The 72089-nt window shown below is 36.5% G+C and overlaps 5 protein-coding genes across 15 annotated transcripts in view; 2 read left to right on the top strand and 3 right to left on the bottom strand.

Annotated features, from left to right (window-relative positions):
• LOC112464594 (monocarboxylate transporter 4-like) overlaps window positions 1-13553 on the bottom strand; it is a 69657-nt gene extending 56104 nt beyond the window's left edge. Inside the window, exons 1-2 of one of the 2 annotated variants that reach the window (XM_025031680.1) lie at window positions 13326-13553; window positions 7921-8062 (exon numbers count right to left, since the gene is read on the bottom strand). The gene's annotated coding sequence lies outside the window, so the exon portion shown is untranslated. The remainder of the gene's footprint in view (window positions 1-7920; window positions 8063-13325) is intronic. The other variant, XM_025031679.1, reaches the window with a different exon arrangement.
• An 11545-nt stretch (window positions 13554-25098) lies between these two features.
• LOC112464596 (cytochrome b5 reductase 4) lies at window positions 25099-35660 on the bottom strand. 6 transcript variants are annotated; one of them, XM_025031688.1, is made up of 12 exons: window positions 35339-35660; window positions 32362-32708; window positions 29384-29554; window positions 28970-29070; window positions 28708-28873; window positions 28059-28315; window positions 27750-27972; window positions 27272-27566; window positions 26987-27073; window positions 26537-26695; window positions 26058-26127; window positions 25099-25959 (listed from the first exon to the last, which is right to left on the bottom strand). In XM_025031688.1, the coding sequence occupies exons 2-11, from the start codon at window positions 32609-32611 to the stop codon at window positions 26073-26075; spliced, it is 1764 nt and encodes a 587-aa protein (XP_024887456.1). In that variant the 5' UTR covers window positions 32612-32708; window positions 35339-35660; the 3' UTR covers window positions 25099-25959; window positions 26058-26072. The 6 variants fall into 6 exon arrangements, with proteins under 6 accessions (XP_024887456.1, XP_024887455.1, XP_024887457.1 ...); XM_025031687.1 differs by having other exon boundaries at window positions 25099-26127; window positions 35339-35659; XM_025031689.1 differs by lacking the exons at window positions 32362-32708; window positions 35339-35660 and adding exons at window positions 30118-31406; window positions 31498-31706 and having other exon boundaries at window positions 25099-26127.
• LOC112464598 (fatty-acid amide hydrolase 2-B) lies at window positions 34069-45154 on the top strand. Of its 3 annotated transcripts, none has more exons than XM_025031695.1 (9): window positions 34069-34325; window positions 41775-41982; window positions 42365-42568; window positions 42707-42912; window positions 43491-43633; window positions 43708-43886; window positions 44034-44423; window positions 44566-44748; window positions 44832-45154. In XM_025031695.1, exons 2-9 carry the CDS (start codon window positions 41779-41781, stop codon window positions 44928-44930), a joined length of 1608 nt encoding a protein of 535 aa, XP_024887463.1. In that variant the 5' UTR covers window positions 34069-34325; window positions 41775-41778; the 3' UTR covers window positions 44931-45154. The 3 variants fall into 3 exon arrangements, with proteins under 3 accessions (XP_024887463.1, XP_024887461.1, XP_024887462.1); XM_025031693.1 differs by lacking the exon at window positions 34069-34325 and adding an exon at window positions 36580-36907; XM_025031694.1 differs by lacking the exon at window positions 34069-34325 and adding an exon at window positions 37063-37451.
• Window positions 45155-47054: 1900 nt separating this feature from the next.
• On the bottom strand, window positions 47055-60042 carry LOC112464603 (clavesin-2-like). Of its 3 annotated transcripts, none has more exons than XM_025031708.1 (6): window positions 59650-60042; window positions 51412-51602; window positions 50414-50618; window positions 49889-50012; window positions 49189-49401; window positions 47055-48774 (listed from the first exon to the last, which is right to left on the bottom strand). In XM_025031708.1, the coding sequence occupies exons 2-6, from the start codon at window positions 51566-51568 to the stop codon at window positions 48094-48096; spliced, it is 1380 nt and encodes a 459-aa protein (XP_024887476.1). In that variant the 5' UTR covers window positions 51569-51602; window positions 59650-60042; the 3' UTR covers window positions 47055-48093. The 3 variants fall into 3 exon arrangements, with proteins under 3 accessions (XP_024887476.1, XP_024887477.1, XP_024887478.1); XM_025031709.1 differs by having other exon boundaries at window positions 59766-60042; XM_025031710.1 differs by lacking the exon at window positions 59650-60042 and adding an exon at window positions 54455-55291.
• Window positions 60043-65406: 5364 nt separating this feature from the next.
• The window catches only part of LOC112464620 (androgen-induced gene 1 protein-like), a 22506-nt gene continuing 15823 nt past the window's right edge, over window positions 65407-72089 (top strand). The window contains exons 1-3 of the mRNA XM_025031740.1: window positions 65407-65564; window positions 65665-65767; window positions 68974-69144. Of these exons, the coding sequence (XP_024887508.1) occupies window positions 68980-69144 (165 nt within the window). The 5' untranslated portion in view covers window positions 65407-65564; window positions 65665-65767; window positions 68974-68979. The remainder of the gene's footprint in view (window positions 65565-65664; window positions 65768-68973; window positions 69145-72089) is intronic.

Genomic DNA, 72089 nt, shown 5'->3' with positions numbered 1-72089 from the left:
GTATTTAAAAATTGGATGTACAAAGATAGTGTAATTTTCAAAAGAGAATACCAGAAAATACCGTTTTAAGTAGCGGTGATTGATATAACTGAAACAATATGACACAATTAAAAAACCTAGTTTTAAATAACAGCTGATTGACAAACGAACCAGCTTATTTAAAACCAGATCTGTTATATAATCATATTAAAAGTTGTCCCAGCAAGACATGTGGGATGAGTCATTGCTTTTATCTCTGTAAAGAAACGGGTTAGAGAGATTAAAAGTTGCTAATTCGAAAGAGTAAACCTTCTACCTAGTAGCCATTTTCATTGTTTGTGCCCAGCCAAAATGGATTTCAAGAAAAAATAGATTGATTCAATTAGTGACATCCACCATAGCGTAATTTCATCAAGTTTTGTATTTCATTTGACTACAATGTGTGGGTGTTACTGAACAGTATCTCAAGAAAGCTTTAAGAGACAGAACATATTTGAAAAGAACAGTAGAACCTTGGCAAAAGAAGTTCAGGAAAGACGAAAGATGAATAGAAAAACGTCATAGCAGCGCTTCCAAAGAAGATGATCGAAAAGAAGAAAAGATTTGGAATATTAAAAAGAAACTAGAAAGAAAGAAGAACGTTAGTGTCCGCGTACTTTTCGAGCAACTGGATATTCCGAAGAGTACGTCGGACAGTTCATCGTGTTCTAACAGAAGGTCTAAAGTTGAGCAGGTGCCTCGGTTGTTATATGAGATGATATGAGAAGGTATGTAAAGTGGTTTATACCAAAGTGTTCAAAGACTCCCCGTTGGCAACAAGTCTTTACACGGTGGGAGGGGGGGGATGGTGACTATACATATACCTAATCATGTTACATTTTCATTTCTTTATTCTTATTAATAAATTTTCTGCAAAAGAAAACTCATTCACATGTCTTACTACAACCTAATATCCTCCGTTTATTGAAACATGTATTGTTAATAAACGGTCAAATCTAAGTATCGTTATAAAATTCATTATGCGTGCGTATGAATATTAATTGCAATAGGATAATTTATAATTTCTATCCTCTATCGTTACATGAAATAAATAAATCGCGAAATACTCGCTTCGATGAACAACCAGCACATTTACAGTCATTAACCGTGGGAAAACGGTGAATTAATTAAACGCGCGGGCTAATAGTTCACGGAAAATAATCGCGTTTCTCGTCTGCCAATATTTGACACGATGGGTAATGCAATAACGCCAATAACAGACTCACAGTCACTATCTGCCGACTCTAGTCTCGCTCGAGCGAATAGCAATGGTAACAAGGAGCACCGGTGGCCTTTGCATACGCGTCGCTACTAAATAAACACCAAAGCAAAGCGTACGCCAGCGCGTAAACCCTCGCGCTTCTACGATGTTGTTCACTAGATGTTGAAAAAGGACAGAATAACATTTGTGTCGACTTGAGTCGCTAAATAAAAAAAGCACCTGATATATTTCGTATCACGAGATAACTACATGAAAAAGATTTAGCTAAATTTAGTCATAAAATGTGGATAACTAATATTTTTTGCAGCAAGAGCTATAGTTTAGCAATAGTAGCAAAACCTTTTGTTCTCGCTGTAAAAAATGTTAGTTATCCATATATTACGATTATTTTAGCTATAGTAGCTAATCTTTTTTTTCCGTGATGTGCACAATAAAACGGCTATTCGAATATTCTTTTTCTTGTGTTTTGTTTCGCGGAATTATTAGCGTCGCCTGATAAGACACCGGTGAATTTTATTCGATCGAAAGAGCGTTTCGGAACGGAAATATCATTATTTGAATGCTAATTCTGTCGAGAAAATTCAACGCACCGTGAGATTCGCGCCAATAATCGTTCCTCGCGATCAATTGAGTATATTCTCAGTGGATTTCGAATAAAAAATCGACTATTAGACCGTCTATATCTCAATATATCAAATATTTTATTTTACTCCGAATACTCAACTTATATTTTTGATACGAATTTCATGTAACAGCTATAAACACGTTAATAATACCAGGCTATATATGCATGCATAAGTGTGTTTTTATAAAAAACAAAATTTACCTTCGGAGATACAGAATTACGTAGCGTAATATCTTTCCTTAAAACAAAGAGCAAGCAATGTTTTTCTGCACACAATATAAAACAATTTTCTCCCTACAGATGTGTATCACAAATAACCAGCGCCGTCGGGTTCAGGCGCAAAACAACATTTTATATTTATTCATATACCTACTGTGACATTTGCCGCATCAGGGACTCGAAAAAGTTAAAATATGAATCTCTCAGAAGGAAAAATTACTTTAATCTTGCTATAAGTAAACATACATTGCGCGCTTTATGCGTAGAGATTAATTGCCGGAAATTATACTCATTTTTAAATCTATTTTTACGTACAAATAGTCCAGAGATGCCTATTACAATGTACATAATTCATAGTCAGGCACTAGAATTTTTATATAAAATGGAAACAGATTCGGATGCTCGGAGACAAATAAATCAGCGCGGAAGCGTTTATGACATTTGGCAATCGACGAGCTTTACTTTGAAAATAATTCCGCTCGTTCAAACGAGGCGCACATTAAACAACAGATTTGTTCAACAACGCGCGAAATTGCGTGTGCCGCTGCAACGGACGCTTGTTTTTTTTTGTTTTTGTAGTATGACGTTTCCCGCGTCGGTGCAGGCAAAATGCCTGCTGCGTGATTTACGGAACAAATACACCAGAATATTTATCAAGGTACAGGACAATTTGAATTTGCGGAGCTTCAGCGAAAAAGCATTTGAAGTGCCGTAACTTAATAAGCGGTTACCTCGCGAACACGCGCGATCGTTGTTCGGATGATGCAGTTATATGTCACGTGCACTCCGCACGAGACGATTTAATAAAATCTACGCAAATCTAACGCGCACCCTCCATTTACGGATTTCGCAAATGAATGAACGAGGTGCGCGAGGTTACTAATTACAACGATCCAATAAAGCTCAGACGTTAATCCTGAGGTATTAGCCCCCTGCCTGCGGAGCCGGTTAAGTAACATTATCAAATAACGTAAGTTCCGTGCGTAATTTTAAACAAAGAGATATTAAATAGTCTTATAAAGATTTTCGTCTCGGCTTCCCAAATAATTTCAGATATACTCGGATCAAAAAGACTTCGAGATCACAAGCTCCAAGCGTTGAATATTTCGCGTATAACTCCATCAATGTTGCCATGCAGTAGCGCGGATGTCTTCAGCAGTTTGTGCTATAACTAAGACAAAGACCGCGGCTTGATAATTCTTTTATCAGCCGTTTACTTTAATGAAATTTCGATTCAACTGTACGGATTTCGACCAGCGATTACAATTCGTGGGCAAAGCGCAAGGTAAGTTTCGGTTGAAACGGAACTTACTCCGCGGAATTCCTTCAGCGACAAGCCTCGCGCCTGCATTTCTCGGGACATACGCGTACAACGGCGAATGTGTGCGACGTCGCTCCGACTGCCAATATTCCGAAAATTCGATAATTCGCTTCCATTTTCGGCGATTCCTGTGCCAATGGTTTACGTGTGCGCGGCGCTCACGCGGCCGCGCGCGCGCGCACGCACGCACATATGTTCACTTTCCTACGGAGCTGACATTCGCGTGTGGACCGATACCACCGAGGCTTAACCACAGGTTACAAACCTTAATCGTTCCCCCCGCACGGCACCCGTCCCGTCTCATTAATGAAATGCACGGCCCAAATTCGGCGACCGCAAACGCGGGTAACCCTATGGCATATAGCGATTTGCGCTCAGCTTGTGTAATTGAACGTTCCTTCGCCTTATTATATCTGAACGTTGAATTTTCCTTAATTCATCTTGAGCGGATCGATGGGCTAATAACGGAGAATATATGCGCGACATGTGACACCTAATTGCTGTCGGACCAGAGAACGCGGGATTCTGCGATGAGTTAGAGTTAGAAGTTAACTCAACCGCAGCGACAACTACTCTTGTGTTACATTGACAGGTGCTTATCAATTTAAACCTTAGAGTAACAAAATAATAAACAGAATATCAATGTCAGATAAATTTTAATAAAATCAATCTGGAAATGAACATCAGAGATGTAAATATTGAATACTTGAAGAGATCGAAATGGTGCCTAATTTATTCATCCTTCGAACAAAAATCCAAATGTTTATTTATATTTGAAAATTACAGTTAACGATATTTCAAGTGCAAGGTAATATTATGTAACAAAAATGTAACGGAATGTAAAAGAATGAAAACAGAAATTAATACGTTAAAAGACATATGTTTTGATAGCGAAAGTGTACTACTGCAATCGTATCGTTATTTTTACCTTAGCGAGTGACAGGTTTTCGCATGTCTTTCGAGAGAGATTGCATGGATATTCGTGGAAGATTCATGCGTGTATATAACAATTCGCGAACAAGCTTAGATTTATATGGACCCCGAGAACAATGGCGCATTTCCAACCTCAATATTGTCACCGGAAAAACGGTATCCCGGTAATATACCTGCGCGCCGGTGGACTCTGCGTATCTCCGTTTCCTCCGACCGCCCCATTAACGAGTGCTTCCGGTGATAACATCCCGAAATACCAACACGCCGATATATCGAATCAACCGCGCGCTACCAGGATCAGTTCGTGGACCAATAATTTACGGTAGCGGTTAATGATTTGCGAACATTCATGCAAATCAACAACATTTCAAACAAAATCATGCTACACATAAATTCATATCAAATATATATACCTTTTTTTCCAACGAGATTAATATTCATTTGCGTCATACAAAATTTACCATACAATACAAATACCATATACGATACAAATGAATATTAATTTAAAATATCGTTCAGCGTAAATCACATTTTATTGAAAGTGTAAATGTTTGCAAAAACAATGACCAGGGATATTACAGTAAAAACTGCGATTAAAATTATTGATTAAGTCGATGACTTGTATAAGCTAACTATTAATTTCGTTATAACTATCACGCGTGTCGTCAGGAAGTTATTTTAGACGGCTTGAAATATTGTTTCCACCATAATTCTCTTCCGCACCTTTGTGCTCTACCCTATATATGGCCTCGCTCGCTATCCTTCTTCCTAGCTACCCGCGACGCATATTATAAGACGATCCGCGCGCGCGGATGTGACACGCGCTGCACCTAACTAAAATCGATTGCGACGGCACCGTGCTCGCGCAGTGCATCGTTTCATTAACCCGATATCAGAGCGGCGAATAAAAAGGATCGGCTGTTAGAAACCCCGGCGCCGCTCCGCGCGTAATGGTAATTTATGGCAGTAACTAATTGCCTCTACCCTTCCCCTCGCGCGAACATCCCCCGAGACGACATTTTAATGACGTACTAAATTCCCAGTCGGGTCGCGAGTTTAGGCGTCGCCGCGCGCGTTTTTCGTGTTCGTGCGTGGCAAAAGACGTGGCCTTCCGCCGGCTTTTCCTCGGAGAAGCCGAGTTCCTCTCCTGCCAGTTAGAAATGAATCACCGGCGACGGCGACGGAAATCTATTCGGTGGCACCACGATGGCCGTCCGGACGACGAAATACATATAGGCGACACGGATCCTGCGGTGATTCCGCCGCCATCCCATGATGGCAGAGTCGCGTTAACACGTTCACGACGAGATGTGGGTTGGTAAGTGTAAAGCGATGTTCAAAAATGTGAGTGACAAACTGCGGTGCGCCATAATACATTGGGTCTCAGGACGTTGCCGTGTAATTTGGCGAATTTATTTGCATGGAGTGCGTTAAAGTCCGTGTATCTCTGTGGAGTCAATTTATTTTTAGAATTTTTATATAATTCTCGACTCTATATGTACCTATGTTTTATGTAGTTATAAAATCCTTTGATCAATTTACGATCAATTTCTGACTAAATATCAAATTTGAGTCACTATGTAGCAATTTGAAGTTAAAATGTTTTTGTGACTTCCGTGTTTCATGGCTGTACTTGTAAAATTAAGAAAATTTTGGTCTCTAATTGATTCTAGTAGATTATGTTTAAGAAAAACTCAAATTTAATCGTGAAATGGAGATAACGATCGATAAAACTTACAATAAGGGAAGGATCATCATTTTGTACCTCTGGACGTGAAGCATGGATATAAATCTTTGGTTACCCTGATATACGACAGTGGTGTACGGTGAGAAGCGAAACCGCAAACCGGCTCGTATATATCATTCAAATATGACGTTGGTCGTAAACGTGTTGATCTTGCCTCTGACCACGCTTATAAAGTTTAATGATTACGTTTCTCTATTCGATTGGGTCTCTTATCGCTAAGGTGATGCCGTGAGAATAATTCACCTGATAAGTAAGCTGTAATGATAGATGTAGCGCGAATTATGTCACTCACTTGTAAGCTTGAAAGGGTTAAGCCCGTTAAGATTGCCCCTCATGATATGCATATTACAACGGAACCATTTATGATCATAATCTGGCAGAGACAAGCCGGTTCGTATAAGGCAGCTCAGCCTCGTTATCTGTATTTATAAACGAAGTGCCGGCGAAACGTTCGTGGCAAATATCATTTGTACGAATTTCTTAAATAGCGGCACTCAAATATAATTCTTTTTTGTAAAAAAAAAATAGCAATCTTTTTTTAGTCGTCGCTAACAAAAGAGTTTAACAACAAATCGATAGACGTGCTGTAAGAGGCGGTCATTGAGTACACCGAATGCACCGGAATAGTTTCATCGAATCTTACGCTTCGAGATTCGCGCGAATCGCACGGAAAAAGGGGAAACACCGGCCGATAATTCACCGTATTCATTGTACCCTATTGACTGGCATGGTTCCCGTAAATGAATAGAGGCGAAAATACGCCGCCTGTGAAACACGCGAAAGAATAAAAATTCAATCCCGTTTTTCCATACTGGATGAATTCCGCGTTTGACTGCGACGCTTGCTTTGTACACAGGACTGAAGGTTCACTCGATAGTGAAGTACATTTCTGCTTTTTCGTGTAATAGTAGCAATTTCCCGGATCGTACTTATCCATTAGTTTAACTTTTATGTACGTACAAGTGATAAACATAACTTGCGTTTTAATTAAATAAAAAGAGAGAAAAACGCTAGCGGATAATTAGTAATCTTGAATAATCTAGAATAACCCTTTCTCTACAAAAATTTAATTTGTGCCTAAAATTTTGCTATCAAAATGTTTAATATTAACAATCAAAAAACGGTAAAAATAATGATGTAAATTTTTTAAATTTATTCATTGTGGAGAGTAAAAGAGTAATAGAGTCTATAATCTTCTTTTAAGACGGTGTGAAATATTGTGTTAATATAACTTCGAACTACGGTTTACATTTAAAACTTCGGCAAGGGATTAGAATATAGGCCAATGTGAAATAATTCATCGCGTCTTTTAAAATAGCGAATTTTCCACTGCCGGATATCGAGCCTCGTGCGCGGATACCGATGCGATTAATAAGAGAGAAACCTTCAACTAAAAGCTTTCAACAGAGTTGAGGAATTACGGAACCCAATAAGGCGGAAAGTCGTGAAAAATTCAGACGTGCCATTCTCGAACAAAAGCCCGCGTTGAACGCGAAGGTGCTGTCCTTTTTTGTCTTTTAGGTGATACAGAAAATGCATCTTTCCATATAAGTCTCTATAAAGCCTCGCACGGTTATTGTGCTACATAACGTATAATAACACATGCATTAGCGTGTGCAATCGCATGCAGTTTTGATATGTCGGCTCTTTCCCCGCTAAAATGTTCAATAATGCAAACGTGGATTTACAAACTTGGAAAGATTCTCTAAAGACAAATGGTAATTTATGCGTTGAGTTTTAACGAGACGGACGAAAACCTGAAAATATTCGACTTAAATTTACGGACCTTTCTCGTTCGTATTGATTCGCATCCTCACCGTAAATTTAGTACATACCTAACTGGACGTTATTCCGCTACATTACAGAAGTGAGAAGATGTTACGTTATAGGAGATAGCACGTTGTGTACATACGAGTACATGAGGTCTTCAGCTCATATTCCCATCTCGGATTTAACGCCAGACACGGTTGCGCGGCTCTGTTGGATGTAAACGAACGTTTAGAATCGGGCAGCCATATTTGACGTTAAATGCACAACGAGAACATGGAGATTATGTATATTTTCTCGGTCTAAATATGCTGTTCCGCGTGATAACACCACGACGGGTTTTGGGCGAAAATTTCGGCCTTGTTTATTTATAGCACGATCCCCAAAGCGCGGAGGTGGTGCATTGTTCAAGCACAGTCGATTAAGCACAGTCCGTCGTCGGGGATCACTCCCCGATAATGAATCGATTCAGGGGAGGATCATCGCATGCAAGATTGTTCGTAGGTTTACAATATGTATCGGGGACGGAACCAATAACCGCGCCAACTGATTGAAATCATACAAGATTGTGTTTATTAAGAGAACGAGGTTTCCTCGTGTTAATTATCCCCGAAAATTAACGGTCCTGCCGGCTTATTTGTGAAACCCGTAATTAGCGCAACGTATCCCAAGTGCACGATGAAGCGAATCCCGTTCATATAAACGAGGATGTAATTACTTCCATTGAGCGGTAAAAGCAATCGTCACGTTCATCCAAATTAAAAAAAAAAAGCGTAAAGAAGGAAAGAGGGGAAAATCGAGAACATTTTCCTGCAACAATAACAACAACGGACAACAGATTTCCAGTCTAGTTGATTCGGTCTTGTATTTTTGTTATTTTGATTACGTTCATGAAGCCTGCTGTTCGTAGAACATGAAAGTCGGTCAACCATTTAACGGTGCAACAGGAGAAAAAAAAATTTACGGATGATAAAAATATACGAGCCGTAAAGCGTCGTCCTGAAATTTTTGTGGACGATGTTACACGCGCGTGATTACTGATGCAAAACGTGCAACACCCAATGAAACTAGTAATTAATATCGGCAGTCTGTAATGCGCATTTTCGAAAAAAGCGTCGCTTCCATTTATTTTTGTGGAAAGTGAGAGAGAGAGGGAGAGAGAGAGAGAGAATGAAGTGTCTCGGGTAATCACGCGCGACAGGATACACTTCCGTTGCGAACGCATTTCATTCGATTGACGTGTTAATGTTAATTGCATTGTATCGTACCGTTATGCAAGTAAGTAAACCATAATTTCAGAGAGCCCTTTCTTTTTCCATCTTTTCTTCTCTCTTATCCTTTTTAAGAAATTAATAACAAGGTATTATCGTTGTTATTACAGCCTCGTAACAGACATCGCTCTTATAATTTTAATGTTAATTTTAAAATTGGATACTACATGAGATACCATTAAGAGCGTTTTTTGCCACCGCAAAGAACCTGTATATACATAGCTAAATAATATCCAATATAAATTTATCACAGTTCTGTGTGATATTTCCTTCTGATATTTCGATTATAGATATAATAGTATCCTCAAGCACGTGCCTGTATTTAAATTAAGCTACGGCCTTGGGCAGAAATACGTATTGTGTCTTTATTTAATAAATTATAAAATAAGATGAGAGAGAGAGAGAGAGAGAGAGAGAGAGAGAGAGAGCGAATTCATAAGCCTTTGCAAATTAAAAAATACAATAACCTTTTATTTCATTAACGGATAATGATGTATAATGAGAAATATAGCACGCTTGAATTTTTTTGTTATATTGTGAAATACACTTTTTCTCTGCGCCTTTCAATTTACGAACGCTATTTGAGTTACCTCGACATGATTCGTAAAAATTCACTCTACGTCTTTAATATTAAAAACAAATAAAAACAATTAATTTTATTCAAATTATATTAGAAATGCATCTTTAAATACTTTTATTTGTATACTGCGTGCCATATAAAAATTAACCGCTTACATCTCAAAGGGAAAAAAAATATAGTCGAGAATCTCTCGCGTATGTGGATGTAAGATGAATGAACTCGGTTAATCGCGGCTTCATACACACGACGATGAATTTATTTCATCGTCCAAAAGACGTACTTTATCGTTATTTGTAATCGAATACACACGTTCGTAGAAAAACCGTCACAAATCACATTCGTGAGACGTCCATGAGAAAACGATCTTCTACCGTCCGACAAATAATAGCCATCAGATACGCTTTCAGGAAAACTCTACAGTATCTCGGTATTTTTTTTTACATCAGTATCAAAATTTGCTTCCGTGAGGAGAGACAAAAAAAAAGATTCACTTTGTAAATAAACTCGTTTCACCTAAGATTATCCAGCATAGTACTTGGTACAACTCTTCCAAAATAAGCTGAAAAAGCTCCTATATTCCAAACTAATAAAGTAAAATTTTAAGGAAAAAATTGCAGTTTGTAACTACATCACATGATTGCATACACAACAAATTTTCAACAGTGCAATGAAGTGAATAAGTTTATGCAAATAAGTAGCAGAATCAGCTATTCTTCATGGTTATCCATGAAAAGCTGAGCCTCGAAATCGCTAAATGATGTTCATATCATGTTTCAATTCTTTACCTCTTAATCTCTTATGCGTAAATAATGATAAATTTTGATAAGTTTATATATTAATATCAATATCCTCAAATTAATAGTATATAAAAGATAATATAAAAAAAATATTTATTATGCTAATATTATATATTATATATTTATTGCCGACACGTATATATAACTACAGGGAAGAAACGTATATATAAATTCCTCCCTTAATCTCGTCTTACAATGTCAAACGCTCAATATCAGATCCGATTAGAGTTAAACACCAGACTAACGTGTCTTTAAACGTCATGCCGGAACGTTTCAATATTATGCTGTCATTCCGCGAACGGGCGGTGTGGCGGGTCGGCTGAAAGGGTTAAGGTTACGCTTAACCGTGAACTGTGAATTATGGCTGTCAGCCGGGGCGAGGAAGGAATTCGCTATCTGCAGCCCAGTGTGAGATACGCGTACGGGGGATGGAGACCGTGTTCACTAATTCATGGAGCGGCAGTAACCGTCGCTCCATATTTTGCATTCCATGAAAATGTATTCGTCTGTTTGAGCAGACTCTCCCGAAACGTGGCGTGGGCGCCCATCGAAGTTATTTGCCGTACGCATGTGCACGCACATGCATGCATGCACCCACACACGCATACACGCACGCACGCGACGGTATATGCACGCGATAGACCGGGCACAATATAAACATACGACGCGATCGTACCGTACACCGTACGCGCACACGGTTAGCCGAGATTTCGCGTGTATGTGGCATCCGTTGGCTTTCCAGCCAATCCTACGCGATCAAACGCCGTCGCGCTTTATCGAACTTCCGCCAATCCGCGGGATGCGCGAGCAAATTGATTATGCACACATTGCACACAAATCGCCGTGATACGTATGCGAAGGTGTGTGAATCTGTGAATCTCTCTCTCTGTCTCTCTCTCTCTCTCTTGTTCGCTCTCGCTCTCGCGACAATGAGAAGAAAATGCCCGTATTTTCGTCTGATACGCGTTACGGATGCTCGCACCTTCGCTTTCTCTGTTTTTCTGCGAGATAAGAGCCCATTGATCAATGCTTGGGAGCAAAAAAGGGTCCAGCACGAGAAAGTAATTACTACGAAACTACGTACATCGGAACGATCGCAATGTCCGCTGGAAATTTAACGAATGTTTCTTTTTTTGGAAAAACTAAAAAAAAAAAGTCTGCTCGGAAATTTGTCCGCGATTACCGTAAATTTGCTGGAACGGTATTTCAGCGATTCCGAATCAAAACGCATCATATTATCACGGAATGTTAAATAAAAGTATCGTTTTGTGAGACATATGTGGTTACAAATTTTTTAATACTTGATTAAACTTCTCAATTTTTAAATAATTCTTTCACCAGAAAACAGACGTGATGAGTTATTATTGTAAGGCATATCGAGTTATCTCCGCGTGTCTTTCATATAATTCTTATTTAATAAAAGAAATATAATGAAAATCAAGAGTAATAATTTTTAAAATACAAATATGGTTACCTAATAAATCAAACTAATGAGGTAAGCTTTTTCAAAAAAAGCTTTTTTTGCAAATTATTCATTTTTTTTTTACTTTAAAGCTTTATTTTCACGATTAAAAGAAAATGGAATTATAAAATTATTAAAATAAATTCTTCATATATTAATATATATAGTATCAATATTAATTATTTCAATGAATTCAGTTTTAATAAACGCGGAGCGCACTTTTTTGCTTTAAAAATTATACCTACAATGAGAAATATCTATGATCAATTGATTACAATATATATACAAAATTGAAACATTTTACACGATATATATCACCTGGTATTTCGCAAGAGTATATACGTACACTTGTCGTAATTTTACATAATGTATTAAAATTTCTCAGTGAGACATTAATTTGAAAAAGCAGTTAAACTTTCACATTTCGCTAATCACGAGGATCGGCTTAATAAATCATGAACAGTATATCTCATTCTTGTCATTTCCGATAAATAATCGACATTTTCAAAAAAACATACAATATTTCGTCCCGGTAAATCAATTACAAACGCGCGGTAACTTGAAATTAGAACATGAATAATCGATTAATAATTATTTTGCATACTAAATGAGAAAGCAATTAACCTAAACCGGTACAGTAATTAAACAAAATCGCTCTGACAAAATTATTCGAGAGACGCGAAATTTGCGGAGGCACGGTCAAAGCGACGCTGCTGGTGCAACAACGTGAGAAAAAAAACGGGAATCTCTATGCCGTACACATATAAGCCATCGCGTTCTTCGATGCCGTTGTATTTTCAGGCGATTCAAATTTCCGTGTATATCGCAAGCCTGAAAAAAACGTTCCGGCTGACAAGCTGAAAGCGTCGTGCAAAACATGAAAAAACGCGCCAAGTTAAAATTATAACTCGATCAATCGATTGATAATAACCTTGCTCGAGTTAAAACGCAATAAACGCAAATGCACTAGACAAGTAATAATTAACTAGAGGTCCTGTCCTTTTTTTTACGTACATCTCAGCAATTAACGCCTCGCGAAGGCGGCCACTTAGGCTGCCGTTAATGTGGACTCGCATTAGTCGCGGTTAGCGCGCTTTTTTCAACGGTTTTCTTCGAACTCGTAATTCCGACCGAAACTCAGCGCCCGCCCGAATCGCGGCGCAAAAAGCAACATTCGTTAAGCAAATCGCCGCGGGGGAATGTCTCTTTCTCTCTCGTTCTCTCTCTTTCTCTCCATCGGCCTTGTGTGAGATCAAACCTCCCCCCGACGCGAGCAAAAATTAACACGACCGAAAGACTCCGGGCGTGTGAAGTTAAAAGCAGGCGCGAGATTAGCATAACGCTCGGGGTCTTTAGTCCTTACCTTCGTCAGAGGAAAATCATGATCCCCCTCGACGCCGCGACGATCCCAACCGACGACTTGTAGCGCTCGACGCGAGTCGAGCTTCCGCCCCTCGAGCCTTCGCGAGATGAGAGCGTGAGAGGGAGAGAAAAACGGAATCCTCTCTCTCTTCAGACGACCTTGACTCCGGAACTGACTCCCGCCAACGGACGCGCAGTACGAAGACGGTCCTCTACGCGGCCGCCGCGTTTTTCGCTGCGGTTGGCCGCGCGAGCCGCGCGACGCGCCGTCCGCCGTCCGGCTCCTCGGCTCGGCGCGTACGCGCCCGCGGCATAACGGCGCTGTCGCGGGAGGGCGCGATCGCGACAACGGGTACAGGTGGTTGCTCGACGAGGAAAAGCCTCGCGCCCGACAGGCAGGGTGAAAAAAGGGGGGTGGAAAGAGACTTTTGCGTTTCGCGAAGAAAGGTGTCGTGCGCCGCGCGCGTTTCCGCGGGCTCCGGATCGGCGGGAAAAATTGCGCGGCACGCGCGAAACGAGCTGCGTCTCGTCGCGACGCTGATCTTCCCCGCGAACGACCGTTGCGCTCGGCGTAACGACAGCTCGATCGACTGGCTGGGGCGAGAGCCGTCGCGCGACTGAAACACCTCTCTCTGCTCTCTCGCAGCATCCCTATCGCGCCCGCCCGCCCGCCCGTCCGCTCGCCCGCCTGTTCGCCCCCCGCGGTACATCCGCACCCTTTGCCACCCCCCGTCCCCCTCCCCCCGGACGCGAGACTCCCTTTCAGCCTCTTCCAACCCCTGTGTCCGTGATAGCATCCTCCTGCCTCTCCTCCGGTTTACCTTCTTCCTCCACCACCCTTTCTCTCCACGCTACTCTGCCACGTCGCGTCGCCCCGCTTCCACCTTCTTTTTTTTTCTCTCGCGCGCACGCCGCGCCGTGTCCTGCAATTTTAGTAGATTGGCTCTACTCCCTTGTGCGATTACGGATTTTTAAATATCCTAACGCTGTACCGAGGCACGGTACTCGGTTATAATCAGCGTTCGCGTCGTGATCTTTGCGTGGACATTGCCTATCCGCGATATCGTCGAGATACTGATATCCGGAAGCCGATATCGAGCGAAAGATATCGGCGCACTCGAAACGCCGCGTAAAAATACGTTTGAAAATAATTGCTTGCGGATAATTTTAGAACAGCATATTTGCATTTTCATGATTCACGCAATATTGTATATATCGATTTTCATTAATTCCTTATGTTGTACCTCTTTTCCTCTAATTGTCGCAAATAGTATCTGTAATAACGAGAATACGAGGTGCGTCTTTTTCAGGTATCGATATTGTTGCTGATCCCCGATATTCTTTAAATGTCAATAGTACTTATTGCCAGGTTGAAGGCCGCGCGTCCGACGTATTAAATTACGAGGTGAAAATGCGGTTATGTAAAGGCGAGAAAATTGAATTTGAGGATGAATTGGGGCAAGTTTGAAAACTCGCGTCTCAAAGGAAGTATGATGATTAGATGTAACGCTAACTATCCTCCGGCGAGACTTACAATTAGATCGGATTGCGCCAACAGTATAGGAATTAGTTCACGTTCCGGGTTAACAATTCACTATCCCTCCCTAGTCTATGATCCCTGCCTATGATATAGACGGAGACGGAAAATCCGATTAGATTATCGACGTTGGTTCGAGCGGACCTGTGCAGTAGGGAGTGGGTCGAAATGTGTGTAGGAAAGTGGATCTTCCTGACTAAAGATACGGAATTCTTTTATTCCGCGATACCAGTTCACTCGTCGTTTTCAAAAGAGCTATGGCGATTAGATACAATGCTTATAACTATCCTCAGTGCGAATGGTAGAATTACGTCAACAGAAGGAATTAGTTCACGACCGGCTTAATAATTTGTTGTTTAATTCTTTCTAGTTTATAATTTTATCTATGATAAAGACAGAGATGGAAGATCGGATTAACTTGTCAATGTTTGTTCAAGTAGGTCTTACAATTAGTAAAGAGTGGCTCTTAGTGGAAAGTGGAAGGAGTGGAAAATGTGAAGATAGAGAAGTTAGAGTCAATCGTTCTGACTTAACCCCTTGACTGCCGATGACGAGAAGTCTCATCATTTTGAACTTTGCGTTCACTGCAGCGAAAATGCATTCCCTCGTCATTTGTTAGATTAGAGCCGTTAAGTAATTTTATCACTGAAACAAAGTAACTAAGGGTTTTTGAGTGTGCTGAACACGATTTTTGAGTCCGACACGTAAAATGTTGCTTCAGAAAAAAAAGATATAGAAGAAAAATAAAAATTATCGAATATTCTTATCATGAGGTATTCTATTATATTAAAATGTTACAATAAATTAATGATTAAAACAAGGTATACATTTAGAAATTTTTGGATGTGCTGAACATAATTTTGAAATCATATTTGAAAAAAAAGTATAAATAAACTTTATGACAAAAGTTCTCATAAACGTTTATAACAAAAAACTTTTTAAATTTGACTTGAAATCGCCATCAGCATTCAAAAACTCCTCTATATAAACTTTCCTTAATTTTTGAGAACTTTTTTTGGCATTTTAAGACCACTCGAGGAAAGTGGTGTGGCAGTCAAGGGGTTAAGATTCAAGATACAGAATTCTTCTATTTCGCGATTCCAGATCACTCATCGCTTCCACACAAAAAAAAACTGATAATTATGTAGAACGCTAATTATTTCCTAACAAGCGCGAGAGTTAGAATTACATAACAGTAGAAATTAAAAAAAAGTAGAAATTAGTTCACGACTCAGCTTAACAATTTGCAATCTCTCTCTAATCCATGATCCTGCTTATGATATAGACGGCGATGGAAGATCGGATTAACTTATCAGTGTTTGTTCAAGTTTTTAGTAGAGAGTGAGTCGAAACACGAGGGTGGGGAAGTTAAAGAACGGACTTCCTAACTTAAAATAAAGAATTCTTTTATTTTGCGATTCTACACTTTGCTCGCCGTTTCCAAGGAAATATGGTGATTAGATGCAACGCTAACTATACCCTAGCGAGCACGAGAGTTAGACCGAATTGCGCCAACAGTGGGGATTAGTTCACGACCCGGCTTAACAATTCGGTGTCTCTCCCTAGTCCATGATCCTGCCTATGATATAGACTGAGATGGAAACTTGGATTAGATTATCGACGTTGGTTCGAGCGGGCCGCAGCAGGGAGTGGGTCGAAATGTGAATATAGGTAAAGTTAGGGGTCGGACTTTCTAACTTAAAATACAGGATTCTTCTATTCGACAATTTCATTTCCTTCGCCGTTTTTACGTCGTTCGTCCGTTTGCCTGTCCGATAATGACTAAATTACCTCATCAATTTATGCAAGTTCGTCTCTGAGGTATATATGTATATATAGGGTGTCTGGGAGATAATTGTCGTACCATTTATCGCGAGCAGGTAGAGCCAGTTAATTGAACAGAAAATCTTTTACCAGTTTCTCAATAATTTATACAAACTTAATTAATAAAGGTTCGCGAATCAGTGCAATTCAGCGAAAAGATATAGCACAGTGTCACGCAACAATTGCAGTTATTACGCGCTTGACAATAATTGGCGAGAGAGTGTGTTTAGGGGAAACATAAATAATGCGTAATGCTGAGCAGTCTCTTGTCGCTAAACACACGCTTATTCTCAGATCTTTATTATTATTAATTATTGCAAAAATCGCAAAACAGTACAGGACTCTTCGATTCAGCCTAACTCGCGTTACTTGCCTATACGATAAGTGATTCGCGAATTATGAGACACACTATATGTATATATGTATATATACGTATATATACATATGGGATCTACGTGGAAATGGAGTTTGTCGAAGTTTTATATGCCCCACCAGTAATATCTCTCTTTCCCTCCTCCTCTCTCTTTCTCTCCAGAGTAATGATAAAATTTCAAGTTCTTTTTTATTCCGACTGTCCGATTCAACGGTGCCTAAAATTTATTTTCTTAATATTGACGACGCGTTATTCCATTAAATCCGCGTGAGTGGTTCGCGGAAAAGCAAGACGCCCTTCTCTTCTTTTTTCAATCGACCTCTTTTCTCTTCTCTCGGTAAAATGTAAAACCCGGCGGAACGCGAGTGCAGTTGCTTGCACTCGCCCCGGCGGTGTCAATCCAACTGCCGATTTCCATTCCGCTCTACGATAAATTCATGCTTCTCACGGATCCGTCTGCAAATAGCAATTCCGATACCGATACCCCCGATGCGCGGTGGGTGGCGACATCGTCTAAAAGGACTTACGAAAGTACGGGCACTTTATACGTCAAGGGTATTTGCAGCATAATTTTTCCATAAATTCCCCTCGCTCACAGTTTACGCGGGGGTGACCCGGAGTTACCACGGCGACGACGATTGCAAATCGTAATTCTATTTGTCTGTCTCCCAGTGCGACGCCGGAACAATGTCCTTCCCCTCTCTCTCTCTCTCCGTCTCCCTCTCTCTCTTATACGTTACTTCCTCTTAACAGCTGTTTTTATTGGTACTTACCGGATGTACTGATAACAAACTGTTGCACTTCCCAACTACTCTTGGCCAGGTTATCACTTCCGAACTTCTCCCTTGTACCTTGCTACGTGACTCAGCCTCTTAAAAAGTATCCTCCCTGTATCTCCGCCCGCGAGTAAAAGCGAGAGAACTTTTCTGCCGGGTATATGTACTTATAGCCGCGCAACGTCTTATCTCAATCGAGTGTCAAAAAAGTCGCTCTGTGACGCAATCGATTCAACAAACGGCGAGTAACGCCGCTCCCTTTTCTCCCGGCGCGATGCATTGTTTGATCATATCACGCGTGTATATAGCGCATTCGATAGCTCGCCCGAGACATCGCGTCGCTTCGGGACACCGAGGTAGACGCCGATCGATCCTATTTTGCAAACACCGGACGCAAATATTACGTTTTATTACGTTTTATTACGGCCTCTAAACATAATCGATAACTGTAATGAATGCGGCATAATTAATCCGATTATATAGCGGAGGCGCGGTTCTTATTAGATACACAAAAAAAAGTAGTACGGAAATTATGAAATCAGTTTTCGAAGAGAAACTCGATCCCGTCACCGTTATCTCTTCTTCGTCTTCAGAAGAGAGAACATTTAACTTAAATATAAAGGATAGTTCAAGATGCGTTGGTCAAAAAATTCTCTTTGACCCGACCTGCACGTGCTAGCCCTCGTGCTAGCCGAACAAATTCGAGTCACGCCGCCCGGACGAGAACTCGAATTGTCCGTGGTGCAGATTTTCCCGAAAATCTCGCCGAAACCGCGAGTATTTCAGACACACACTTGTCCAGTCGCGCGTGCCTCACACGCTACAGGCCGACATTGTGTCGACGAGCTATTTTGATAGGCGGAAGGGTGGGCGTGAGATATGAGGTGTAGGATATAGTCGCATTCCCGCCGGGGGTGTGTAGAATTTTAATTTTCAATATCGCCCGACCGCGCGGTATCGGTTTACACCGCACGCTCTACCGTGTCGGAGGCTTCATCTCCTCCCCGCGAACACGTTCTCGGGGAGGACATTCATCTCGTTAACGTTCTCGGGAGTTGACGTGTATTTACGAGCATGTTGCGAAACAACGCCGCACGTCTCACTTCTTCAGGAGAGAATTTAGACGGTTTGGCTTACACGACTCGGAGAAAGCGTTGTTAACTCTTATAGACTGTTTGGAACTTGGCTTCACGTTAAAGCTGTTCAGATCCAAATTGATCCATGTGTATCATAGTAATTTATTGGATGTTTATCATTTAAAAAGATTGAAATTTTAGAAATAAATTATGTTATAGAAATAAAGTTAAGAAATATTGAGGATAAAAACACACCCCTAGAAGAATACTGTCATAATTCAAAGATTTGCAATTTCTAAGGAATTATAAGACTAACGCGATTACAATTACGATATTTTGTTATAATGAGACTTACACTGTTTCTTGAAGAAGTCTGGTGTAATTCACTTGTCAATTCACTTATGACACTATTTATTCAGCGACCGCAATATAGTCAGTTTAAAAGAATAACGATACTTCTGTTCCGTGCAATGAATTTCGGATATAGACTTGTGACACTATTAGATATAGCACGTAGATGCTATGTCTAAAATTTTAGGCACATCCTCCATTTTTTATGGGTTTAACTCAAAATCGAATTTTTTTAAGTTGCGCAGTATTCTTCTAGAGGTGCGAAAAATAATTTCTTTTTTAATTAGATTTTGTGATGAGCCAAAAATGAACTTAAATAGTCTATGAAGCTAATATTACTCGCGTGGAGTGTATCTTACACCCCCAATATTATATCTCAATTTTCATCGTTCTCTTTGGTGATTTACAATTATCAATCAGGATAGGTACTGAGCGACGGTCCTATTTAGGTATCACTGAATACGCATAATCTTATGTAATAAAAAGTCGACAAAGAATTATAAAATATAAAAATATTTTCTAGGCTCTAGAAAGAGAGTCTTCTATTTCCGAGCCTATCCATTTCAAGGCAATGGATTGTAAAATATTATAATATTAGTTCATTGTAATATACTTCTACATTCTTAATCCTTAATGTTTTAATTTTTTGTTTTTTCTGCAATAACTATAGAAATAAGTAATATATTCAATAAAGATATTTTTTACATGAGATTAAGTAATACAGAACTTCACCGCTACAATAATTATCATTTTAGATAAAAATGTTGATATAATATGTCTAATAATTGTTGGAAAAAAAGAACTGTTCGTGATTCTTTTATAATACATCTCATTTCTCATACATACATTTTGTTTACGTTTGTAATATAATTTTACAAATCCATTGCCTCGACGTCGAAATAAAAAAATTACTCACCGGCCGATGCGCAACAGCGGAGTCGTAATCCTGCGTTGATCTGTAACATACAAATATTCTCACATTAAAGCAGTGTCCAAGATAATTAATACTTCAAGTAAATAATTATATATCGCGCACGTTAAAACATCGTTTTAATAGTTTATATAATTTTAAAATGCCAATACAAGAAACAATCGCGCCGCGGCCAAACATGCAGCTGCATATTTCCGCATTAATAATCGTTCGAATAATTAATCCGCGAAAAATCATGCAAGTAATATTACGACCGTGCGAATAAAAGAGAGACGCGACATTCGCGACGTACAATCTTCTCGCATACGTTGGAGATCGAACTCCGGCATCTCCGGCGAAGGAGTTGAACCTCTAACGAGTAAGTAACGAGTATCGCATACTTAATAGGCGAATCAAGTCGCGCTTGAGAAAGTGACGGAATCCGCCTGAATCCGCCACAGGACTGACAGGACGGCAAAATTATAACCGAATAATAATCACTCACCCCACGATTGCCCCGCTGTCGCCCGATGCCTCCCAGGCCTCCTCCTCCTCTCCTCGGTCCTCCCTTCGTTGTCGCATCTCCGTCGGTGCACTCACTCACGATGGTGACGTTCACGCGTGAAAAATCGACGATATCGTCGCTCGTCGCTTGTGATCGCGCGACACATTCGACACTTTTACACGGCACTCCCGATATTAATCTGGCGACGCGGCGCGTACTTTGTCACACGGCGACAAGAAGCTACGGAAAGAAACTATACGATCCACTTGACGCCCGTGCGTCGGCCCGCATCCCGCAGTCCGCAGGTGAACGCTAACATGGCGGAGAGAATTTCGTAAATCGCGCGGCTAACTTCATATCGTCAAATATCAAAAACGATATTAGGGCCGGTTCTTAGTCGCATGTAGGAGACGGATGTCGGAACGCAGCCGATGGTCCAATGAGAGAAATTCGTTTTCGAAAAAGAAATTCTCCCATTGGACCATCGGCTGCGTTCCAACATCCGACTCCGATGTACGACTGATTGTAGGACCGGCCTTTTTAAACAATTTAAACAAAGTTAAACGTACGACGTTAAGAAACTGTGCTCGCTAATTATAAACACGTCGCGGCGTCGCTCGATTTCGCTCGATTCCTTTTATCCGTGTTCCGAAAACGGCAATTTCATTCTGAGTCAAGTTGAAAAAAGTGAGACCGATCATTCGAAAAAATTTAATCGAAAATCAATATTACCGAATGCGATATACGTCGGTGTCGTCGGTATTCGTATATAAATTCCGCGAAGCACATGTATTAGCTAATCATTCGATATATCACAGTTTCTCGTAATCTAAACAGTCGGAGCCGGCGATTCGTGTATTATTTTGCGATCGGAGAGCAACGATGTTAGAACAGACCGGGTCACGAGCGTCGCGGTGACATGAGTACGGGAGGTAAGGTGACTAGGCACGGCGCGCCTTCGGTATGCGTATCAGCCTACCCCCACTCTACCCTCCCCCCACTCAACCACTCATGTTTACCGAATACCGCGGCGCTCGCGACCCGCTCCCCACTCTGACGTCATTGCTCTCGAATCGCATCGCGGAGTAACATATGAATCGCCGGGTCCCCGCGGGTTTGGCGTGGCAGTTGAGATTGCGAAAAACTGTGGTATATCGAATGTTCATTTAATACATATATGTGCTTCGCGGAATTTATACGGATACCGACGAGGTATATCGCATTCGGTAACATTGACTTTTGATTATATATTCTTTCGGATAATCGGTTTCGTTTTTCTCAACCGTCAACTTAACTCGCGTCGTGTTCCAGTAACGGCGCGACGTGCTTAATCATCAGCGATCACAGATCACAGTCTCTATTAACGTCGTAGGTTTTACTTCGAATTTTGATATCTGACGATAGCTACAGTGTTCATAAATGGATGATTATTGGAGTTGACCAAAATCGCCTGCTCACAAGCAACAAGTGTATAGCATCCTCGCGACGGTTGCTCCTGGCGAGAGTGGCGAGTGAAGTTGGCCGCGTGAATTACGATCGAAATTCTTTCCGCCATGTTAACGTCTACCTGCGATGGCTGCGAGATCGGCGGGACGTCGAGCGTCGCGAACGTCAAGTGGATCGTATAGTGTATAGTTTCGTTCGCAGCTTTTCCGCCGTAATTCTTTCGTCGCCGTGTAACAAAGTACGCGCCGCGTCGCGATCGAGATTAATACTGAGAGTGCCGTGCAAAGTGTCGAAAGTGTCGCGCGTATCATTAAGTAAGCGACAATATCGCTGATATTCGCTGAAATGTGACATGGACCAACGGAGGAGGAGAACCAATCGAGGAGAGGAGGACGAGGCTTGGGTGGCATCGGGCGACAGCGGGGCAACCGTGGGGTGAGTAATTATCACTCGTTATTAATAAGATCTCAAAATCTAGGGTACTCGCAACTCGTGCGTTCGCGTAAAAGAGTCACAGTGCGGTCTCTCTTCGCGTGTGCTTGGTGCGAGACACTGCCGTGTCTCTTGGATTATTCTTTTATTATATTTTGCTGTCCTGTGGCGGATTGGGGCATTTTTTCAAGCGCGACTTGATTCGTTTATTACGTAAATATACTCATTACTCGTTCGAGGTTTAATCCGGTTTAACGCCGACGCATCGTAATTTCGGAATTCGATCTCCGACATATACGAGAAGAGATATTACATAGCGAACGTCTAGCTCTCTTACTCGCACGGTCGTAATATTATATTGCACAATTTTTCGCGGATTAATTTTGCGAACAAGTTAATGCGGCCGCTTTTGCGACGTGACCGCGATTGTTTCTTGCATTAGCATTTCTGTTAAAATAACGTTTTAAAAATGTAACGGGCGCGATATAATTATTTAAATTACCTGAAGTATTCATTATCTTGGACACTACTTTAATGTGAAAATATTTTTGTGTTACAGATCAACGTAGCGTTACAACTCCGCTGTTGCGCATCGGCCGGTGAGTTATTTTTTTATTTCAATGTCAAGGCAATGGATTTGTAAAATTATATTACAAACGTAAATAAAATATATATATGAGAAATGAGATATATTATAAAAGAATCACGAACAGTTTTTTTTTAACAATTATTAGACATTATATCAAAATTTGTATCTAGAATGATAATTAATGTATAGCGGTAAAGTTCTGTATTACTTAATCTCATGCAAAAAACATCTTAAAAATATATTATTTATTCCTACAGTTATTGTAGAAAAAACGAAAAATTAAAACATTAAAGATTAAGAATGTAAAAGTATCTATGTATATTACAAATGAACTAATATATTGATATAATCTATTGCTTTGAAATGGATAGGCTCAGAAATGGATAAACTCTCTCTCTAGAGCCTAGAAAATATTTTTATATTTTACAATTCTTTGTCGACTTTTTATTATACAAGATTACGCTCACTCAGTGATAGCGATACTTAAATGGGACTGTAGCTTCTCCGGTATCCTGATTGATAATTATAATAAAATCACGGTTTGAGGGGAGGGGGTATGCCCCAGTCAGCCTAGCCCAAGGCCTAGCCCCACTTCATCCCCATTAAAGTTAAAAATTTATATTAAACAATATAGTTTCTCTCTTTTATAAGCGGTTAAAAATTTCGATAGCCTCGGTCACCAGCGACCAAAGATACCACTGAAAGGTCAGACGCTAAGAGATCACGCAGAACTATACCATAGCAATTAAATATATTAAATAATTAAATGCTTATCGTAAATTATCGATATCGTCTTTAACGAAATATAGTAGAGACGAACACCGATTGCAAACGCGCTCAAGTATCCTCTCGCGTGTACGAGCTGATTAAACTCTCGAAAGAGCTACTGCTGCTGTTGCAATCTTGCGAATGCGAAAACGCTGCCGGCGAGCTCTTCACGCGATTTTGCGCGGCCAGCTTGTTGAGAGGGACGCGGAGTGGTCGAGAAGGTCGCGCGAGCGGTTCCCGTGACATAATTTTCTTCGCGTCGACGACGCGGGCCAAAAGACATTCATCCTGCCGCCTGCCTGCGCGATGTCGTTACGTCATATCGCGGGGGAGGAACTTACCGCGATCAATAGACACTTCTGTACACGGCGCCGGAAAATTAAGCCGGCCGCAAAGTTTTGCATTATGGAAAGTTCCCTTATCGGTCGAACGGTCGACGGGGCCCTTTTGTGAAAACCCCTCGCTCGTCAGGGGCGAGGGGGGGGGGGTAAGGGGGAACGGGCGGGACGTTATTACGCTCTCTCGCCTTCTTCCTCCGGGTTGCCCAGATAAATATACCCGTGTACATTATTGGGGGTGGCGGAGCGTCTCGGAGAGATTGAAGGTGAGAATTTACATCCTCCGCTATCTACGATGCACTCCAGAGATTCACCCGGCAGTTTTTCAGTCTAAGAAATTTAGCGAAGGCAAAAGCGCGCGGTTTATTTTCACGATTTTCGCTCTCGGACGTGCTTCGAGAGGAAGGAAGAAATGAGAAATTTAGTCGCATCACAAAGTTTTTCAACTGTACAAAGATAAAAGCATCTACGTCAAGAATAAAAAGAAGACGTGTACATATCTCCTACGTGCGAAATGGAGATAAAAATGATGTCAAGGCACAAAGTTGAATTTCGAAAATGTAAAATTTAGTTGGTCATTTAATTGGTGACTACCGGTTTAATTGGTCATTAATCGTTAAAAATTATTTAATGTCAAGAGTTAGTAGATTAGAATTAATCGCAATTGATTTTCGTAAAAAAAAATTATCCCTCAAAAAATAAACTTTTTCGTTAATCCTGTTTTAAATTATCATTGGCGGATTAATCTTCATTTTTTGATAAACTTTTTCGTTAATTAATGTAACAACACGTTTTAAAATGACATGCTGTCATTATATTTCAATATAAAAATACAATATACTTCAACAGTTTTCAGTCATTCTATATGCATTTATTTTCAATTATCGGTATACATATCTAAATGTATAAATGCACAGTATCTTATGCCATCTTTCCTCAGAGAACAATTATATGATCTTAATTTATTTACATAAAAATAGGGCGTTAACAACACGCATTAACAACATATGAACCTAACGAACAAATTCATGATATTAATTAAAAATATCACATTGATCCTACAAAATATGCAGTCTACAATCATAATCAAGGAACCGTCTATGCTAGATTACTCACTTTTATTATGTGTTTTTTCCCGTTTATTTAATTGTGCATTATTTACTATGCGCGCTTCAAATTCTCACAGAAAAAATATGTATATTATGCTGAATGACTCTAGTAAACTATATAAAATTGAAATTATATGTAAAATTATATAGCTTTACTGTTACATCCGTATGAAAAGACAGATTTTTAAAATGGATATTTCCTCTGAAACATGAACATTTTCAATAGAATGTTTTCAATAGAATCATGTAGAATCTTTCATATGTTGTGAGGCATACGTTGTTTTTCTATCTAAATTCTAAATCACGCAACAAGTTCGCCTCTTTTTTCTAGTTGCTATATTACCTGATTGCAAAATTACATGCAAGTATCTACTTTACGTACAGTATTACAATTTATCGCAGCTAAGAATGTATCATTATGGGCGGAGATGGGAGTAAAAGTGCTTAAAAATCTTCATAATTTCAGAAAAATATCGCCTTGACGATAGACACATCAATGACAGTTCACATAGATGTCACAGAACATCTGTACTAATATTTAACTAAACGTGGTTTGACAGGTACGAGTTTCATATCTTATTAGGCTCTCTAGAAAGACTCTCTGAAAGGAAAGAAAAAATATATATATACATATATAAATATATATATATATATATATGTATGTATATATATGTATGTATATATATGGCACGTATATACTTTCAGCGCAGACGATTAGTCGTCGAAATCATATATTTGGTGAGGTTCCCAACCAAGTGTCTGAATACACCTGAAACAAAATGACATCTAAATAATCAAGAGACAGCAAAGTGCTGAAATTGACAATTAAATCAGAATAATCTTTAGCTTAATGATGAGAAGTCAGGGCAGTAGGGTCAGACGCAGGTCATTGTGCGTGAAATCAGTAGTAGATTTATTAATCCTCTTCAATACATCTACAGATTAATTTCTACAGAAAAATCTACAGATTAAAGACAGATTAATAAATCTACTACTGATTTCACACGCACAATGACCTGCGTCTGATCCTACTGCCCTGACTTCTCATCATTCGAATTTCGAGGGTCCTCATATCAATTATTTAATCTTTATCTTTTTATGATAAAAAATAATCACATTTACCACTTACTAAATTATAAAAAAAAATATATGTTTAATAAGTAAAAAATGTCACGTACTTTTTCGCAGATAACATAAATCCTTTTGGTCCACACGTAAATATACATCCCTCTGATGAACACTCGCCAATCAATTCTTTCAATAATTTGTCGGATACAGTACCGCGTCTACCCTCCCATTTATCACCTGCTTGCGAAAGGATATGTGTAACTTTGAACCTGACAAATAAATACAAGATATTAGTAGGCTTTCAGGTAAAATCTCTTTTTATTTTAATAGATATACGATATTTCGTATTCTATACAATATTTCGATTCATGATGGACATAATTTTTGACATATGATATCATTATGTAACATGTATCAATATCATATATCGTCCGCTAACATTTCATCCATTTCTTTACATATATAAATTTTTATAATAATCACATATTATTTTAAACATTAGTTTCTCTCTGTTAAACTTTAAATCATATATATGTATTTCCATGTGCGCGTGTACTTACTTCTTCTCTGCAGCTACTTTGTCAAGCTGCGCCACGTAAAACATATTGTCTTCATCCTTATTGAAATTTAGAAGATTGATTAATTTTCTGAAAAAGATTTTAAATCAATTAAAGATAAACAGAAATAAATAATGTAATATATTAGTCAAACTATCCTATATTATTGTTAATGCTTAACATCATGTTTTTCTTTTTGATTTTTATTTCATATTATCTGTCTTTTCAATATTAACAACCGTTTATAAATAAAAAGAGAGTCCTGAAATGGAGTGCATTAATACTTACACACTGCGCCTTGCTAAAGCTCGCTGAATTATTCCTAACATCGCGGTTAAACCTGTTCCACCTGCCAGCATGTGAATGACAGGATACCGATCGAAAGATTCAGTTACAAAGGCACCTAAACCATTGCTCATTGTAAGAGTTTGGCCAGGTTGTAATTTGGTGATGGACGGACTAAGTGCGCCATTTGGATATCGCTTTATCATCAAGCAAGTGCAATCAGGCTTGTAATTTGGCGCCATATCTTCGGGATGAAGGCACGGTGGGACAGGCGTATATTTCCTAGATACTTCCATTCCTGTGCGAAAAACGTATAAAAATATTATATCAGCATATTTTTAAAAACATTTTTACGAATGTAAAAATATTTATTGGTGAAATGTAAACTTAATCACATTTTACCAATAAAAAGTTAAAAAACAAATATTGTATATCGATAAAAACATATTTTTTGAAAACAGATATCTATGTTACTGCTTACCCATTACATTCATTTTGACTTCTATGTGTCTACCGACGGGAATTAGTTCTAAAAAATCTTTGGCACGTAAAACTAACAAATTAACTAGTTTGCAAAGGGGTGTATTACTGAGTACTTCGTACTCTTTGTATGTGCGTTTGTTTGTGATTGATTCCCGCGATAATGTATGATTTCCCTGAGATTTCCAAATATCTTTAAGCCTCTTCGTAAACGTAAAGTCTACCTACAACATACAAGATACGTTTCTTGAGTTTACGAAATGCGCGCTGAAAAGTATGTAACCATTTATAAATTGATTAAATAATTTACCTGCATTGTATCGAAATCTCTTTTATACATTGGCGGCCATTCCACATCTGCGATTAATTCAAGCTCGTGGACAATAATGTACTTTTCAAAAGTTAATCTGAAGATAATTTTCGTGTCACTGAACCTTTGTAATTGATAATATATTCCTGGGTAGTCGCGTATGCCTTGATAAAAGAGTGTAATAGAATTAGATGTTTGCCGCCAATCTATATTCACATTAGGTGAAACCGCCGAGTTTTCATCAACTGTCTTTTGTGCTGAAATAATAAAAGTTTACTCTGATCATTGTCCTACATCTAAAATTCGATATTTCTGTGATTTATCATAACTATCTCTATCTAACATTTTATCTGTAAATCACTAATTTAACAAATATGATAGTAATAAATTCAGTACACATTAAACAGAGACATTACTTAATTAAGAAATAATTTAAAATATTTTATAAATGTTCATGAATGATCATACTTCGAGAAGAATTTTAACATTCATCGATTTACAGAAAAGTATCTCGTTCGTGTCGCTTACGAACAATACAAACTTCTATAATGAGCCAATACTATCTACGATTTATTACTCCAGTAATGCTTCTCTAAATATAAATGACCTAGAAAACAATACGATGCAACTGCTACAATGGGCTACTTACCAGTGGAATGTTTGCTCCGAACTAACGTTACGGGCAAACAGTTGTTCGCATCCGTAACCGACTTTTCCGTTATGGAGGAAGTGCTCGACGTGGAGGAAGTTCCGCGACTTAATCTGCCTACGACGCATTTTTGCAGAATGCTCTGATAATTCACCCAAGCGTGCACCTGGAATTAACGATCTACGGGTACATAAAAAGAATTACCGCTTATCGAAATGATATAATGATATAAAATGTAGGATGGGAAAGTGGAAGATCTTACGTTATCGAATAACTTCGTGGCGTCTTTCCCGACACCTCTCATCAATTCGTCGACTCCACCTGGATGGAAATCCATGTAACGCGTAACGTTGAATACAACCCCTGTAATTGAAACCAATTATGAAAACTAGAATTCAAGCTGAGTGATATCAAATTCGTCGATATAAATCAATAAGTGGCAAAAAATTAATTACATTAGCAAATTAATTTTTATCATTGAATAATTTAATAATCTGACAAAACTATTTAATATTCTGGATTATTATATGTATAATTAAAGTATTTAATATAAATAACGTTATAACAAAAATGAGCGATATACTGCTAATGGTATGTTAAATATTTTGCAAGTTGTCGTCGATGGTAAAGTGAGTCGTCTTTTTTTAGTGGGTATAAGGTACGGAAATAAACAAACCTCGGATTGCGATCCAAGCGTCGGTTTGCTTATTATGGTTAGCAAGCTCGGATAACGTTACGACTTGTGGTACACCACCGACTCCAGTTAAATCGGCTCCCGAATTACCTAGACGGATCCAATCCATCAAACTATGCCCCGGTGCTAAGGCTGTCTTATTCCGTGGGTTTCCTGTGAAAAAAAAAACAAAGATAGAAATTTATTATATGTTATTTCATTATATCTTTTTCTCTAAATTGCATTAGATACTTGGGGCTATATATAGATGAAACAATATCATATTCATATCCCAAAATTATTAGGCTACTATACAGTTCATGAATGAATTATACAACATATATATTATGCAATTTACTAATTAATTATACATGTAATTATTAATTAGTTAATTTCCATATAATTTAATTTTATTATTTAACTTATAATTAATTATCCATAATCAATTATAACGCTTTTACTATTTCAATTATATCTCATAAATTCTTAGTTAACATCTTTTTATCTGATGAACATTACTACCTTTTTATGTTGTTGAAACAAAGTTATTCGAAAACATTTTTAACGTTTGAAAGTTGACGTCGTCGTTCGATCTACGCATTACCGTACAAATTAGTGGTCGGGAGTTCGGGAGCATAAGGACGTCATTTATCTACAATAAACACGTGCACGCGTGCAGGGTGCACGCAAACGCGATTGAGAAAATAGATTAATTGGCAATTACACTAATTACTAACCGTCCTGGATCTGCAGACCGAGGCTCTGCGGAGATCCATTGCGATCCGCGGCGGAAACCAAAGAAGCGCCGCAACATCGTGGCATTTTTTCATCGGGACAACAGGAATCGCGGAGACACGATCATTTTTGCAATTGTCTTCGTGTAAAACGCGAAACAAAAGTTCTCACAAGGTGCCAATTTGCGGATTTTGCCTTGATAACATGGGAAACTTGAGTTTTCTTAACGCGTTTAACAATGAAGAGATAAACAAGACGAAGGAGTAAACAAAGTAGGTGAAGTAAACAAGGAGCTCAGTTTTTTTTTCTTTCAAAGAAACGGACGAAACGTATTATTAGTATCGAACGTTAGAGACGTAATAATGTCACAGGTGATATCGATGATGCGGCACGTAAATGATATAATATATGGAGAAAATATATACTAATATGTACATATTGGACGAATTTATATACTGATGGTTACTACCGTTAAAACTAATTAAAATCAATTAAAGTACATACCATTAATTACAAACAACTAGTTAATTCATGAGACGGAAATATCTTGTGAATTTAACTTTAAATAGATTTCACAGATAGGCAGATATTCGTTTGCCACCGACTGAACATTTTTAATCCAATATTCGATATGCCGATAATTCAACACCTGTTTGATATCTAATATCTTATATATCCTTTTCCGTTTTAGTTTAATGAATTCATAATAACATGATGCTGTATTTAAATAATTTTTTACTACGTTCTCTTCCTCTCTCTCTTTTCTTCTCGTTTAGTGCAATATATTATAGTATATCCACAAAATATTCCACATTTATCGATCTCTTTTGATAAACATAGTAGGTATCTTTTGATAAACCTAGTTTTTTCACCAGCCAAGCTATAATAAAAGTATAATATTAGCATTACACATTATAAAAGGTTTCGTTCGTTTCTAAAATAAATATCAAGTAGAATCTGTTAGTAGAATTTTTTTTTTATTTTGAACTTAATTTAGTACAAGCCGTATAACAATTAAAAAAAAATTTTTTTAATTGGAACTGAAGAGATTTTTTATCACAAGCTCTCACATGACCCAAAAAGTTGGCTCAAATTTTCGTCAAAAAATCTATTAATGAAAAAAATAATAATCGTTGGAGAATATCTTATGCAGAACATAAATTTATGTTAAAATACGCTAGATTGACTAGAACTTTAATGAAGAAGCAAGTGATCTTCTTTCGTCTAGTTAAGTCGTTCCGAATAACATAAGAGTAGGCTGCTTGGCTCAGGTCACCATCGATTCGTCGTACTAATAATAAAGATATGAGGAAAACCCTTAATTATTTAAGATTCGTGTGCGATGAAGTGACACGCGACTAACGATATACAGAATCGTTCACCTAATACGAGGACATGTCCGAGAAAGAATGGCAAAAACATCTACATTATCGAGAAGCAATAGTCACTGCGATGGCTTTTTGAAACTGGGACGGAAATGCGATGCAGATCGCGGGTCTCGTCGGCGACGAGTAACGAGAGACTAGATTTCCGTGATCTCGTGGTGAAGGACCGGAGGGTACTGCGCTGAAACACGCGGCCGAATATAACCCTGAGACAGGTAGATCAATATAGTAGCGATGGACGACGCTCAGCTCAACACGCAGGATCTCTCGCCAGTCGGAGCGCGCTTCTCCGCGTATCAAGATCAACCGCAGACGCGTCAGTAACACGGAAAGGCTATCGATTATTTAATCGATTAAACAAGTGTGTTATCTGATTAAGAACACTTAAGACTATCACAGATAAGGTGATATAAATCGTGAATAAAAATGAACAAAAACGGAATCCTCGTGTTATATGCCAATTTTCGTACAGAATTATTTTGGTATGACCTAAATATTTAGATACTTTTGAAATTTTAGGTATTTTGATATTTGAAGAATTTTATCGAAAATTATATGAGAAAGTGTCACGATTTAAAAAATCGCATTTTTTGTACATTTTTTTCTTATTTTTTTACATGCTCTTTTTCATACAATTTCTTTTGGCTCACGAAATGTGAAATAAAAAGTATGACTCATAATAGGGTAAACTCGGGTAAGATGGCTATGTCTTCTTTCAATCTAGCTCGCCATGAAACATAGAATGAACATGGGTTGGCCATTTTTCCTGTATGGCCATCTTACCCGAGTTTACTCTATTATCACTCTTACTTCAATGAATTGAAAGGACACTTAGAGGAATCATAATATGTACGTTCTTACCGGTAGCAGACCCAGACGATGGCATTGTCTTGGTTTTTGCTTTCACTAGCTTGTTTTGATTGGGTTTGATGACTCCAGTAGGTAACACTAAGGTGTTCTTGGCCAATAGACTCGTAGGTGAAGACGTTTTCACCTCCACTTTCTTCATTTTATCCTGTATATTGTCAGCGTCGTCACTGTGACATTTATCTTTTCCATTCTCATCTCTCGATTCGGTCCCCGAGGAATCGCTCTTCTTCAATGATTCCATTAGTTTCTTTTCGAATATAGTAAGTCCGGGAAAGTAAAAGCGTTATGCGTCGTCACATACGTCCCAATAGAGATCCCATGGTTTACCTTGTTGAACTCTGTCACACACGATTATAGTAAATAATTATTATTTGACGAAGTAATCCATGCATGGTGAGAATTTAACAGCTCTTTAAAACGTTATCGTAATAATTTACTTTTATGTACAATATTATAATTAGAGCGCAAAATATCAAGTGGAAACATCAAATACGGATAATTCTATTTGTTATATTTTTAATATTGTGAAATATTTCGCGAAAAAATAATATTTTCTAAGAAAAAAAATTAAACGCTGCTCAAATGTACTATCTTTTTTACAATTTTTTTATTCCTATTTATGAAGTTATTTTTGTATCTGTACTATGTCTTCTAAAATCAAAAATTCGTCAAGACTATAGCATTGTAAAAACTAATGTATTATCGTATTACACGCAGGAAATCATCATCGCCCATTTGCATTACGTGGTTTGCAAATTTAGAAAGCGAAACGCATTAGAACACGACGAGCATTCATTTTCACACAATTACTTTCTCCATATATTTTCTCTTTTTTTATCGTCCCTCGACGAATGTACTAAACATACTTAAACTCGATCATATGCATGGATATCGCTGGATTTATTTAGCTGGAAGATAAAAAAGAGTTCAAAGAGTTCTTAGTATTTATAGTATAAAATTATAAAAGCGCCGTTTACTTTATTTTTACCTATGCTAAAGTCTCAAAAAATAAACACTAGTATAGGCTATACCAATTAAAAGACTATTAATCTTAAATCTAACATATCTCAATATTTTTTTGTATTGTTAAAATTACCGTATTCAAAATAGAACGCGTTCTTTGTAGAAATACCTTTTTTTAAATTTTAAATCAATTATTTTAAATTTTAAGCTATTTTTCTAATATTCCAACAAATACGTTTGTATTTTTTTCATTTAGAAAGAGAAATAAATATTAAAACCGAAGATAAACAAAAAATATATGAAACTAGTCAAACGCTAGTATGTATTCAACGATTAAATAAAAAAATGTAGATTTTAAAGGTACTAGGATTAATTTTTAACTTATAATTATGCGCGTAAATATTTTCTTATTAAAAAGTATACATCCCTGTTTTAATTCTTGTCTCACTTTCATTCAGGCTTATATATTATTCCAAACAATAAAAAAATAAAAACCAAGTTGGCAATAAAGTAAAATGAAACTACAAGATATTTATTGAAGATAGGAAAATATAGGCACGTGTAAGTACCTATATATATTTTAATATATAACTTACTTCGTCTTTAAAATTGCATACCTGTTTGTATTGGAGTTAAATAAACATGAAAAAAGAGTTTCAACAAAATTAAATTAAAAATAAACATTCCAATATTTATTTCTTATACAGGATATTAAGGAAATAAATCATGCTCGGAGTTTGCCACGTAAAACTGATAAGACTTTGATGTTGTTCGTAACCTATGAAAGACCTCGTGACGACATGCTGACACAGGAGTAATAATAAAATTGCGCGGAGCATTAAATACCCTTTGTCGAGTCATTAGGAGGCAAGTGGTTGCGAAACGACATTCGGCATTCTACGTCAGTGGAGAGCGAGCTTAAGTGCACAATCTTCCCTGCAAGCGTCCTCTGCCTTTAAATTGCTTGGGCCTTAGTCGTAATATTAACCGAGGTATCTCGCATATTTTATTTATTTAAACACTTATTTCATATTACATTTAGAAAGAAATAACTGTAATTTAAGATGGAGATAGAATAATGTTAGATTCATTCTGAGGATAGTATTGATTTTGCTTATCCGTTGTTATTTATAGACTTCTCAATATCAGTCTCGTAAGCCTTGCACCTTGTGGATGTACCCTGGCAACTTTTCTTTTTTATAAACAAGCAGTCAAGCAAGTGTTATTTATACCGAAACAGGTCTTTCATCCAAGTTTAATCATGGGCTCCCTCAACACGCACGAATATTCGCGAAATAATTTGCACTTGAGATATTTATATGCATGGTAATAAAAAACGAGCGCAAAATACAAAAATAGAAGATATCTTTTTTAATATTAGAAAAAGAATGGCAAGTTTTCAATTTTTCAAGGAAAAAAAATATTTTTTAGCTTTTTAGCACATGTGCTAATAAACAAATAAAACGCATTAAAAATTTATGTATTTATCATAGATATAAATAATATACAAAAAAATTCTGATTTCTTGAAATGAAGACGTCATCTTTGAAATAAAAATGCACCTGCAAGGCATAATCTTATCCTTTTATCAATAAGTGTGATAAATAATTGCTGCTGATACATTGGTGATAAATTGTTTAATTGTCAGAAATCCAATTAGTCTTGTCTCTGTAGCTCCACCTTTAAGTGTATATGTTACAGAATTACATAAATATAATAAATATATATTTGTAACATGTATAATAAATAATATAAAGAGGAACATAATAAAATATAATAAAATAATATACATTCTCCTATTATATATATTGTATTACGTTTAATATATTAAAGTATATAATGTATTAAAAGTAAATATGATGCAATCTCAACTCGTGGATTCTAATGGTCTCATATGGTTTCTAATTCTCAATGAATTCAACTTTTCCGGAAGCACTTCGCCGATTTTCGTTTCCGATATTGAGCGAACGTCATTTTTGCGCGACTATACAGCATCGAAACTCACCAGAATTATATTTATATTTCCACCCTTGTTCGCGATATGTGTGAGACATGCGAACTAACTAGGCCGGATTAGGTTGTTTGCCCAACGATTCGACAATCGATTCACGCGTCCAGTTGCCAAAACGGATTCAGGATTAACGCTCGAACGTGCAGAAACACACGTGTCGAATATCACGTTGATTTGTCACTCGTACCCCAGACACACGCGTGCGCTCCGCCGCGGAAGGGTCAAGCCTTAAAAATCGCTCGAAATCGCGTCTCACGGCTGTGTTTCGGAGGTTAGGTTTCGGATGCTCGCCGCTCGGTGCTCCGTCTCGCGGCCAACTTCATGGAGCGTTTTTCTCGCTACGGCAAGGCCGTATTCTACATTCTAGTATTCTACCGTCTTTCGTACCTAACTCCTAACTTTATAATACGTGTTGATTCAACCGGTTTTTCTGCTAACTTTTTTTTTACAAATTCTATTGTCATTGAATTTATTCGCTCGATACGAAGACGAAAAGAAACGTTTTGTAAACACGGAATGACCAAGTGCTTGTCATTAAAAAAAGATGAAGGAAGCGAAAATAGCACGTGTTTGTAATACTATTATTTATTATTATATAATATTTATCTTTATGAATATTATATTTAGCTGGTGAAATAGAGTTAAAAGTTTGTTGAAGATAAATATAGCTCGGTGAAACAAAAAATAAGTTTATTTTTTAATTAAAACTTTAAAATAAGGCAAATGAAAAATATGACAGATTATAAACGCACTATATGTAAGAAAGAAATAAACTCTCAATTTTCTTATTATACATTTATTAGAGATACCTACACGCAAATATAAGAGATATACAAATAATTATTTTTATATACTGTATATATAAAATGCACTGTAACAAATTTCCAATAATCATATTTTGCTTAGTTTAATGGCAAAGCAGGCAAAGCACCGTTTGTTGCAAAAGATACTTTACAATCGTGACGTATCTAAAAACTTAACTTCCTATTTTGCAGTGGAAAGTTCCTAACAAATCGCCCGGAATCTATATCATTAAATTCACTGAAATCGCGAAAATTCGAAGGCTACCCTGTATATCTAAAGATCGAGGGTGCCACGAGTTCTAAAACCGGTCCTGCGATCTACCGAAGTCGCTCATCCACTTCGCGGCAGATCGGAGCAGCTCGGGCGGGAGCCGAGCCCGACCGGAGTGAAGTGAGAGTCGCGCGCGCGGCCGCGGCGGTAGGGCGGCGGGCGGCCTGGGCGGCACAGTAAACGACGGCGGTGGGTCGGTGTCGGTGAGTGCCGGGTGGGTTTGTTTGTTCGTGTCGGTTATCGTTCCGCGTTCGGCGCGTCGTTCTCGTGCGAAAAACGGAGTCGCGATCGTCACGAGACAGCAGTCGACGTTCGGTGCGCGGAAAAATTGGCAGTCCACGATTCCGACTCGAGTCGAGACGTCAAAAGGGTGGAAGAGACAGACGCGGAAGGAGCGAAAGGGAGAAGAGAAAGAGAGAGAGAAAAGGGTACGAGCAGGATTCCGTGGGGACGTCGATGACTCCCGGTTTAAATCGCTCGCCCATCCCGGTGAGTACTCCCACTAGTCGCTATGCGTGATCCGCCCCGCGGGATACGGTAGGGACAGGGCGGGACGGGGGGGAGGGCGGCGGATCGTCCGTCTCCCTTCTGCCGACGTGCTGTGGCTGACGCGGCACGCCGCGCCGGCAATCTCCATCTCCATTTGCGCCGAGCGTTCCGTAAGCAAACTCGCGAGAGTGTCTCGTGCCGGGAGCGGCGCGGATAAAAATCGACCGAATTGCATCGCGAGCGGCGCGGGATAGTCTCCGAAGATCCACTAGTGAACTATACTTGTTTCCTGAACGTCGTGTTGTTTCCTCGTTGTTGTTTCCTCGATCACGAGAGACGATCGCGTGAGTGTCGCGTGAACGGCCTCCGGATTATAAATATACATAACAACATCGTCGTCGCGAGACAAAGGGATTCCGGTTGCCAGGATTCCTCGAGCGTCCTGAGCGCGCGAGATAGGCGTACAGGTAAACGGATACTTCCGGCGGAGGTGGAGCTCGAGGAGTCGGGGAAATCGTGTGGAGTAACGAGGCCGCCAAATTAGGTGAATGTCAATCCGCCAGCGTATGGCCGTAAGCCAGATTCTTCCGGTCGAATTCCTCCAGATTGAGCGAGAAGATGCGCTTGAAAATGATGAAAAAGGCCAATGTTTTAATACGTATTTTTTAAGTAGATTGTTTGCCGCGTAGTTCGAGCTATGTGTGAAATAATCGTTGGATGTTTAGATGGTTGGTGCTTATTTCTATACCAATGCGGATTAACTTTTTAATCTCGAGGTTTAACTTACTTCTCTTCCTTTTCTAATTCTTACAACTAAAAAAGGATGAAAAATAAGTTAAACTGAGATTCAAGTTAATCTATATTGGTTGAAAGGGGCGTGAACGAAGAAGTCGAACATTCTCTGAGTCAGTCTGAATAATAAATGAGTCATCGAAATATCTAAAGAAATTTATTTAAAATTTTAATTCGATTTCTCTCTCTCACCCGACAACACTGTCTACCTCGCAATCTTGATTTGAAATACAGAAATATAGAACAAGAAAAAGAAAATAAACCATTTGTACGATGAAATTGTATTAATCAGCGTCAAAATCTTTGATACGCCGTCCTGTAAAATCATCTTTTTCGATCTTTAATGTATCTTGGATAATACTGAAGCTTTGTGTGTTGAAGAAATACTGAAAAGTTTCTTTAAAAATGAACACCGTTTTAAATTCGCAATAGAAAGAGAGAGAAAGAGAGAGAGAGAGATGTGGACTTCGGAGATTGGGCGAAGGATGGAGGAAAAGTCATCGTCAGCCTTGGACGAAATTACACATCCGCATGTCAACGACTGTATTCGACACGCTGCTTCACACATCACCGCTTCGTGTTCTTATCCGACGGTTTTATGTCTATTTCTACCCATGTAGACTGTAGACTAACTTTAATCTCTGTTTAACTTATTATCTTTTTCCTTAATTCTTAAAAAAAATTTAAAAAAATCAATTAAACCGATGTTAAAGTTAATCTGCATTGGTAGAAATGGACATTGATCTTCTTGATCTTTGTTTGACAATCTTGGTTAATTAATCTCTCGTAATTGCCGAATCACCATGTTCCTTCCTGTGTTATGGTATAATTGATCGTAAGAATGAGTTATTAGTTGGCTAGTTATTCGCCTTGCCTTGATAAACCGGCCGTGGAGATAGCCCCATTGATCGCCTAATAGAATTAATCTAACCCCAATTAAATAATTACCGATATCGCCGCGTTTTTGTCGGTTATCAATGTCATCACTCGTTACGAATGTCACAGCTAACGTTATTTATGACACGCGCCCACGACTAAAATCGGGGGACTGTTTAATTGGATATTTCTGTGTTATTTTCTTTATTACATTCAAACAAATCTGTATCTAATAACATATATATTTGCATCAAATATCCCTGTCATCCTTCTGCGACAGAGTTTACATCAGTTTAACAGTGCTAACAAAATAAGTGCCGAGAATACATGAAATACGGGAATTATAATCATAATAGAGAGAAAAGGTTATTGATATTAAATATTGAAAATTATATTCAAAATTTTTAATAAGATGAAATAATAAAGAAGCTTTCCCATTCATCTGATGGATAAATAATATGTGAACAATACGCGTATAATATCTGTCGTATTTTGTTTTTAAATTTATATGAGCTTGACGGTATCTTTAGAAATTATAAGCTTAACTATATGTATAAATATTTTTATATGCTGATTGCTCGCGATAAAAACGGTAAACAATTTTACAAATTTTTATATGTAGATACGTTTTACGCGTTTCCTCTTCGTTTCCTGTCCATTTCAACCATGCAGGAATTCAATGTATTTTTGCATCGTGACATCGTAGATATAAATAATTCATGCTCTAGTAGACCAGAGCATTCTTCGTTCAAACAAACTGGTCTTTATGTAAATAATATTCTTGGTTTTGTAAATATATTAAATTATCTTTTTTGTCTCTAGTAGCGACGTAGCGACCAATATTTAACTTTCCATAAGTTGCGTCTCTTATTACACTCGTGGCTGTAATAATAAGTCCGTATTGTGATATGATTCGTGTACACGTGTATAAACACTCACGTGTTTTGTTTGTTTTCTCACGTATATTCGAAATGCCATAGTTTAACGCTCGATCACGATCGAGACACGTTCGTCAATAAAACATTGCGTCAATAAACGCAACATTGATTCGGGATCAGGATGTATCGAGTAAAGTATATACTATTAAATTCCGCTCGTTCGCTCTATCTCAAATCGTATTATCTTCGTTTCTAGTTGACCATACGTATAGCGAATCTGTAACCTTGCGCGATTGCACGAAATAGCCTTGATTAAACCCGGAGAAGCGGTTCGTGTCGCGCGCGAGCACTCCGGCGAACATACAAAATATGACCAATAAATCAGACGCGCTATATACGCGCAACGTATTCGCGATTCGCAAACGTTTTATGTCCGCAGAAGCGACGCGATAAATGACGATAAATCAAGTCTATCAAGCGAATTGGATTTTCCCAAAACGTAATCCAATTCGCTCCTACTGTGAAATTTATAAACTTTGATTTAATTAAATTATTGCCCGTAAAAATGATGTTAAACATAAATAGTTTACAGAGTTTGCTAAAGATCTTCTGGGGAGGAATAACTTAAAAGTTCAACAAACTTTTGCATTTACTTATAACGTTGCAAGCGGAATAAATGGGCGAGCCACCATTTATATTAAATTTCGAACTTTTAGCTTAAGCTGCTAATTAAATTGCCGTTGAAACTAGACGAATTTGCACTTTGGAGTTTCGGGCGCTACGAAACTTTTACTCTTCGACAAATAACGTCGCAATTAAACCGCCTTTATAGATGCGGACAAAGTTTATCGACGCTTTACCGTCGTGCAAAAAGCTACACAGCTCTGTTATTTTTAATTCTGTTATTTGCGAAGCCGATTAAATTCAAGCGTATTGTTCCGTTCAGCCTTGACACGTAATTTCGCGATTACATCATTAATGCCTGTCCACCGGATTAAGTGCGTAAGCGTGTATCGTTCTACAGAATTTCACGCCCTCGAATCGCTCTGCCTGGGAATATTGATGTAATTTTCCGTGCAACGTTACTCGCGCGTTTCGTCACTTACACTTATTATTTATCGCCAAGTCATCGCTGTCGACGAGCGTGTGAAGTGCACTATCGTGCTTAAGAGGCCGTGCGATTTTGAAGTGTTATATTTGTTTTTCGCGATATTACATCTCGAGACTAACGTTCAACGAATTCTGCTGAACTTTGTTTCAGCACGAAGTTTTACTTCCCCGCAAATTCGTATACAGTGGGTAACTAGTTTACAAAGAATAAATATATTTCGATATAGGTTTTTTACATTTTTTTTTTTTTTTTTACATAGCAAATGTGATTTTAAAACAACTTATTAAAAAATAACAAAGCAGTAATACCGTGATTTTTTCTTCCTTAAATTATTCTTTTAATCTTCTTCATTTTTCTCTCGTTTCATATTTGTAACTGAATACGAAACGGCAAAGAGATATTTTTTATTTTATTCTTGCCTTTATCGCAAATAATTTTACTGATAATTATAATTCAACGGTTTGTTTTTTAAGCTTTTGTTACAACATTGGAAAACATCGTTGTACGCGTTTTGAACAATGTAAAGAAACATGTGGGGATTATTTATATATTAAAACACGATATTTATGTTAAAACAGGAGGCAGAGTAATAGGCTCGCGATATGTTTCTCGCATACGATATTACGAGATAGTCTTCACGGCAACATTATCCAAGGCAGAATGATGAATGAATAAATGATGAATCATATTTGCAATCGATCGGTATGCACGCGATAAATTTCTGAGACGCGTAATTGTCATACGTAATGATATTAGAAAATCGATTGTATGAAAATAGTTTTTAGTTTTTTACTCGGTGCGTTTCAGGTGACGCGCGCATTTATAATTTTCAAGTCACAAAATTAAACGAGATTATTCTCGTGTGATATTTTGCGGCGGCCCCTTTACGCCGTTGAATATATATTTTAATAAGTCATAACTGGTTTATATATTAATAGAAATGTTATTTCATCGATGAAGACTTGAAGGGGATCTATTCAATGAGTTTTATGTATATTCGCATGGAATCAAATTCGTGGACGAGAAAACAATTTTTAAAAGTTGAAACACGTTTTAAATTAAAATTGGACATGCCGACTAATCGAAATATATAATGCAGGATGTTTGTATATTTGTCAGTAAATGATACATTTTTACACGTATGCTACGTATATACAATGGACGGTGAAATAATTATGATTGCAAATTTGTATTTTTTTTTCCTTGACAGGTGAATGTCAGTTGAAGAGCACACACGAGGCAGAATGCAAACTCGACAGATCCTAGGCGTGTTTCATCGCATGCTAGAACTAATTGTGAGAGGAATATCACTGTTAGTTGCCTTTATCAGAGGCCCGGCAAAATCTCAACCACCTATTAAGGATTTAACTCTCCTGTACAGCGCGACTACTTTAGCGTTAAAAATTCGAAACAGACAAGTAGGTACTTTTTACTCTTTGTACTCTCTTTGTTCGAATGTTTGATAAATCTTGACAGTTTGCTTTTGATAAGCTTTTTGTAATCAATCGTTTTGAATTATCTGATAACAAAGTTAAGTTCTATTTGTGAATTAATCCTATGATTAGTACACATTGCAATGCTTATCTTTAACATAACAAATAAGAAAGCATAACAGCTCGCATACGAGAAACGTATTTTTTTATATCATTAAGTCGTTTTTTTTTAAGTATATAAAAAAACTGAATCTCGTCGCTATAAATATGTTAATAAAATGAACAGGATAAGCCTTATTAACTACCTAGACAATACACTTCCGCCTATGTCGGCTAAGTTGATCACGTAACTGCTTATTATTTACAGTTAACTTCGGAAGATGTTGTAACTTCGTATATAGAAAGAATAAAAGAGATCCAGCCAATACTCAACTGTGTAGTCGCAGAACGCTTTGAGAAGGCTCTCAAAGAAGCGAGAATATGCGACGAACTGTTAAAATCTCAGGACGCTCCGTCCGTAGAGTTTCTGGCCAAAGAGAAACCATTGTTTGGCATACCCTTTACCACCAAGGTAACTTTTGATTCTTATTTTATTCATTCCTTAATTCCATTAGAGGTGATAGGTCAGACAACGATTAGATTTCCGCCTTTTGTCATCTATTAACATAATTATAATATAAGGATACTATTTGTATTTATTGCATTGCAGGACTGTATCGCGGTCGAAAACATGCAGCAAACGGCCGGTCTAGTTGTACGTAAGAACATTATCGTTGATAAAGATGCAGAGGCGATAAAATTAATGAAATCAGCTGGAGCCATACCTCTGGCGTTGACAAACGTTTCGGAACTGGCAATGTGGTGGGAAAGCAGTAATTGTCTGTTCGGTATTACCAAGAATCCCTACAATACAAGGTACGACACCTTACGTCATCATCAACATCATGCAATATAATTAGTTACATAATATTATAATAATATTGATTGAAAACGTATAATAGTTATTTATCGAAACTTTATCGAAAGAAAAATATGCTTGAGAGAATCAAATTAATTTTATTTCATTTTAATAAACAACTAAATCATAAAGAATAATAGTAAATTATAATTATTGAATTTTATTTAATACTTGGTATATACACTAACGTTCAAAAGTAATACCTTCTTAAGAAAAACAACAACGGTGCCGATAAAATTCTTTAAGTGAATTTTTTCTTTGGAAAATGATTAGACACAAATAATACTGTGTTCAATAGTTAGAACACACAGTAAAACTTCTCATATATGACGTTTTTCTTTAGAAGTATTGGCATCACTGTTGTTTTTTTAAGAAGGTAGTGCTTCCAAATTTTTGAACGGTAGTGTGTATTACAAATATGCCAATGTAGGCAGCAGTTACGCAATTTCTTAATATTATAACTTCCAAGTATACGACAGAAATCGTAACAAGATTTAACCCTACAGGAACTTCTTATTTCGTTATCTACTTTCAGACATATTGTAGGCGGTTCTTCAGGTGGTGAAGGCTGTTTACAAGCAGCAGCTGGATCACCGCTTGGAATTGGGTCGGATATTGGTGGCTCTATTCGTATGCCGGCGTTCTTCAATGGGATTTTTGGCCATAAGCCATCTAAGGGTGAGAAAGATTGAGGATAACTCGCATGTTTTTTGTTATTAACGTGTCGTAAAAACATCACATTTTTATTACAGGAATTGTCTCGAATGATGGTCAATATCCTAGTGCACAAAGCTATGACCAAGATCAATTACTCGCCATTGGACCAATGTGTAGATACGCGCAAGATTTGACGTTAATTCTGAAAATTATCGCAGATAAAAATGCTGACTTATTGAAATTAAATCAGAAAGTGGACATTTCGAAAATCAAGGCAAGATTGATTTAATATTGGCATAAAAATACTTAATTATTTTTTCTTGAATCTAATCTTACTTTATATACGCATGCTTTTGCAGCGAAATATCATTAATAATTTGTCATATGATAACCAGGAAACGATATTTCTATGTGACTTTAGCTCTATTATATGGAGGACGACGGTGGTCAATACCTAATTTCGCCAGTGGATCCAGAGATAAAAGCCGCTATGAAAAGAGTGGTAAATTATTTTGAGAAAGCGCACAAAATTAAAGCCACGAAATTAAATATAAAGATGTTAAAAAAGAGCACAGCCCTCTGGTTGGCAAACATGGCGTGCACGGACGAGAAAGATTTTTCATACGAGCTAACCAATAGGGAAGGTCAACTTAATATTTGGTTAGAATTCATTAAATGGATGTTATTTATGAGCAATCACACTTTAATCGCTCTTTTCACTGCCATGTTCGAAAAATTCGGCATAAAACATGGGAGTGAAAAACATGTACGACTTATGCAACAGAGTAAAGATCTTTATCAGGAATTCAAGGTACCATTACGTTGCTCTTCTTTATGTTGTAAATTTTTTTTATATCAAAATATACCTTGAATGTCACTGTTATTGTATACATTTTTGGTTATATGGAAACCCGAAACATATGCGATGTTTTATACTTCTCATATTTTTTAAGGATATTTTGGGAGAAGACGGTGTGTTCTTGTATCCAACACATCCAACTGCAGCTCCAATGCACCATGAACCGTTGTGTAAACCGTTCAATTTTTCTTATACTGCAATCATTAATGTATTAGGCCTACCGGCTACGGCTTGTCCATTAGGTTTAAATAAACAAGGTCTTCCCATTGGAATACAAGTGTGTATTGGTATACGATATTTCTATGCAAAATTAAAGGAGTGTCTCATTTGTATTTTAAATAATATATTTTAATCATGCAGGTCGTAGCAGGACTTTATCAAGATCATTTGACTTTCGCTATTGCGGAAGAATTGGAACGAGGTTTCGGAGGATGGGTACCACCGGCAATCGTAGCTTGACGTCAATACTGTTGTCATAGACAATAATTCTATGAACGAGTGACACACGTAAAGCCTCATCTTACCGAACCTTCCCATCCTTATCTTGCAAAGTATTACATTATATTAAAGATTTTCCTGTATGTAAACACTATCGAGGTAAAGTACAAATTATACATGAATGTATATATAATATAACATATAACATATATACATATAACACATACATATAATATAAATATACATATACATACATATCATATTATATATATACATTATATATTACATATATATTACATATATTACATACATTATATATATATATATATACATTATACATTATATATTATATATATATATATATATATATATATATACGTACGTATGGTGTGTTTGATTTAAGCGTATATACTTAAATATTTTTTTAAAGAATAGAGTTATAACAAAATACTTTTGAATAAAAGTTATTTTGGAAAACAAAGTTTTGACTTTTTTTAACTTGTTTTAAACACAAATGACAATAAGATAAAAAAATAACACTTTATTGCACATTACTAAATTTGTTATAAAATACCTTACATAATTGTTATAAAATAAATATATATTATTTTATTTAAAAAATAAAATTCGTTTCATTTTTTGAATAGAAACATAAAAAATTGAAAATTTTTATTTATTATATAGAAATATAGATCATCAGATAAGTCATTATATATATCTTGAACAAAATAATTTTTATTCGAAAATTTTTTAATAACGTTATTTTTAAAATTAACGGTATATATATTTAAACAAAATACATTGTATGTATATGATATGTGTGTACATAATAAACATGTGTATGTGATATATATGTATTTGATAATGGCTGCGTTCCGATATTCACTGTCAGTACTGAAAATCTATAGTGTACGTTAGGTAAACTATAGATTTTCAGTACTTGCGGTCAATATCGGAACGCAGTCAATATATGTTTATGATGAATATGTATATATTTGTGTATATATATGTATAATATATACATGTATACACATATGTATGCTCGACATGCATTTAATATGAAATTTCTTATACAATATTTGATATTCCGTAAGTTTCCTGATGTATAGTGAGTTTATATGGTACGATTATGTTGCGACTCTTGCATTTATGAAATTCCAAGGAAACATTGGTATTATAACATCTAAACAAGAGAGAGTGTGTCAATTTTGTGATCAAATGCTTATTACGATTCCTTGAAATAATTAATGATTAATGTTGCGATATTAATATGGCTAATCGTACTGAGGATATTACCTAATTCAACATAAAATAAGAATATCGTCACATGTACATACGCGCGCTCTTACATGAGGATAACGGAAAATTTAATTTAAAAAATGGGACATTAAATGTCTATATGACAGGGAAAATGTATGTAGATACAAAATGTATGCATACATATTCAATGATGAAGCATTTGTATATTGGATTGCAGTATTTATATACCTCTGACTTCTGTGTAGAATTTTCTATTTTCATACGTGATGTATGCGAAATCAGATGGTAGCAGAGGGTTTCTGGTAATATGTGATAAGACATTCGATGTTATTTAAGACATGTATTGATGTTGAGAATTTATACATATATATTTTATCTACTGAGAGAAATAAACTTTTATTACATTATTTCATCACAATTATATCCTCTTCATATCCAGTGTTCTTTTTTTTTAGCATTACTGACATGCTGAATAAACTATTTTATTAATATGGATATTTCCATAAACCAAGACAATTTTATAGCTTAAATAAATACTTTTACAAGTAGTATAACATAAATGAAAGAAATGCAAATTATAAGTTGTCGCGTTTAAAGTATAACTTTAATTTAAATATATAATATTATATCATATCGCGTTAAAATCATCGTATATTTAGATGCACTGCATAATAAATCACGTCTTATTGTTAGAGTTCTACAAATTTTACCATCTTCATGTTACATAATTTATTAGGGGAACGGGAGGGAGCCCCGTCTTCAAATATACCAAATATATTTATGGACATTGTTTAAACATTCTGCATATGTCGAGATACGCAGAAAGACATATTAGAATGTTTAAACAATAGCTATAGATACGCGGTAGGTTAATTTTTTACTAATCCTATACTTGAATTTCAATAATGTCCGGGGCTACCCCTCGTTCCCCTACATATATAATGTAATATAATGTATATATAAAACTCAGATAAGCAAAAAAGAATTTATTAATGAAATAAATAGTCATTGGAAGAACAAATTTCAGTATGTTTAAAATACAGTCGAATTTGTAAGCTCAGAAAAATGTAATTTAGTACATAGATACTATTTAAAGCGTTTATGTACGTCGTTTAAAAAAATATAGATTGTATCGAAAATATGTATTTGTTTTGCTACTAGGTATGAAAAAACACTATCTCGATAAGACTGCACTATCCGTAAATACATATGACATTTATGTGTTTCATGAAACCTCTCATGCTCATTCATTCTTCAACTCTCATAACTATATATATATATAATTTAAAAAAGCACTTGACCACTCAACCGTTAGAAATTCTAAAACATACCTGATTCTTGTATTAAAATATGTAAAGAATGATCATGAAATACTACGAACAGCCCTTATCTTTCTATTGCAGCCTCTTTGTTACTAATTAGATCGGTTTAGGAAGAGCTGCCTATACATATATGTAATTTGTAAAACAGGTACCCAGTTTCAACAATTGTCATAATTAAGCTAAACATATATAATATTAGAATCGCAAAACAAAAACAGTCTTGCTTTTTCTTGTAAGCTTTAATAATATTTTTGCACGTTTTGTAAGTACAGTTTAAGGATAAAAATATTCGAGGACTTTTCAGTGTGCTTTTAATACTCATTTCTAATGGTGTTAGGATCAATATATAAAAATTTCACTTTCTAGTTTTATACATTCCAAGAAAGTAGAAATCCGCAACCAAAAAAGCACCGAACTAAATTACACTTAGGAAATAGTCTACAAGGAAATCTGCTATTGTCGATAAAATTACGATATCCCGAGACTATTCGAGCCGTTTATCCACAGATTCGCATCGCTTATAAAAAAAAATCCAATAGGAAGAGACAGATTTCTATCCTTCTAGCAAGCATTACAAGTACTTAGATCTACAGAGATCGACATTACGTTATGAGATTCGTTTCTTCCGACGGCGTTTCATTGTTACTGGTGGCGATGAGAGCCTTCCCTTCCAATCTATTGTCTAACGAGTTGTCCTTGCTGCATGACCTGCTGAGGATCTCGAACTCGTTCAAGTTGATGTCCGCGTCGACGAATGCCAAGTCACTTGTATCCCTGGACTGATCCGTTCCATCCTCGGGATGACGCGTCTCGTCTACGTTTCCGTTACTGATTCGTTCATGTAATTGTTCCTTAACGCTGTCCTCGCCGTTTCTTGTCGCAACTCCCGTCATCTGTTTGTTCGATCGCTTATTCATCACATTTAGCTCTACATCCATCTGCGTCGCCCTCCCGGTCGAGGAGTGCTTCGCGAAATCGTGATCGGAGTTGTTCAAGGATGTTTTGTCCGCGTTCGTCGAGACGTTCAGGCCATCGCTCCTCTGATGGTTTCCGTTTGCGGTTTCCGATCCGTCTCGAAGGTTGGCCGGTTCTTGCGCGTCGATGTGACGCTCTTTTCCCTTTTTGGCGGCGGCGAGCTCGGCCTCCTTCATCGCCGAGTGGATGACCGGCTCGGCCCACAATCCCGGGTTGAAGGCTGGCCCCGTTCCACCGAGCTCCGCCGGCAGGATGTCCGTCGGCAGGTGTTCGTGAAGCGTGCTGAGATTGTTGCCATGTAGATAAATCTGCGAGGAGAGAAACGATAACGTTTTTTGTGCTTGACGCGGTTTAGCTGTAACGAGTCTATGCTAAACAATAATGTGTAGCCATTTATGCATATTCCCGAAGGTACCGATTTACCGGGACATTCCCCTTTACTCTATGTTTTTCTCGCAGATCGCGTTGCACACAAGCGACAGAAATCGATTCTATATATTATCTCTTCCAGGTATGATAAAAACTGGATAGCATATCGGAGCTAAATTAACCGAGCCTAGTTGATCCGCTTGCATGCGGATATAATAAATTTTTGTTACAATAAATGCCAATAAAATTTTACAGTTATAATTATCCTTCATCATGTGCATCGAAGCACGATTATAATTATATATAACGTATCTTAGAAATTTTTATTCATGCATCGCTTATGCATGTCCCACCTTATTCCGCGTTTTCTCGTCCAAAAACGGCTTCACCAGGGCCAGAGTCGCTTGGACGTAGAGCGGCGCCGAGAGGAAGTGTATCGCCTTGAATCGGGCAGGAAATCGCCCACGTAGAGCAGCTATTAGGTTTCGCAGAGCCGCTGCCCCCAGTGCGCCGCCCTGCCGTAACGAGAATCCGCTCCAGTCCACCACGGCGACGAAACCGGATTGCTGGAAAAAAAGGAGCGTAGGTCATCGTTAAGGCGTTCGGGCGGGGTGTAATAATGCCAGCGTGGAAGTGGACGCCGAGTCTAGACTGCAGTCGTCTAGATTTAGCTGAATGAATCAGTATAGTTACCGTTGATTGAATTCAAAAGGCCTCGTTAAAGTTATCGTTGAACTTCGAAAATATTAATGTAAAAATGTACGCATTCAAGTGACGTAAATTAGCATCGAACTTATATTTTTATATTATAGCATTTTATAATATTGAACTTGTTTCTTACTCGCTATTGTCTTTACTATTTTTGTATTATAATATTTTATAGTACTAAACTTATATTTTAATGAAGAATTTATATTTTTATGATTACATGGTTTGGAGCTCTATGCCAGGATAGAGAAGTCACCTCCATGGCTTTCAAATAAAGTAAATTCTTTAAAAAGTCGTTCCTTTAAAAATATAACGATCTACTAATAAATGTGACGAGTGTTGCACCTGATTTCGAGGATCTTGAATAAGTATTTCCAGAACTAAGAAGATCGCTCGTTGAACGGACAATGCGGGCACGGCTATGGGATCCCATTGCGACGCTAAAATAACCAGCACGCATCTGCCTTTCCTATATTGATTCCACGATAAAACGTAAAATAATAAAATTAATAAAAACATATATTGATTTGCGATAAAACAATAAAATTACAAGATAATTAACTAATAAGTATTACAAATAAACTTTTGTTTTATCTACGTTATTAAACAATTAAGAAAAATAAGATTTTCGTTCCCTTCCTAAAAAACTAGATTAGCAGAAGCATTTAAATATAAAATAGCCCGATCAAGAGTATGCTTGCGTTCGTAAAAAAAATATGTCGTTATTTATGCGCAGAATGAAGCTTTGTTAGTCACGCATTTTCCGGCACGTACGTGGCTCGTGCCGATAGCGGCGGAAAGGATAAGAATAAATTAGCAGTGCGTCCGTCACACAACCTGGCTTGGCTGCAAGACATTTATTGTTCGTACCTGTCACGTGCAGGCAGGACACCCGGTATGCCTGCGCGAAGCGCGCGTTGCAACGCCGGGTCTCGGGCGGTGAGATTACCGAAGATATCCTGGCGATGCGTTATTTGTGCTTGATAAGCGGCTATCAGGGCCGCTGCCTGCTCGGTGCGGTACTTCCGGGCTAGCAGGAAGCGCGTGATATACTCATCCGTGCAATGCTCCAGGTCTAGGAACAGCAGACGGAAACCGTCATTGATCGTCATTGTGATGCTACTCGCGATCGGAAGTAATTCGAATACGAATTAATTCCCGGAAGTGCGTATGCGACATGCGCCGAGCATACTAATATTCTTTTTTAATTGTTGGCAGTGTCTGTCTTACGCGTTTTTGCAATTAAATGAAACAACAACTTTTATAGAACTGGCTATAGATATCTTCAGTTACAGTTAACTGGACAATAGAATAATTGGATTTTCATACTTTGTCTTTTGATGTTCATTTCATTGCTGTGAGCCGCCCAGAACGGTACTCGTATTTAAGATCTTGTATTTAAGATCATTTTTAAGTACAATCTCGAGAAATTACGCGATCGTTTCATTGACTAATTGAGCTTTCACGACCGCTTAAAACTAGATTTAATATGATCTTAAATATAAAGTTAAATATAAAATAAAAATTATTTTATTTCATGTAGTTCTTTATTTACCTTATTTAATAATTTAAATATGCTTAATTTAAATATTATTTAATAATTTAAATATGCTTAATTTAAATATTATTTAATAATTTAAATTATTAATAAAACAAAATATCCACTTTGCGAGGAAGTTTTAATAATAGAAAAGGGTAACTTCTTCGAAGGAAGGATTGCGAAGTCAGATTCTTGTCACGAGAACTGCAGTTTTAACGCCAAACCGATAAATTTATTTAAACGTTAGAATTACATGCTCACAATTAAACGTTTTTACATTACAGTTGTAATATAAATTGGCAGTCATAGGCTTGCAATTTTATCTTACCTACATTCGGCATTTGTCGAAGTATAGACCTGACAGTCTTAATGGCCAACTTCTTATCACGTTTATCGAACCTGCCTCCCTCTTCGTAAATGCTACGCGCCAAACTGCTGTGACCACGAGCGGGATCGCACCACATATATTCGCAGTACTCAGCCATTTTGCTCCCCTTTCCGGAGACACGCGTCAACGATCTGAAACATTACACAAATAAAATATTTTCTCGTCGCACAAATTTTCAACGTTTTAAAATGCTCGATGACATTTCCTCAATAGCGATTTCTAATATAATAATAATAATAATAATTATCTTTATCAATGGGGAAAAATACCCTTTAACATACAGTGAGAAAATATTGTAAAATCGAAGCATTCAGTATTCCAGTTCAAAATCTCTGATGAGAAATCTGATGTCGAAAATTCACAAATGATAGACTTGCGCTTGCGACATAAATTTGCTAATATTCATGTTAATTTTAATGGATTTAATTTAATCGAAATCTTAAGGTAATCCTAAAGCCGTGATCCTAAGCGGTTTTTTTCAGTTTTTTTCTTAGCACTAATCTTTTAATTGGCTTTATAGAAATGCAAAATTCTTGTCTAGAATTAAAGTACGCATCAAAATCTAGGTCATGGTGGTCGAATTTATATGTGGTGGTCGTCACGTATAACAAAAAATATTAATTTTTTTTCGTTTTTGATATAAATTCGACCACCATGACCTAGATTTTGATGCGTACTTTAATTCTAGACAAGAATTTTGGTATTTCTATAAAACCAATTAAAAGATTAGTGCTAAGAAAAAAACCGGTTAGGATCACGGCTTTAGGATCACCTGAAATAGGAAAATAAATTCAAAGCGAAACGAGGTCGATTGTCAAAAAGACAAAAAAAATTTTTTTCTTGAGAAAATACGCGCGCGGAAACACTTATCACGGAATCGCTGATCAGTTTTTATTTCCGATTCATTGGAACTGTTTTCTTTATTGCTGGGGGTCTATTCTGTAACTCGTTATATGCAGTATCGTTATCGTTACGTTGTCGTTGCGTAGGTTTACGTTTACTGTATGGTAAGAAAGCTGCGCAACGACAACATAACGATAACGATAACGATACTGCATAACGAGTTATAAAATAGGCCCCCTGAAATGGCTGCACTGGTTTAGAGTTTATCTTTTTCCTTCCAATGTTAAGTAAAGAAGATAAACCCTGAACCAATGCAGCCAGTTCAACAATAGAAAACAGACCCAATAATTGCCGAATTTTTGTGACATCTCACCGGGACGGTACACTGTTAAATTCATATAGGATTAAATTAAACTCAATTTTGAGTAATTTTTAACTATTCCATAGGTCGCCACTGCTCCTACTCAATATGTAGTTAATTTAACTAAAACAATGTTAATTTGACTAAACCAATGGAGTTAAAATAATCTTATTTTGTTTCAAACTAATAAATTTTGACGCATATGGTAGTTAAAAATAAAAAAATAAATCTAACTCATGGGTATTGGTTTAAATTTCATCCTCTAACCTTTAACCGTGTACGGTTTTATCGTTTATTTTTTATTATTAACAAGACACAGACAACAAACGCGCGTACAAGCGCGCGACACGCGAGGAGAAACTTTGCCAGTGCTGTCCGCCTGGCAAAAGCGCGACGCGCTCTGAATCATACGTGGCGCGTCGCTCGACTACACATCGGGCAACAAAGAGAACGTGTGTAACGTCCGATGGCTGATTCGCGAAGTGGCCTATGTAGCTAAGAGCCGCTCCCATTGAATAAATAACGCGCGATTTTTATCTCGCGAACGTTCCTCGCTCAAAAAGCGATAATTCGCGATTTCGTGCGCTTCTCGATGCCGGGAGGTAACGCGAAATAATCCAACTAACTTGCACGATTCATTCATTAACTAGAGGATAAATATGAAGAGCAACTATAGGCGCAGGTGAGAATAGCGTAAAATAAATAAAAACGCGATAACATTCGGATTCGAAAAGATTTCATTCTCGCGTTTCGCTTTTTCCTCACGTTAACAACGAGATGGCCCGGCGCATTGCCCCAAGGATGATTCACAGGGAGCCGTCCTTGCATGAAGCGCGTCATGCGAGCGTTCTTTCGACCGGTTCGGATAATTATTTCGCGAAAGTTTCACACGACCTTGCAACGAGCGAGCGAACGATCGATCGATTCGCGATCCCTTGCACTTTCCAAACGACCAGCCCGCCGAGGCACGGTCGAATCGATCACCTCGGGTCAGGACAAAAATCAGATTTTCGTCAACGCGAAATTTTCTAGAGACCGCGGCCGACATTCGACTTGGAAAATGAAGCTGAAAAGGTTCGTGTTTCTTCATGAGAATCGGAGTGGAAGAAGATTTAATTTTTAGTTAAAATAAACTGAACTAAAGTAAATAATTTTGATTATTATTGACGCTAATGAGCGCGGTAAATGAACGGATGAAAGCCAAGATAACCCGCGAATGTTGATGAATGAAACTGAGAACGGTTGATATACCTATCCTGACCGGCTCGGCGAGTCGGAGCCGGTTTCAGAAACGGTACTTAGGCGTAAGCTAATAAAGAACGTAAGTCGTCATAGATCTTGCTTGCGTATTATAGGGTCTTTTTAGATCACTGATCAAATTCTTTATATATCGTAGAAATATACAAAACCAAGCTATTTCGATAAATTATGTTAATTATGTATTCGATTAATAAATACCAAATCGAGAAGATACAATAGAAATCTATATGGAAAACAATATTAGCTAAAATAGGACTGCATAACCTGCCTAATTCATGCCATTACGTCAGATTTATTTCTGTCTCGGTGAAGTTTACCGAACCGATAATTATTGTCTCGGTAAACACGGTAGGGCCACGGCCGGTGCGCACCGGCATGCAAATTGAAAGCGGCGAAGAAAGAAGAAAAACAGACAGTAATTAGCTCCGAGGAGTTTAGAAAAATTACGTAAAGACGAAGCCTCGACGAAAGCGGGAAAAATCGGCGTGGAAGAAAAGACACAAAATACACCGTACTTACAACGTATACAGATGTTCTTTGCTTGTGTGTAAGTCGAAGGGGGAGGAAGAATTCCTAATTCTTTCTGTAATCGGAAAGTGGCGGACACGAGTGGAGGACGAAATCGGCGATGCACTTTGCGCGTCCGAGCGAACTGTGCGCGCAATGAAGAGTCACTTCGACGGCGGCTCAGCGGCGGCCGGTTCGTTTGAAAGTGTCAGAGCGTTGAGAAATACGAGACGGAGAGCGAGGAGTAATAACCACAACGGGATTATACGGTGCGAGAGAGGAAAAAAGAAACGGGACGAAAAGAGAGAGCTCGCGAATGGGGCGAAAAGAGAGAGGGAGAGACAGGTAGCGAAAGAGAGAGGAAAGCCCGAAGCCGGTTACCGATTTGCCGCTGACTCACCGCTCCGTGTTCTCCTTACACCCCCGTTATAGTGATCTCGTCGTCGAGATTCCCAAAAACTTGGTCGTAGTCTACTACGTGAGAAGTATGGCGTTGCTCGTGGCTGGCGCCGTGATTATCGACGAGCGCAACGTCGCGTCGTCGTCGGGGCGACGCGCGACGTGACGTGTGAGTGGGTGGCCGAAGTATATACTTCGAATCGCGAATCGAAAAATTGTCTTTTGGCATCTCTAAAATTTAATAGCTAAGTAGTTCGTGAAATTTTCCCACAAGATTCTGGCCGCTTTTTGACGAAGAAAAAACGTTTTGAATTGAGTTCCAAAAGACGGAATACTAAAGGAAGATTATGTGTGAAATATTGTCCGGGTGATCTTGCGTTGATTCTTTTGGTGAGACCTACCATCCCCTAAAGATTGTCTCATAAGTCCTGTTACACCCTGTATATATGCGTATGCGTGCGTGTGTGTAAAGATATTTACTCAAAATAATTTATATATGATATATATCTATACATATATATATAATTATATGTTACAAGACTTTTATAATTATTGAAATAATTACTGAAGCTTATTGAACCATGTAAACAATGGTATATGAACAATGAGAGATAAGAGTGGAATTGATAATTCATAATTCAAATATATAATTAAATATTAAAGACAGATGACTTTTTATGAAAAATTGAATATTAGATAATTCATGTAAGTTCTTACTTCGAAACGTAACGTACGCACGTTCTACCTACGTCGTACATAAAATATTGCGCATAAAAATTTGCATACTGCATTTGCAAAACATGTCATTAGCAGCGTCTGATCGATCTACAGACGCGTAGAAAATTACCAGATGTCCATCGTGAAACCTTCATATTGTTGTGCAATAGCGTGTGAAAAAGTAATCACGCGTCTCAATTGCTTCAGAAACGCAGAAGCTTGATGTAGCTTTTCGCCAACTGTTTGATGCGCCCATTCCTTTGCACGATGTACTTATACTGACGATATGAACAATACGATGCAGATAAGGAACGAACGCAAAGTACATTGCCGTTAACGCAAAGCGCCGCGTAACGCAAGCATTAGCTCGTAAATCTAAAACCGCTTCGCTATAGCGGCACAAATATATACCTTGCGCTTTAACCGTGCTTTAATTGTATTCTCGGCTAACAGTTGAACTATCACACCGTAATCCATGGTGTTAACAGATTTTCAAGGATGTGTAGTTTATATAAATTAAGATTTTACGCGCATACTTTTATTTGTATACCTGAAAACAAAATTAACGGCGCTATACCATCTCCCCTGCTCAGTTTTGAAATAGCTTTAAATAGTTTTAAATGTAAAATTGTGTAATTGGATTAGAAGGTGCATTAAAAATTAAGCACGTTTCTCGCGCTGCTTCAAAAGTAAGCTGTAGCACGTAGTTAATATCAAGCGACGCGGCATACATGTAGCATCGCGACGCCAAGAGCATAATTTTGTGCGCGCTTCTATTTTTTTTTACTTGAAAATAAATTAACGACTACTATCCCTCTAGATTTTGAATTTGCAAACATAAAATTATGGAATTGGATTTAGCAGCTAGGTGTATTGAAAATTAATCATGTTTCTCGTAATGTTTTAGGAATAAATCGTGTACGTAAGAAGTAAAGGTACCAATATCAGGACACTTAAGAGTAGGTAAATGTACCAATATCTGGACACGTACCTGTGTCTGGATACCTTTAAAAAAATATAAATTTAAGGAAATAAACGTTTGGATATTATAACTGAAGTTTCAAACTGCAAGAAAAAATACTTTTATCTTTCATTTAATTCGCGTTATACTTATGAATAATAAAGGTGTCCAGATATGAGGTACATGTCCGGGTATTGGTACCTTTACCTTAGTTTATATGTGTTAAGCGATGCGGTATACGCTACCGCATATAGCGACCTCAAAGTACATAAATATTTAATTTTGCATACTTCTATTCGTATACCTGAAAATAAATTATAATGCCTGCCATCCCCGTTGCTCAATTTTGAAATAACGTAAAAATGTAGATTTGGATTAGGAGGTGCATTAAAAATTAAGCACGTTTCTCGCGTTGCTTCCAGGAATAAAACGCCATTGGCGGCTATCTATGGACAGGCGATATGTAGTATATGTATTCAAGTATGCATGACTCAACCGTATGTCAAACTCGTATGCTAGTCACCGGTTGTAAACTCTTCTTGTCAGCATCATCGAATCATTTATTATTAGGAATATTATTTTTTGGGAATGCGCGCACGCGCATTCTTTTGCACAAAGTAACATAATCCGCGTACAATTATGTCAAGCGTCGTAGCGAGACTGAAGAATGCATACATTATATAGATACGCAGTGACCTTCCCGATAACTCTTGTCGGTTAATCCGATACTGTGTAAGCCAAAGTAAGCGCAACAGAACTATACTCGTAAAAAAAGGAAGCAGCCATTTTCCGATACGTTTCTGTAATGATTTTGCAAACGTTCTTCCTCCGTGCGGAAGTCGTTCGGCTTTTTCTGAAACGCGCTTTCGTATTCGTTCGTGCGACGCGTGACGATGCAATAGTAGGTACATGCATATCACACGTCTGTGCGAGGAAGAAGTTGCGTAATGTATAACGGTAAAAACGCCGTATGGTAGTAATAAGAAGTTGCCTGTTTCCTCCATTCGCGCAGTGAGAGTCTGCCGTTTGTTCGTTACAAGTTTAATAATTAGCACGTAAAAAATATCCTATAATTTAATCTGCGCAACCCATTAGTCGTACTTGAAACATTTTAGAGGTATTATAGAATTTTAAGTTGGGTTATTTCAGAAATTTCGTATATTATTTAACATAAAGCTATATAGAAATAAGTTATGCAGTTTTCTTAATAGAAAATAAAACAAGATTTTTAAATATATCGGATTACTTTAAATTAATATGTGTGGAGATTTACCGCACACTAAAAAGTAAAATAAATAAAAAATCTAAATTTGTTAAATTTAAATATAAGCTGGTTAGATATATTTTTTATACAATGTAAAAAACAAGCATTATATACGTTATAATCAATACGAAAAGAATATTAGATATATAAAATTACTCCAATTTCTAAGAAGATTACTAAAATTCTTCTACGAGAAAAAAACGTCAAATATAAAAATTATTAAAATATTTATTGAACAGGAAGAAATTATTACATAGAGTAAAGTTTAAAATAAAGATTATCGTATCTAATACAAGAATTTTGAAAAGAATTAATTGCATTAAAATTTGTCAGATCTAAATGGAAGTAAATAAGACAATATATAACATCATCTAAAAATTACAGCTTTAAAATATTTCTTTTTTTTATTTTTGAAATACGCCATTCAAAATGCTAATAATGTTTTTATCGTTAATACGCTGCGCCCCGTTTTGCACAAACTGATGCGTTATCATTCCAAGGGGGCTCATGGTCTCCGCTAAATGAGCGCCGATAAAATGGCGATATTACTCACGTAACCGGCATTAAAGTCGATGATAGGGACCGATCGATTTCCGCGCCGGTTTACATCGCTTCTAGTTGTTCTTTCACTGTGTACACGTAGGCATGTTTCATGAGTACCTAGCTTCTCTACGAGTGACACTATGTCTTTAAAAATGTCGCAAAATGTAATCAAAAGATAGATAGATAGATAGTATCGCTATTTATTACGCGCTCCAGGATAGGATCCTCTCAAGCGCAGAAATTAAAATACAATGAAAATATAAAACTACAAAAATACAAAAATAACACAAAGTAATTTAAAAACAAAAAATCGACGCTCTTATGTATTATGCAGTATCAATGTGTAAGCCAGCATACGTGTACGTGTTAGTGCCTGTGTACGCGCGTGTGTATGTATTGTATACGGACTCATGAATTCGCTCTTAGCAAATAGTCGTATAGCATTCTCTTGAAAGCATTTAGTGACTCGGAATTACGTATATTACTCGGAAGGCTATTCCAAGAAATGCTATTCAAAGAAAGAAGGTTATTCAAAGAAAGAGATAGATATCTAAAGAAGATGAACCTTTCACGCGATATTTCCAGAGCGAGTACATGCAAATAAGTATTAAGTAAAAAGTTTTCGTATAGAAAAAGAAAGAAACGAATTCGTATTATGCGTATCGCTTTTAACATGCACCTACAAATCTTGCACGATACATTTCGTAGATTCGTTGTCCATTTTTATAGCCGTAGCTGAACATTTCTGTGTGGTAAACTTTCACCAATTTTATACCCGATTGCAACATACACAACCGCGCGTTGCAATGTAATACAATTTCACGTATATCATAAAAATTGTTCGACAAATACTGGTGCAAATTTTATTATGACTACTAGACGATCAATTCAGACAGAGTAAAAAATTACAGCCTTGAATGTCCACTAATAAAGATCTGACTCCATCACCATCCAAAAAAAAGTCATTGAAATATTTACCGGAAATATTATGACACCTTGATGCTGAAATCAAAAGTGTGTGACGAAATACGAAAATTTATGCGTTTATACATACATATTTATACGGATATATTTTATACATGTATATATACAATGGATATAAAACATGTATGCATTTTTCATATTTTACCAGATATTTTTTATTTTAATATAAATATAAAAATATATATATAGATATATCTGAACTCTCACCATTCTTTTGCAAACAACTAAAAAAAAAGCAATTTTTGAGATATCGTTATAGCAAGTGAGCGTTTATATATACATATATATATATTTTTATTTATTTATTTATTTATTTAATATTTATATTTATATACATACGATTTTTATACGTATTTATTCGAAGAAGTAGCTGTAGAAAATCGTTAAGATCATATCGATGACAAAAAAACCGTTGCAAAAGTCACTGCGAAACTTAACACGCTACATAGACTCACGAGAGAAACTTTCGTAGGGCTTTCTCTCTCTCTTCGCACTGTACGTCACAGCGGACGAGCGGGCGGTTTTGGAGGATCGTCAGAGGCACCGATGAACCGGGAATTACACCACGATCGGGAACGTCGCGCGTTCGGTCGCGGGAATTAATCGCGGCCCGACGGATTATTGTCGGCGCATCGCCGTCGGGAATTCCCGCGTTGCGTTCCGCGGATTTGCGCGCGTGCCGATTCAACCGCTACGTGCGCGCGTCAACCGTCGAGAAAACGCCGCTCGAAACGTCCGCCGCGAAGACAAGTAGAGGGATTTTTCCCACCACTCGACCGTCCCCCACCACGCCGGTTGGCGGACCACGTGACTGTCGCGACAGACTCGGATTAGTCGGGTTCATATCCAACGAAAATCATTAAATTCTTTTCTTACTTCTAACGTTCTAACATACCTTTTCTCTCTGTCGTCCTTCTTCTTGCAATCTTTCCAAGTTTTTTATATAAAATTAAATAAAAAACAATTATAAATTATAGAATTCTGCAATTGTATATTTATGTAATTATTTGTCGTGAAATATTAGGGTAATTTCCCGTAATCTCTTTCTTGCTCTCGCAGCAACAAATTAAATGCTGTTATCTCCACGACGCAACAAGCGAAGCAATTTGATAAATTTTGTTAGAAACATCTGTAAATTATTTAGTCAGTTTGGAGACAATTTAGAGACATTTATATTAATTGCTTTATATTCTGTTCTTTTTCCAGAGTACGGAATGGCGGACCCAAGAACGCCGAGGGCTCGGTTGAATACGCACGCTACTGACAATGAGAGTCACGTGGCGTTCGCGCGCTACTGCGCACGTGCGAAAAATCTCCCACCGGGCATTATTGCCCGATTCGAAATAGGCGGAGGACGCGACACTGTCGGCACGACTGAAAGCCGCCGCGCCGCTCGATGAATAATGACAGATTGACCGTGGTGGTTCAGGGCCGTGACTAGAACGAACCCAGATAAACAAACCGAAGGTAATTGTCCGTCCGCTCGGCACGACGAATCAATACAAAAATATTATCACCTTTAACCATCGACCGATTGTCACCTCAGTGTTGTACCTGCGTCGCGCGTCGGTCACGCGGGATTGTTATTCTACATACGCAAAACAGTCATCGGGTGAATAATAGCGGGTGAATAACAGTACGAATGAAGCACAATTGACACAGAATTTGCAACGGCAGTCATTAGTATTGCGCGTCTCGTTGTATTATTCTGTGTAATTCGTTAATTCTCGACTCGTTTCTTGTTTAAGGTAAATTTGTTTATTATATTTGTGATATATGTATATGTTTCTTAACAGTTTACTGTTAGCAGCTTATTTGGCTCTTTTATAGCCTCACATTTCGCTTTTATTATCACACACACACACACACACACACACACACACACACACACACACAGTTTTTTCTATTTAAATATAAATTAAAAATTTTTGAAATCGGTTGCAAGACGTTTTCGTAAATTAGCTGTAAATTAGTGTTTTGTTTGCACACTGTTCATGTTTTTCAAAAATAATGGCTTCTCGTGAATAGGTTCTTTCTTAAAAGACTTGATTTTTTTTTAAGCGGGAGGCTAGCGAACAAAGCTCGTTCTTAATGCTTATTGTTAATGCTTATAATGCTTATTATATCATATATTACAGTTTAATACATTACCGTTTCGACCCTAATTGTGCAGGTCTTCATTAGTGTGAAATAAATAACAGTGTTTAAATACCCTGCTTGATCGATATTTCGCAAATTATTAACCGAAATGATGAAAGGCCTAGCTTGATGTACAACTTTAAATTTGTAGCATTATCTCGCAACATGATATTATTAACTGATAAACCTCGCTTACGTTCCTTTAGTTAGTCACATTGTGATGTAGGAGGAAATTTAAATGCGCAGGTATCATGGCACCTCTAATCTAACGCACGATCTTAAAAACCTAATTCTAATTCGTAAAGATATATTCTACAAGCCTTCATTAATTTGATATATCTGATTATAGTAATGTACACAAATAATAACCGAAATAAATTCTAATAAATTTGAAAAACGGTAATTTAAGACGCAACATATCGCCCGCGTAAATATCATTTCGCCATTTCGGTTAATAATTTGCGAAGTATCGATCAAGGTTATTTAAACTTTGTTATTATTTAAATGATCAGGGTTATTTATTTCATACTGATGAAGGCCACGTTTATGGTCGAAACGTTTGTATATTAAACTGTAATATATGACATAATAATAAGCATTTTAAACGAGCTTTGTTCGCTAGCCCCCCTTTTTGTTTTAATTTGGTTATATTATGCGAACTGGATTACGACTAACTTTATGTTTGATTTTTTTATTTGATTTTATTACTTCGCAAAATTTAGATATTATAAAATATAGGCTTTCTGCGATGTTTTGGAGAATTATAACTAAATTAAGTAAAAGAAACAATTTAAAGCGCCGAAAAGTAATCGGCAAAATTTGAAATTGTTTGTCCTTCAATATTTTTTTCTCTGTTAATAATGTCAAACTCTGTATCTTGTCGCTGCAATGAATAAGTTCTTATACCGAGAAACTTCATTGCCGACGAAGTATTACTATATGCAATTTTAACATTATCGACTGTTCTGTGATAATACAAATGAGTGCAGTGTGAATTCATAAATATTAATATTTAAATCTACCAGTCATCAGATTTTATATTACGGATTACTTCAAAATTTCGAATCTTTGTATCCTTATCAAAGAAATGGAAGTAAAAATGATGCAAAAAAATAATGACAAAATTCTTTAAAATCTTTCAAAATTTTATATTAAAAACTTCGTTAAACTAATTGTAAGATTTTCTATTTACGTATGCGTCTTTATCTTAAAGAACTAAAGTTTCGGAAAAAAATATTTAACAAATGGTAGAAATGTATAGCAATCTGTTCTCCGCGTCAGCCGTGCGCATTGAATAGGAATAAAACTAAAAAGATCAAATAATCCTTAAAATATATGGGATGCGTTTGCGCGTAATTGTAAAAATGTGTTTATTTAATCCAGTTAATTTTTCACACCGCCAAGCAATATCAGAATCACTAGGTGTTATCATCAGGAATTATTGAATAAGAATTTTGCGAATAAAAGTGATATCGCGAAGTTACATTTGTGGATAACTCGTAAAACACAGCTCAGATCAGATTTTTGTCATTATATTCATTTGTGTGTCAGAATCACTATAGTATACCGTCAAAACTTTCTCTTTCAAGTGCATTTAATTTCAAACAGTATTTTCGGCCACGTAGTATTTTGCGAAATCTAAATCTCTTTCATATTTAAAGAATTTATGAACAACATAATGGTTTAGACAGTATTTTTCGACTTTCACCGAGACTCGACAGAGAAAATGTTTCTGTTTTGCGCTTATACTTACTTAAATCATTTGTCAATTTGTTATTTGAGCATTTTTGTTCGCAACTATGCAAAAATGTTCTTGAACAGAAGATTGATCTTTTTAACCGCACCCTTTTAGATGCGTGTTTAAGTATTTTGGTTAAAATCAAATGTTCTATTGACATCTATTATGTTCTACGCTATTTTCTTACTATATTACTTGTGATACATTTTTCAGATTTTAGATAATGACTTATGAATACTCATAGATAAAAACTTATAAATATTAACGCAAATAATAATTTATAAATATTCATTATTATAAACATTTCCTGCATAAAGACTGAAAATATTAATAATTAATATTTTCGAAGTTTTTATAAAGGACAACGAATAATCAGAAAGGATTTTTCTGTATTATGTTAAATTTTTACGCAATATTGATAATGATTTTAATAAAAAGAATTCTTCAGATTATGTAAAATATCCATAAATATTATCGATTTCTTCTCACGAAAATTTTTATCTCTTGCAAACAAGCATTTTTTTCTGACTTATTTTTTATCATTCCCCACTGTACGCGAGACTCTTAGCGCGGCTGCTACTCGTTATTATCTTTAGTTGCAAGTCATTACGAGGTGAATTGTATTCACTTGCGCTCCAACACATGATGAGAAAAATATCTGTTATTCGTATCCGGGAGCAGAGATCCAGAGAATCACATAATCTGTGCATATGACATACTGACCTCTCATATCACACCTACCAGGATTTTTAGAGATATCTTCAGTGTATATCACTCGTTGGCATTGCAATAACTGTCAAATTGTTCTTTGAAAGAAACGAATTTATAATATTAATTCGTAATGTTAACGACTTTTTTGTGAATAATCAAATTATAATATATTGTATAAATATGATATAACAAATTGTTTTTGATTACATTTCTATTGGTGAGATCGTGTATATTCTATTTAATATTCACTCTATTGTCTTTCGCTTTCATTATTTTATAAGGAGGGTGGTTACTCAAGTTAAAATGATAAAAATCAGTTCAAATTTATGGAGGATATTCGTCTATGGGAATCTGTCGACCATGCCAAAGTTGAAAACAATTGTCTGCACGTAATTAATTATTGAAGTTATTCTCTTATCTCTCTCTTATACACGGGCGACATAGCAAAAATGTTACGACACCTGTAATGTAATTCCCGAAAGCATTTTAAAAATGATAAGAATTTAATGAAAATAGGTGCAAATAATTTTTTATATATTTAGGAATGGCTTTTACGAAGACTGAAATAATTTGTCTACATAGTTATCAAGAAATTGTAAAAATAAAACAGTATATTGCCACATTTCAACGCATTTTGATTTATAATTATACAAACAACGATTTAAAACCTTAAGAAACAGCTAATTAAATGCATTTTACAATTTCACATACTTATTTATTTGCTAAAACTCGCGTTTATTTCACGCAACAAAAACACCTAATAGGCTTTCCTCTGCCCCGCCGCCTGCCCCGCAACGTGACGGCAACCAACCTTGATTCAATGAAGATTAATATAATAATAAATTTACAGCGCGTACATTATTTAGTAATTACCTAATAATTATTTTTAGAATTTACCGAAAATTCGATATAGCTTCCGATATGTAATGTAATTTTACATATAAATGTTTCTCAATCAGTCAGAATGTATCGCATGCAAATTTTTTTTGCGATATATCGCACGCTTATATCTTATATTATCGACAAAAAAATATGGAATATTTTCCCTCTTAATCTAAATGCAACTCTTAAAATGGTTCTTTCAATAGACAATTAAAAAATTTTTTTTAATTATCTCTTTCTTATTTCAATTATTATTCAAATTATTCTCTTGTGTTAAAAGTTTTATTTCCTCCTCCCCTGTCTACCGTTATTCTTTTTTTTGTAATTTATTTCAGTTATCACAAAGACTTTGAAAACTTTGTCCCACAATTAGTTGGTACACTTTAATCATCTTTTAATTATTGAAAAACATCTCCCATGCTCAACGATCTTTCGAGAATCGTCTTTTTATATTCATCTCATATTTTATAAATCTCGCGAAGTTTTTCCGTCAGCGCGTACGTTGCGCTTCTCCCACCGAACAAAGAAAGAAGATAATCCTCGTTAGCCTTGATAGACTAAATCGTTGGAACGGCGGGCGCTACAGTTCCCGCGCTCAACAATCGTAATTCTCGAGCCGGCTGGTGCATTCGCGCATCGTCGATCGCGGTAAGCGCATCATTGTCGTCATCGTCCCGCCGTCTTCGTCTCGTCGCGCTGATAAACGCAAACGGCAATTGCGAAACGCCGCCGCCGCCGCGCCCCAGCTGAGCGTCGTCGTCTCTCGGCCCGATGCTTAATCACGGTTAGACGCAACATTCACGCAACGTCATTCCGCTGATAATCGCCGACGTATCACTTCGACGCTGGTATCGAACTTTTAATAGTTATACGGGCCGTTTCAGTGCGAGCAGTCAGTCGGTGTTCGATTGTCAGTGCGCATCCGACAGCCGCGACTTTGACACGCGAGCTGGAGAGTGGTCATTATCGGCGACTATAATAAGCGAGGTAATGTAGATATGCAAACGCTCCTTATTCTTCTATAATACCGCTATTACATTTGTTGCGAAATATCGCCTACATAAAATTCAGTATTAATTGCATTAACATTTTGTTGATTATATAAACATTTTGTTGACTCAACTTGATCTTTATCATTCTTCCATTTGTTTTGAATATTATTTATATTGAACAGTATTCATATTGGAAATTAGAATATATGAAAATAGAATATTCATGGAGTTTCATTAAGATATGACGCGCGCGTGTAGCTTCAATAATTACAGTGTTATTGCTCTTATGTATTCATATTACATTTATATTATAATTACATTATATGAACTATTATTTACGATATATAATGAAACATATACAAGCGAGTTAATAACAAAGATATTAACCCGCTTTCTAAACTCAACTTCTCTCTACACTTGTGGCAAACAAATTATTACGATATATGAAGCGTACAAAAGCAAGGGCCGAGGAATTTTCTTCTAAACTTATTTCTGTACTTGTCGTAAAAACCTATTCAGCCGACATGCATGTAAGAACGACGACGAGAACACAGTCTTTATCATTTTATTATCATAAAGAGTTATTATAAGTGTGATAAAAGTGTGTGTGTGCCTTTGACCGCCAAAGAGTGGTGGTCATTTATGTAACGGCCCGGCAAAATTGTCGGGCAATTAAAATTTACATGCGATTATAATACCGTATTGTTACGGTCAAGGTTCCCAATAGGAAACCGTATATCCTCGCCGTATAACCGTAGACGCGCGTCGTGTAGCATAGAATTTCGTGGTTCAACAACCGGTTATTTCCCGGTTAAAATTTCCCGCTGCGAGAATACGATCGCATCCGTGTGCATTTCGATGCGGCGAGAAATTGCAGATATATATATATATATATGTATATATATATATATATATATATATATATATATATATATATATATATGATTCGTTGTTGTTGAAATCACGGAAGAGATACACCGTTGAATCGAGAAGTTAAATAACTGCTCTGAGGGGCACTCGTCTGCATAGTCTGCATCATCTCGCACGCGAAAGACACAGATTGGATGAGTGAATTGCGAAACGTTATCTAAGAGCCTAATTCTCCCGCTCTGAATAGTAGGTACGCGACTTTAAGATAATGTTAAACTAACGTTATTGAGGTCTATATGTGGAAATCTTTCTCTTCAGTTACACAAACGTATATAAATAATTTGTCTGACAATCTGGAGGACGAAATTGTTCCAAAAATAGCACAAAAATACGCAATTATATCCATTAAGATTAAAAAAAAAAATGAATACGAAGAAACGCAATATTTGTTTGTTGTTGACCTTCTTACAAGCGAATAAATTTTATGCTTGTTTATCGATTTCAAGATTACGTAAGTGAAACCAATTCTGCAGAGTTACATTTGTGATCAACCGCGGTATTGCTTCAGTCAAAACATTTTTTTAAAGCGCAGTCAGCAGCTGCAGTTTAAAAATTAATTTCAAAAATTTATATTTTGCCCTTGTTATACGAAATAATTTCAAGTTGAATGAATGTTATGTCATTGAAACTTAATCTCATGAAGATAAAATATTTTTAAAACACTGTTAAATAGATTTGCTTAATTGAGTCTGGTTCTAGGCGAGTATACTCCCAGCTTAATCAACTTCCGTTTCAACATTAAAAACATGCGTATTTATTAGTTAATACATTATTACATAATTAAAACAAGTAAATAATAATGTAATAATATTAAATAATTCACATGTAATGATATTAAATACAATTCATTAAGTAATTAAAAAATAATAGATAGCAATACTAATAAATAAAGTATCAGTAGCGTTAATAATGCTAAATAAACTTATTAAATGAGTTAACACACACATCCTTACTAATATCGTATTTTAAAGTATATTTTTGTCATACGATTTGTGTCAGCCTTCAGAATAGAGTTCTATTTATAATTTTGTTTGCTATAAAAGAAATACATTTGAAGAATCAAAATATACACATATATAAAACATATATCTATTAAAACATACGTATATACACATAGAAATATATATAGAAAATTATAATTCACGAATGGACCGTATAAAATGAATTTGATATCACAAAAGATATATTCGAAGGGAGTGGCTAATCATGAGCCGAGCCCGGTAATCCGTGCGCAAATTCATTTATTTTTCGTACGTTTCGGTCCTATTTTAGACCTTCTTCAACAACTAAATGATATAAAGAAATTACGTAATTACATAAAATTATGTGGATTATACCTCGTGTCGTTTGTACTAAGAGATTACATGATTATGTCTCGTGTCATTTGTATAAAGATTTACATGTGTATTTCAATTACTTTGGCATACAAAAGATATAATTTTAATGTATTTCTTTAAATACAAAACTGCCACGGAAAAAAGGAATTAGCTACTATAGCAAATCTAGTCGTAAAATATGGATAATTAAACATTTTTTGCAGCGGGAGCTATATAATTTAGCAATGGTAGCAAAATATTTTTGCAATTATACTACATTATAGCTCTCGCTGCAAAAAATGTTAATTATCCATATTTTACGACTAGATTTGCTATAGTAACTAATCTTTTTTTTTCCGTGTGGTTAATTAATACGCGTGTCTGAATAAAAAGTGCGATTATCGAACTGCTGCTCTGAGCTATGATACCTTATAATTCAAGTTGAACGAAGCAAATACCAAATCATACATAGAATACCTCAAATTGCGGAGTTTAAAGATTAATACCATGTTAAATATATAATTATAATTAAGAAAAGTTAATTTTTACGAAACTTTATTCCATCTCATTTTATCTACAGTTTTTAATATTTTTACATGGAAAAGAAAATGATATTGTATTAACAGCATAATTAACAGCAGTCTAATTAAAAATAATCTTGTGAATTCAATAATAATAAAATGAAACAAAAACGTCATGCTTTTGTTCTATTGTTATTGTTCTATTAGTATTAAATTATATAAGATTATTAAATTTGAAATTATTGACTTCAGATTATTTTCAATTAGACTGCTGTTAGCTAATGATATTAACATCAATTTTTTTCTGTGTTAATACCGATTTTGATACGTCATGACATATAATTTTATACTATTCTACTATAGTACTTCAGTATTTTATATTACCGGTCTCGGTGCTTCATCGTACTAATGCGCACGTTTGTTGAATTGGACAGAATTTCATGAAGATGCCGCACGTTCTAAACACCGTGGTCCATTTGGTCAATCTGGTGGCTTACAGTTTCACACTATATTATGCCTTTAAAATATTACACATTCCTTTCCTCGAAAAGAAGTTCAGCGACTTCGAGCCTGGCCAATTCAAGTATTTAACAATGTGGGATGTGGTAAGTAGTAAACTCGCTCTCTCTCTCTCTTCTTACAAGGGATACGTCACAACTGTCCGAAATCGATTCTCCTTGAAATATATTGTGAAACACAAAAATCTAAGAGACACATATTTTTTTTCTATATGCCCATTTTGAGATTTAATTAAAAGATGAGACAACCCCCCTCCCCTTCGATATCGTCGAAGTTAATGTATACCTAAAAGCGACATAAAGAAATAGGACGTAAGAGAGTAAGAACGAAAATAGTTTCAAGAGACTAAACTACAGATATTACAACGAAATAATATGCAGAGAATAAATAAAGAAACAAAAGTTTTAATAATTCTAAAGAAAAACAATAAAAACTATTATTAACCCCTTACTATTATCTATAATCTGATAATGATAGAAATATCAATCGTACATTGCGCGCGGCGCAAAAGCTGCACAGAAACAACGCATAGTGATTATTTCACTCATTTCTCACAAATGTTGTAAAATAACTCTTTTATATGGATGAATTTGGCATAAAAATGTCTTTAATTTTTATTTATAGAAGAAATGTAATTTCACAAAAATAATAATAAGGATCAGGATATTTTGAAAACTATGTATTAGATTTTTGGAAAATTTAAATACAGTTATAAAGTACATAAAAAATTGTAAAAGTTTTATAAAATCAAACATTTTCTTATATATTTTACCGTTTCGACGATAATTGCTTAGAATCAAATATAAGCGTTATTTTTAAGGGGTTGTTTTACCTCTTAATTTCAAGGAGCCAAAGCAATTAATTCCGGACAGTTGTGACATGTCCTTTGTTATAGCGAATTCGGGCGCTTGCACTAGTGTACACTGAGTGCGCACTAAGGCTTGTTCTAAATCAATTATTATATTTACAAATCATCTTAATTACTTCTTAATCTATAAAATGATTTGTACACCATCTATATAGATATTACAGATTATTTTATTAGCCAAAAAATCTTTAAATGTGTATTTGAGCGACTTTAAATATAAGAATAGATTATAAACAAGCCTTAGTGCGCACTCAGTGTGCACTAGTGCAAGCGCCCGAATTCGCTATTAGATAAAATATCAGATATATATAATATATAATATATAAAAAGTGTATGTATTATTTATTATAGATAATATAAAATATTACAAAATAGGCGTAAAGTGTAAAATATATAAACTACATAAAATATATTTTAGAATAAGAATATTGCTAACAGAATGATAAAAAGAGCAGTTTCTCCGCAGAAAATACTTTTAAATAATATGTCAGTCACGTTATAACGTCAAACATAGCACAGATTTTTTTTTAGTGTTTTAAATAAAATAAATTTTTCAAGTAATTTCTTTAAAATCGACCGTGACTGGCAATATATAACGTCTTTCCGATATGAACATTGAAAAACTGTGAGCCAACTTGGTTTAATTGTCGGATTCACACAGCACATTTTCGGATCAATCATCGAGGCATTATTAATTTCAACCATGGGTTTTGGTCAGTTGATGTATTTTCTAAGTGAAATGGTTTTAAATTTTTATTGCAAAAAAATCAATTTTCGCAAATCAACTGACCAAAATCCATGATCGAAATTAATAATGCCTCGATGATTGATCCGAAAAAATGCTGTGTGAATCCGACAAACCAAGTTGGCTCACAGTTTTTCAATGTTCATATCGGAAAGACGTTATATATTGCCAGTCACGGTCGATTTTAAAGAAATTACTTGAATTGTTATTCTATACTGGCAAAGGAAATTTATTATTCTGTTTAAAATAAATTTTTGTTGATATCTTATGAAAAATGATACAGTTCCGTTTGCTTGATATTTTATATACTAGAAACTAGCAATAAATATGTATAATACGTATAGCAACAATTAATTATATTATTAGATATTACATATATAAATTGAAATTTTTAATTACTCTTAACATACAGGACGTTTCTGCAATAGAAAATTCTAAAGCTTTAAGAACTTTCTTGGGAAAAAAAAACAATTTTTTTCGCGTTATGAATATTTTTTATCTGTAGCCGAGTTATAAAAGTAAAAATAACTGGCAACGTTAAAGGGGTATAAATATCGTTGTCATTTTCTACCTAGATTGGTCGATCAGAGCTTGAAATGGAGATTGAACGATTCTTATATGGAGTAAGCTTTCATATAGCAAATCTATCAAATTTTTTGTCCAGTCAATTAATTCATCGAATCGATATTGTTTGAGTTCTGCTCGTGGCATACATACATACATACATAACTAAGTTTTTTTGACGTCAGTCGTTGTAAGTTATACAACAAACTTTTTCGAATACAGATACAACAAGGTCTTTGTTAAATAACATCTCTTTTTACGGCTGCAAATTTGACACGGCCACGAGTCAATGTACACGTGCAAACCATTGAGTCAGCGAATAAATAAATAGAATTAATGCTCTTTTCATTGTTACTCTTTTCATTGTAAGTTGTGACTTCTCAGAAACAGAAAATCATGTAAACTTGCATTATACTTACGTAACGTAGAAATATAAATTACTGTGTAAATTAACGACAAACTTTGTTGTACATACATAACACGCTAAATGTTTGCGTAGTGCTTAGACGCGTTTAATTGTTAAAATATCAATTATGACAATTTTCGACAAACCTGATTCTAGTTGTTCCACATTAATAAATGAATGTACAATTTACATTCCTCTCTTCTCTCTTGCACTTGGCGTTTCGAATGAAAATGTATCTTGTGATAACTGATCAAGATTTATAGGCATTTATTGGTCCACGAGATTGTTTATTCTGGAAATAACGTTCTCCAATTCTATTAGAAAATATTGTCTCGAAATTTGTAAGTAAATGCAGGGGTTTAGCTTGACCTGGGGGTACTGCGGTACCTAAAATAATTGGAATAAACAAAAAGAAAAGCGAGATCGTTTGGACGAGATTATCCAAATT

The sequence above is a fragment of the Temnothorax curvispinosus genome, unplaced genomic scaffold (genome assembly GCF_003070985.1).
Source record: "Temnothorax curvispinosus isolate PA1 unplaced genomic scaffold, ASM307098v1 QBEX01014331.1, whole genome shotgun sequence".
In the NCBI taxonomy this organism is placed as follows: Eukaryota; Metazoa; Arthropoda; class Insecta; order Hymenoptera; family Formicidae; genus Temnothorax; species Temnothorax curvispinosus.
Note: the sequence above shows the minus strand (reverse complement) of the source record. Positions and strands in the feature narration are given on the sequence as shown.

What these genes read in the sequence shown, in the direction of transcription:
- LOC112464603 (XM_025031708.1), bottom strand. Translation starts at nt 51,568, where the DNA reads ATGGCTGAGTACTGCGAATATATGTGGTGCGATCCCGCTCGTGGTCAC. An exon ending in TTCAAGATCCTCGAAATCAG is followed by an intron (nt 49,402 to 49,888) that starts GTGCAACACTCG and finishes CTTTTTTTCCAG; the next exon opens with CAATCCGGTTTCGTCGCCGT. An exon ending in ACGAGAAAACGCGGAATAAG is followed by an intron (nt 48,775 to 49,188) that starts GTGGGACATGCA and finishes CTCTCCTCGCAG; the next exon opens with ATTTATCTACATGGCAACAA.
- LOC112464598 (XM_025031695.1), top strand. Translation starts at nt 41,779, where the DNA reads ATGTCAGTTGAAGAGCACACACGAGGCAGAATGCAAACTCGACAGATC. An exon ending in TGGACATTTCGAAAATCAAG is followed by an intron (nt 43,887 to 44,033) that starts GCAAGATTGATT and finishes ATGTGACTTTAG; the next exon opens with CTCTATTATATGGAGGACGA. An exon ending in GTCTTCCCATTGGAATACAA is followed by an intron (nt 44,749 to 44,831) that starts GTGTGTATTGGT and finishes TTAATCATGCAG; the next exon opens with GTCGTAGCAGGACTTTATCA.
- LOC112464596 (XM_025031688.1), bottom strand. Translation starts at nt 32,611, where the DNA reads ATGGAATCATTGAAGAAGAGCGATTCCTCGGGGACCGAATCGAGAGAT. An exon ending in CGCTTGGATCGCAATCCGAG is followed by an intron (nt 29,071 to 29,383) that starts GTTTGTTTATTT and finishes TTTCAATTACAG; the next exon opens with GGGTTGTATTCAACGTTACG. An exon ending in TCGGAGCAAACATTCCACTG is followed by an intron (nt 28,316 to 28,707) that starts GTAAGTAGCCCA and finishes TTATTATTTCAG; the next exon opens with CACAAAAGACAGTTGATGAA.